Raw genomic sequence first — 72,089 nt, 5'->3', positions numbered from 1 at the left:
GCGAGAGGTAGAGAGGTGTAGAGAGAGGTGTAGAGAGGTAGGTAGAGGTAGAGGTAAATAGAGACATAGAGAGAGAGAGACGTAGTGAGAGAGGTAGAGAGAGGTAGAAAGGTAGAGAGAGAGGTAGAGAGAGAGAGGTAGAGAGAGAGGTAGAGGTAGAGAGGTAGTGGTAGAGAGGTAGAGAGAGAGAGAGGTGGAGAGAGAGAGGTAGATAGAGAGGGAGAGGTAGAGAGAGAGAGGTGGAGAGAGAGAGGTAGAGAGGTAGAGAGAGGTAGAGAGAGAGGTAGAGAGAGAGAGGTAGAGAGAGAGATAGCGAGAGGTAGAGAGGTGTAGAGAGAGGCGTAGAGAGGTAGGTAGAGGTAAAGAGAGACATAGAGAGAGAGAGGCGTAGAGAGAGGTAGAGAGAGAGGTAGAGAGGTAGGGAGAGGTAGTGAGAGAGAGGTAGAGAGAGAGGTAGAGAGAGAGGTAGAGGTAGAGAGGTAGAGAGAGAGAGAGAGAGAGAGAGAGAGAGAGAGAGAGAGGTGGAGAGAGAGAGGTGGAGATAGAGAGGTAGATTGGAGATCCTAGCATTTCCAGAGCATTAAAGGCACTACTCATTTGTAGCGTCATTCCTTCACTGCACTTCCTGCTTTATCTAAATAACTAGGGCCCTCAAATACAAAAGGATGTTGTGGTCATAAAGTTTAAAATTTGCAGCATCACAGTGGTTGCTGCTGCAAAACCGTTTTTTGGAGTTGTGTATAACCTTCATGATTGACAAAAGGGGTTCTGCATCTTACTCCATATTGGACTTTGGAGGGGCAGTGAAAAGGGCGCTATCTTCAAATTGCAATTTACAAGGACATGTATCAATGGTTTTCAAACGCAATGGCAGTCGCAAACCGTTTATCTGATACCAACACTGAGCTGCAGTTGGTACATGATTCAGAAAAGAAAAGTTGTCCCTGTGGGGCAGCTTTCCCTTCGGGAATCATGTCAGGCGACAGTGAGTCCAGACAGTGGTCCAGGGGCTGCACTCGATGAACATGAGGGACTGCCCCTTCGGAGCTCAAGGCGTAAACTCTTTAATCCATCTCATCTGCAGACCCTTCTGTAATACTAGTGCTTATGGTGCAAAAAACAGGCATATCATGTGTGGTGCAGACACTTCTGTTCAGTTTTAACTCTTTTTAACTCTTTTTCAGTTGTCAACAAAATATTTTAATTCATATTTTGGTTTCCATTGTGAACTGTTTTTTAATATATCCATTATTTTATTTTAGAAATAATGGATATATTAAAAAACGTATAACAACAGTTAACATTGAATTAAAATATTTTATTGACAACTGAAAAAGAGTTAAAACCGATTATTACCATGGAAAAGAAATTGATGAAACTTTATTTTATTTTAGAAATAATGGATATATTAAAAAACGTATAACAACAGTTAACATTGAATTAAAATATTTTATTGACAACTGAAAAAGAGTTAAAACCGATTATTACCATGGAAAAGAAATTGATGAAACTTTAATCTTCTCTGAAAAGTGCACACATCCATCGGAACAGAAGTGTCTGCACCGCACACGATATGGTATACGAAAGGGCACCTAAAGACTAGGTACCAGGATGTAGTAGCACCAACAAAAGAAAGGAATATAGCTTGAGTACGAATAAATCACGAGTGCACAGAAGGACTTTCCAATTGATCTCGCAAAAACAGGCAGACACACCCATTGCATCTCTAGGCGAATTGTGTAATTTGGTGCCAGCGTTAATGAGGCTTTGATGGTTTTCACCCCTTCCTAGGGCCCTGGCTGCAGCTCCACTCTTCCTTAGCTTGAAAAATGTGCCCCCCTCCCCGAAATTTGACCCTCGTTGCGCCTCTGCTTCAAGCTGTGGGAGCAGCCAGGCCCGGACCTTCTCTCTTGCCCATCAGCAGCAGTTTTCCCGCTCATCAAGCAGGACCGTCATTGCAAGCGCTTTCTCACGCTTTTAAAATTGACGGCCCTGCAGACAAACACCACTGTGGGGGCTGTCAATAGTGACGGACCGGTGTTCCAGGGGGGGGCAAGTGCCCCCCCTTGCCCTCCCCTGCGGACGCCCATGCCGCCACCCTCTATGCACTCAACACCGGCGATCCCCCACCTGCTACCGAGCCACCCGAAACGCACCCACGGACCCTTCGCCTGCCAAGCCTGCAAATACACCTGCCTCCGGACCTGCACCACACCCGACAAGCCGAGCACCAGCAGCAACCACCTCAAGTGCATCCTGCTCAACACCCGCTCAGTCCACAGACACGCCGTCGAACTCTGGAACCTCCTCGACACAACATCACCAGACGTCGCCTTCCTCACAGAAACCTGGATGAACGCCTCCTCAGCGCCTGACATCGCCAAAGCCATCCCAGGCGGATACAAGATCACCCGGAAGGACCGCGTCAACCAGACTGGAGGAGGCATCGCCATCGTCCACAGGAACACCATCCGCATCACGACCAACTCCGACGACACCCTCACCGCCGTCGAACACCTCCACTTCCAGATACACACCGACCCAGACGCATATGGTCAAGATTTCATTTAAACAACAATAGAGTTAAAGCACTACAAAATTTCGAAGAGGTGGGTGGACTACAGGGGGCTGTGGCTGGAGCCGCCGACGCGACAAGATGTCACTAGTGAACAACTGCTTGGTGAACCAGGGCGTGGGTAAGAGTGTATTGCCTTTTTCATACAGACTACTTTACCAGATGTGGATGGACATCGTGAACGGGGCTAGGGGGGGACCCGGGTGGGGGGTAGTTCTTACGGGGTGGGGGGACTAAGGGTTGTTCGGAAATATTGATTGATACTGATTTCTAAATTGATTGCTTGTCTCTGTATTTTGATCTTATGCTCACGGCTCCTCCGGTGTTCGGAGTACCGTGGATTTCTTGCAATCTTCCCTAACAAAACAATAAAATTTGTTCTGAAACAACAATAGAGTTTAAAAAAAGAGATGGATCAGGCTGGGCTTCAAAATTTCCAGTAACTCTTTACGAAGTATACAACAAAAGCAACTCCATTTACACACTTTTTCTCATTCTTTCCGATTCACTTAAGATCATCTCAAATACCAACTCCTGCCTTTACTCGCTGTTCATAAGTCACCATTGACACATTCAACAGCTCCCTTGGTTCAAGCATTTCTGGTTTCTTCTAACCTGGAAGATTGGAACATTATTGTGGTTTGAGGGGGGTTTCCTATCGCCATAACATCTGTCCATCTCCCTGAAACTAGTGCAGCTTACAGAGCCAGGTTCTAGCCCTGGAAGACAACTTTAAAAAGCAAGTCTTTAGTTCTTCCTAAAGTAGATAATGTTCTGTAAGATGCAGCTCCTTCTTGGGCTTTTGTGCCAAAAAGAACTAGGGGTTCAATGTAAGCCCCATCCTTTAAATTATAAGCGCAGATAAGGCAAACAAACATTGATTAATATAATTTAATATTCAACGATATCAGTAATTTAGTACTTATGGAGAATCCATCACATCCAATAATTTACCTGACATATCCCCGCATCAGATGTGTGCATATTACTCTTTTTTCCCCCCTTTTCCTCCATTACATGGCATCTGGTATGACGTTGTCAGTTTGGGGCCCAGGATGCCACTTTGTGACTGGATGGGCATTTGGCAGAGCGGGAGCAGGTGTCAGTTATCCACAGGTGATGCAGCATTTCTACCTTTCCATATTTCTCATCTTCTAGTTTATCTCATTTCCTGTCCTTCGGTCCCTCTACTGCCCTCTAGCTGCTCACTCACTCTGTGGGGTTCATCAGAAGTCAGATAATGACCTGACACTCACAAGGCCGTGGTTCTCACTTCTACAACACTTATTGCAGACAAAGGGCCTAGTTAGGAGTTTGTCCAACAGATTATTGCCTCAAAACTAGGGGTGGGCGAAGAATTCAGCTCTGCCGGCGGAGCTCGCGAATTTTTGCCCAGAGTGCAGAGTTCCAAAAAAATCTCTAGCAGTTCTCCAACGGTAAGGTGGTGAGTGCTTGTGAGAAAATATAATGCACTAGACCTCCTCCTGGCGAGATTTCTCATTGAGGTAGATCGCTGCAGGTCGCGACCACTCGAGTGTAGAAATCTGCCATTCTCGTTGATGAAGCTGCCACTCGATTAGATTGTCAATTTGAGCGGCAGAAAGCAGCAGCGCCCTCTGGTGCAATGCGTAGTGCCGTTCGTGCTGCTTTTACAGTGTGGGACAAACTCCTGGCACTAAAAATCAGTGAGAGCAGTGTAACTTAAAAAACTGCCACTAGCGGAAGTTTGCAGAGTTCGGCGGAGTTTCCCTGGCACTTCGTGGAATTCCGCGGAGTAAAACTCTGCAAACGACACCAAGGCATTATCAAAACGTGGCAGATATCCTGCCTGCCCTATTGTAATTGCCACAGGATGTAATGCATTCTTAATGGGGGGGGGGGGCGGGATACCTGTTACATTTGTGTTGGAATAAACCATCTGCTGAAATCTAAATCAGGCCTTTGGTGTACATTGTGTCCAGTGTGGCTAGCTGGGCTTGAAGGATCTTGTGGTTTGTGGGTCTCTCATTGCTTTGAGGTCACTATGAGGCAAACCTTCTGTCAGCTGCGCCCTGTGCAGATCTTCCTTCCAGGCAGACCTTCTGTCAGCTGCGCCCTGTGCGGATCTTCCTTCCAGGCAGGACTTCTGTCAGCTGTGGCCTGTGCAGATCTTCCTTCCAGGCAGACCTTCTGCCAGCTGCACCTTGTGCGAATCTTCATCCCAGGCAGGGTCTTCTGTCAGCTGCACCTTGGGTGGATCTGCTTTGCAGACAAGGGCTTATTTCCTCAATGATCAGTTCAAAGGTCGGGAGAGGTAGAACTGGTCTAGGTTATCTTCTTTACTGCAGTTCAACTGGTCAAGCCACAGAGCTCGTGCTCTGAGAGGACGGAGAGTCTGGGTTTTCTGAGCTCCATGGAACATTAAGGCAGTTCTACCGCAGCCAGCACACACTACAAAACTCCAAGAGTCAACGCTACAAGTGCTGCTCCAAGGTTTGATTCAACCACTGTATCTGAACATCCCCTGGCAAATGCCAACTAGAGACTAAACATCCAGCCTGCACCAGCAGAGGGCAGAAAGCTTTTCAAGAACCTTGAGGTAAATGGACTTTCACTATATGTCGTAACTGAAGATGTTAATCCTTAGTAACATCAATCACCTTTGGACAAGGTCCTCCATTTTGCTATCAGAATGTAACTCATCCTGCTCAGACACAAACCCTCTAGTCCGTATTGCATGAAGCTGGGAAGTTCTCACCCAAAAGAAGGCACTCCACAAATTGCTGACATTTTCTTACACCCCCTGGACAGCTGTGGCAACACACAGACCAACTACACCCCCTCAGGGATCACCCGTCCATCTGCCAGGATCAAGAATCAGATCTTTCACCCTTCTCTGTTACCGTCTTTGGAACGGCCTGTCTCTGGGATTCATGGAAGCTCCACACTCAGTGAGCTCAGAGTTGCCTTGTAAAACCATCTCATGAAAGTGGAAGAAAAGAACATTAAGGGCTTGATGTAGGTAGGCATTTACCGGTCGGTAACGGCCGGAATTCAATAATTCCGGCCATTACCGACCGGTAAATGAGAATCGAGATGTAAGTGATGAAAAACGTACCGAATCGGAAAATACCATTCGGTAAAACACCGAATCGGTATTTAACGAATCGGATTTTACTGAATTCATGTTTACCGAATCGGAAAATAAGATTCGGTAAATATCCGAATCGGAAAATACCGAATTCATATTTACCGACTCGGTAAATAAGAAGTGGTAAAAAAGGCCTGTTGAGATGTAGCAAATTCTAAAAATACCGAATTGCACAAAAATCGGTATTTACCATGGATTGGGAGCAGGTGGAAACCAGGAACAGGATATATAAGAATGCCCCAAAATGCAACAGTGCAACCACAATGGCGGCATTTTACGTCATTGCAAGATGGCTACGGATACAGGCAGCAGGAGAGAGGGTCTGGCTAAGGGAGGAGCAGGTGTATAGGCAGAGGATCACCCTCTTCCAACTGACTGAAGCGGAGATCCTGCAAAGGTACAGACTCTACCCCAGAACCATCCTGGACTTGATTGGCGACCTCCACCCATATCTGGAACACCCAACCCCAAGAGCACATGCAACCCCCCCATGTGCAGGTGCTGCGCTGCCTACACCTCCTTGCCTCTGGTAGCTACCAGCACGTGATAGCCGCAGTAGGTGGGGTGTCTCAGAGCTGCCTGTCACGGTTTTTCAGGAAATTCCTAGACGCCATGATGCAGAGGATGGAACACTACATTGAGTTCCCAGATACACCTGCAGAACTTGCAAGGGCAAAAATTGAATTCTATCAAATCGCCCAGTTTCCGCACATCATAGGCTGCATCGATGGGACGCACATCCCACTATGCCCACCTGCAGCTACTGAACACATATACAGAAATCGGAAGTCCACACATTCTATCAATGTGCAGGTGGTCTGCAACGCTGGCAACATAACGGACATTGTAGCCAAATATCCAGGGAGTACCCACGACTCCTACATATTCACCAACAGTGGGATCTACAGACGCCTTGTGGCTGGTGATTTTGGTGATGGATACCTGCTGGGTAAGTATGTGCAGAACACCCTGATAGTCCATGCTGAAGGAAGCATTGAGAGTATGTGACTAATGATATTTTCATTTTCCACCCAGGTGACAGTGCATATGCCCTGCGGTCATTCGTTCTCACACCCTACCTGAACCCATCCACCATGAGCGAAAGGCGTTATAACACGGCACACAGGACAACACGTTGTGTGGTGGAACGCACATTCGGACTGCTGAAAAGTAGATTTATGTGCCTCCATAAGAGTGGAGGGGCACGGCAATACACACCAATAATCTGTTGCAAGATAATAGCCACCTGCGCCATGCTGCACAATCTTGCTACCAAGGAGGGCACAGAGATTGAAGTAACATATCATGAGGACATAGATGATGGGACTGTACAAGCCGATCACACTGCAGCAGGAGCAGCACCTGCAACAGATGGTAGACTGCTACGCGCAGAAATCACCAACAGATACTTTTAACATAGTGATGACACACAGGCATGTACATGTCTTATAACACTAACTTTAATATGCAGAACTGCACTATTAAAGATCACCAGAAAAAAAAACAATTCTCCATGTAAATTCACTAAGACATGTCCTGTGTCCATAATGTTCCCTCAATGCTTGCGCTTGCGCGTGATGGTGAGTGAGCCACGGGGCTGGGGGTCAACCGGCGCAGTGGGAGCGGTGTCATCTGCATGGAGTCTGCTGCTCCGACGAATATCCAGAACAGGCGTGCTGGCTCCACTCCTACTTGTGGACTCCTCTGTGTCCACTACACACGTTTCACCAGCAGTGGCTGTCTGCTGTGTCTGCAACACCTCCATGGCAGAAGTCACCCTCCCCATCCCCCTGGACAAGTCACCGCAGCAGTGAACAATTTCAGCCTGCATGGACACAGACCGGCGGCATAGCAGTGTGGTAGAAGTTGCCAGACGGTTTATAGACTGGTTCAGCTGCTGCACCTCGCACCTGTACCTGTACCTGCGCCTTTCTTGGTGGTCACTCTCCAGCCTGTCACAGAGGGAGCCCATGCGCACACCCATGTCCCTCGCCACCTGTGCCATGGACTCCATTCCTTTGCCCATGACCTCCATTTCCTTCGCCATGGCACCTATACCCCGATCGATGTCGGACATCCTGCTGTTCAGGATGCGCACCTGTTGGTGCACTGCCAGGCACCCCTTGGCCTGCATGCGCTGCACCCTCACCATTGTGGCTTCCAGCCCAGCGAATACACCATGCACATTCAGCCCCTCATCCTGCTCACGTGCCCTACGGCCACGGTCCCTTGCACGGCCACTTTCCGTTGACCCCTGTTGGCCTGCGTTGCTAGCCAGTGTTGGTGTGGTAGGTCTGGGTGCCTCCTGTACTTCCTCATCAGTGCTTTCCATTAAGCGTAACGGAAGTACGTCCTGCCTCCTTGGCCTCACATGCACAGGGGACCCCGGGCTCGGTGTTGTGGCACCTGCAGGTGGTGCCGGAGTCTGTGTCTCGAATAGCAGGGGCGATAATGGCTGGGCAGTGGTGTCTTGCTCCGTTGGTGTGGGTGCGTGCGTAGTGGTCATGTCCTCTGGGACAGTGCTGGGTCCTGCTGTGTCAGTTGGTTTTTCGATCTGTGCCGTTGTTGGTGCACTTGACTCTCCTCCCTGCGCTGCTCTGCGCGAGAACTCTCCTGTGAAGAGACATGAACAATGATCAGATGTGTGTTCTCAATACACATATTCCTACTACACATCTTCTTATGCCTCAACGGGTTGTGAATGGGGTGTGTGGCATGCCATGCTGTGTTGAGTGTTGGCAGCTTTGATGTATGTACCTATGACTACAACTACCATGATGCATTGCTGGTGACTGCTCTCATGTGTGCAGGATGGTGAGTGTGTCACACACATTGGGGAAGGGGCCAGGGAATGGGTGGGGTACATGTACATGCATCTTACCTTTCTTCCTTGCAGCTCTGTCTGAGCTGTCAGCATCCCCAATGCCATGTTTGCTCTCTGGCTCCATGGTGGATTGCACAAGTTGCTCCAGTTCTGTGAGGCTTGGTGCACGGTTCGTACCCCCACCTGTGACTCCTGATTCCTTCCTCTGGGTGGCAAGCTTCTTTTTGGTGGTGATCCTCAGATCATACCACCTCTTCTTCATGTCATCGATTTCGCGATGAGTCACTCCCAGGGCATTGACTGTGCTCTGTATTGCCAGCCAGGTGTTCCTCTTTACAGACTCTGCTACTTGCAGGGACTGTCTCCCAAACAGCTGACTGTAGTGCTGCACGACCTCCTCCACCAGCACCTGGAGCTCTGTTGGGCTGTATTTGGCCTTCCTCTTTCTGTCACCTCCATCCTTTTGTGCCTCCTGGGACTCCATGGGTTACCTATGCTGGGCTCAGTGCAGCCTGCTCCTCTGTCTCACCTCCAGCTCTCTCTGCAGTTCTGTAGCTCTGCACCTGCATGGGTGTGACCACCTCCAGGTATTGGTGTGTGGTACTTGCTTCTGATTGGTTGGATTCTCTGAGACTTTCTTGTGGGGTGTGGTGGGTCTCCCTGATTGGTTCACTGGCTCACATGTCATGTTTTCGAATGTTCGAGAGCGGATTCTACCGAATCGGTTAATACCGATTCGGTAAAGACCGATTCGGTAATGACCGAATCGGTGTCTCCCATTCATTCCTATGGGACTGGAGGCCCAAAGGGGTGAATGGGTGTTACCGATTCGGAGTTTACCGATTCGGTGATTACCGATTCGGTATTTACCGAGTGTGGTTACCGAATTGTACCGAATCAGTATTTTTTTATTGATTTTTTACCTACATTAGGTTTTCCGGTTCTTAAATACCGATTCGGTATCATTCGGTATTTACGAACTGGTAAAATTATTTTACCTACATCGGGTCCTAAGTGACACGCACCGCACAGAAGTGTAAATAAATCTACTATTATCGTTCCATGTACCATTGTCCTACTTCTGATGTTTCAACATGGATGTTTTGCCATCTATCACAGCAGCTTCTTCGATTAAAATCGTACTCAACACTTTTGCGTCATACCCATTTACCTATGTACTGTTTCTGACCCTACGACATCTCTGGCAGACATGCTGGGCTGACTGTTGCTACATAAATAGGAAGTAGATTGCTACTGCAGGGAGAGTGCAGTGTCCTTGCAGTCAGATGCACTTAATTGGGATAAAAGGTACCTTGTTTGTTAGAAAAGCTCCAACTATTAGAATAATAACATACCAAAAGCAGCGCACATAATGCAATAACAGACCAGGTACTAGAAAAATGTGACGCAAAAAATGCAATAACACAGGCCAGGAAATAGGAAAATCTGATGTAAACAATGCAATAACATAGGCCAGGAAATTGGGAAAATCTGATGTAAACAATGCAATAACACAGGCCAGGCGCAAGGAGAATCTGATGTGAACAATGCAATAACAGGCCAGGAACAAGGAAAATCTAATGTAAACAATGCAATAACGCAGGCCAGGCGTTGGGAGAATCTGAAGCAAACAATGTAATAACACAGGTCAGGCACTAGGTGAATCTGATGCAAACAATGCAATAACACTGGCCAGGCACTGGGAGAATCTGATGCAAACAATGCAATAACACAGTACAGGCACAAGGAAAATCTGATGTAAACAATGAAGTAATACAGGCCAGGCACGAGGAGAATCTGACGCAAACAATGCAATAACACAGGCTGGGCACGAGGAGAATTTGATTTAAACAATGCAATAACACAGGCCAGGCGTTGGGAGAATCTGACGCAAACAATGCTAATAACACAGGTCAGGCACGAGGAGACTCTGACGCAAACAATGCAATAATACAGGCCAGGCACTAGGAGAATCTCACACAAACAATGCATTAACACGGGTCAGGCACTAGGTGAATGTGATGCAAACAATGCAATAACACAGGCCAGGCGTTGGGAGAATCTGACACAAACAATGCTAATAACACAGGTCAGGCACGAGGAGAATCTGACGCAAACAATGCAATAACACAGGCCAGGCACTAGGAGACTCTCACACAAACAATGCAATAACACAGGCCAGACACGAGAAGAATCTGATGCAAACAATGCATTAACACGGGTCAGGCACTAGGTGAATGTGATGCAAACAATGCAATAACACAAGCCAGGCTCGAGGAGAATCTGATGCAAACAATGCAATAACACAGGCCAGGCGTTGAGGGAATCTGACACAAACAGTGCTAATAACACAGGTCAGGCATGAGGAGAATCTGACGCAAACAATGCAATTATCAAAACAACAAGCGGTCCTGAGCATACAAGAGTAAGGGAAAACACAAATGTTGTATATAGACCACAATGGACTTCTATATAATTCAGAGTTCCTTGACCAGCCGGGCAAGGAATATTTAATGATCTGATAGATTATTTAATCTCAAAATACATCATATAACCCGAAACATTGGGGTTATAGTAGGGCACAGTCCTGTGCCGTACAGAGGGGGGAAGTGAGAAAGTAAAAGTAAGTGAAAGGAAATATCAGGCAAACAGAGTGAGCTTGCAGGTCACTGATATTAATTTACATTGACAGTGTATCCTGGAGTTACTCATACAAACAATAATGTAGTGGAGTTACATGTATGAATTACTCTAAAAGGAGTCGACGTTTCGATCCCAAGCTCGGTTATAACGGGATCATCTTCAGGACAAGAGAATAATTTTGCCTGAACAAAGTTTTTAGCAAACACCTGTTTTGGAAGTAAGCAAGAGGGAGGAAAACAGAGATATATATACAATCATTATTTGTATAGTCAGCACTCACATTGTAACTACGGTATTCGGAATCGCAGTGTCAGGTGTTGCCATGAGGCGTGGGTATTCTGTGCAAGGCCTCTCATATTCATGCATGCTTTTTGTGAAATCCTATTATAAACGGTCGATTTTAGCAATTGGTGATAGTGAACTCTCGGATAACTAGGGTACGTGAAAGTGATTTGAGATCTTAAGTCAGCCGTGGAGATGGTGAGGCTTGTTGCCGTGATAAGGATATGAAGGTTGTGGGGACATGATGGGATCTATGCCGTTCTATTGGTGCGTCTTCCGCATGGTGATTGATAGTCAATGGGACCTACCAAGTTGGTATCATGAAGTAGGGGTTCCTTCAAGTAGAGTGGTCCGATCAGGTAGAGTGGTCCGATTATTGTCACCACCGCGTATCGCCCTGTTGGCAATAAGATGTATTTTAAGAAATCATGCTGTCCAGAAGGAGGGTAAAAGTAAGTGCTGGGGTATTGTCCTATTTAGCTTCATTGAGAAAACGTTTTTTTGGGGGGAGGATGCTTGACAATTCTGTGCAGGCGCCGGGTTTGATATTCAATCGTGGCGTCACTGTTGGTCTAAAATAAATATTGACATGACTTTGGGCAATCACACGTGTCAGAAGGCTTTTGCTGTAAGGATTTTAAGGGGAATTACACATTACCATCTGAGTAGCGTGGAGTTTGTATCTAATACATCGGAATCAAGGCATTGCTTTCACTCAGCCAGGGTTTCTAAACGTGTGTATTACGTAGCTGCCAAGGAAAAAGAAACAGTTTTAAGGAAATGGATCTTGGATGGTGAAAGATAATTTTATGAGCTCGTGGGACGATATTACCATGCCTGGTAGGTATGCGTCCTCGAGGGGAGGGATGGGTGGTGTTGTAAAAAGGCTCCAAGGGTCCAGGAAGTCTACTGGGGCCGCTATTGGGGTAAATTAGACACCAGGGTTACATGCTGAAAGTATTTATAAAAGGTAATTTACGGTAGTTAAACAGCGCTTTACCAGGAGGTTGTAGTTTCTGTGTGCACCGGAGAATTTTGAACTGCCTGAATGATGAACAGATAATTGGGCAGACTCTGTGGGAAGGAGGGGGGGAAGAAGTTAGTCTCTGATCAGGTAGTGAAGGAAACGCTGCAATAGAGCACTACTTTACCGGTTGCGTCTCAGGCAGGGAGACCGTCGTCCGGCGAATTAAATGGCGCCGACTTGGCGGGGCGGCCAGATAGATGACTGGTCCGCTGCGGGCAAAATGGCAAGGATTATGAAGGTTTCGTACTAGAGTTAACATAATGTTATATCTAGGGGCAGTGGTACGGCGAGCTTACCGGGCGGGGATAGTCGATGCTCTGCAGGTGCCGGTCACACGAGCTGTCTCTCAATGGATCGCTTCCGTGTTGTGAGCCAAGGGTGGAGGAATTGTCCTCCAGGATGTTGACTCTTATAAACTAGAGATCTTACGCCAACTAGGGAACACAAATCATTACCAGAGACTACCAGGGAATCCCACCAAAAATATACAAGAGACTATACTAAAGATCACAACAGATGCAGTCTCTCAGGGCTTCTTGAGCAAGAAAGAACACCTATTTCGTCCACGCCAGCCAATTATCTATACCCTTCCAAAAGTTCACAAGAACATCAACACTCCCCCAGGCAGACCCATAGTTTTGCATGTGGCTCCATTCTAGAGCCCTTGGGATCTTATGTTGACTTCTTCATTAAAGAATTTGTACCATCCACAATCTGTTATGTGAGGGATAGTATGGAGATGGTAAATTTAGTGGAACATTACCCTTTTGACCCAACAATCCACACTCTATGCACAATGGACGTAGAGTCGCTTTACACAAACATCCCTCAGACAGTGGCTCTACTGGTCATCCAGCAAATTCTAGACTCACGACCCCGTCCCCATAGGGTCCCTACCATCTTCATTCTACAGCTCCTTGAACTATGTCTCACCAGGAATTATTTTGTATTTGATAACATCTATTACCAACAAGTAAAGGGCACTTCCATGGGGGCTATTTTTGCCCCCAATCTGGCCATTCTATTCAAAATCGACCGTTTATAATAGGATTTCACAAAAAGCATGCATGAATATGAGAGGCCTTGCACAGAATACCCACGCCTCATGGCAACACCTGACACTGCGATTCCGAATACCGTAGTTACAATGTGAGTGCTGACTATACAAATAATGATTGTATATATATCTCTGTTTTCCTCCCTCTTGCTTACTTCCAAAACAGGTGTTTGCTAAAAACTTTGTTCAGGCAAACTTATTCTCTTGTCCTGAAGATGATCCCGTTATAACCGAAACAATGCAATAACACTGGCCAGGCACTAGGTGAATCTGACGCAAACACTGCAATAACACAGGCCAGGCACAAGTAAAATCTGATGTAAACAATGCAATAACACAGGTCATGCACGAGGAAAATCTGATGTAAACAATGCAATAACACAGGCCAGGCACCAAGAGTATCTGATGCAAACAATGCAATTACACGGGCCAAGCACTGGAAGAATCTGATGCAAACAATGTAATAACACAGGCCAGGCACGAGGAGAATCTGAAGCAAACAACGCAATAACACAGGCCAGGCACTAGGAGAATTTGATGCAAACAATGTAATAACACAGGTCAGGCACAAGGAAAATCTGATGTAAACAATGCAATAACACAGGCCATGCACGAGGAAAATCTGATGTAAAGAATGCAATAACACAGGCCAGGCATGAGGAAAATTTGAAGCAAACAACGCAATAACACAGGCCAGGCACGAGGAGAATCTAAAGCAAACAATGCAATAACACAGGCCAGGCACTAGAAGAATCTGATGCAGGTGAGCATGTAATAGCTGGTAGGATCCAGGGTACTGTGTGAACAAGAGAGTGGGAAAGCAAAGACTAGTTTCATATGGACTGAAGCATGGGCAAAATGAGCAATACTTTAAGTAAGTATTACCATGTAGTAAATCATGCAGAGTCAGTTTGGTTTTTTTTTTGGGCCAGGTATGGGATATTACGTACCAAGGGGTGTCAGAGATATTATAATTTTTCCTACAAGGGTCATCTGCTTTACAAAGAATTTCAATAAAAGGAGTGACTCTAAAAAGCAGCAACGGGGCATGCAGTGAGAGGATAGAATGCAGTAACCTCTTAACCACCCCCAGGTTCAAACGTAAGAAACATGGTGGCTCTTGTTTCTCTTTTCTTGCTCCTTTTACCTGGAATTCTCTCCCTCTTTCAATTCGGCTTTCTTCTGACTACACCATCTTCCGCAAAACTCTTAAAACTTATCTTTTTCAGCTAGCTTATGATTAATCTCTCTACTCACACCCGACCGCTCTGTCTTTCCACTTTGTCTCTGAGCGCCATGAAACCAATTGGTGTCCGTGCGCGGTAACACATTTCTTTAACATAACATAACATAACAGTATCACTAACGTTATGGAACAGCACACAACTTTAGAGGCTACTTAGATACAAGGGAGACACCTGAAATGGGCTCTGCACCTCACACGTACGCAGTACATAAAAGCGCCTTTACACACAGACCAATCATCCTAGGAGGGGCCGAGGGGAGACATAACATCTAATCCCGGCTTTACCACTTTACCTAAAGATGCTGGAAATAAACGCCAAATGTTACTTCTCGACAGGGCCACTATACAGGTCCTTATCCTGGGATTGTAGTCCCTCGGCCTCTCCCTCACGATCTCCACCACCCCACGTGTGGTTTACTGCACTAGGAAACTGTGCAACTAGGAGACTCTGTGTTTAACCCTGACCTACCAATTTGTAAAATAGTGAGCTTCAGGAATCACTAAGTAAATTTATGCCTCTCCCCCCATTTTTGTCCAAGATCGGGGTATTTACTACCATCCTAAAGTTGTAAGTAAAACTGTGCTTTTACTCGGACAAGACGGAGGTCCTCATCCTCGGTTCCACCCCCTCGGCCTGGAACGACTCTTGGTGGTCGACGGCACTAGGAGCACCCCCTACACCCACTCACCACGCACGAAACCTAGGGGTCATCCTCGACTCCACACTCTCCATGACAAAGCAGGTCAACGCCGTCTCCTCCTCCTGCTTCAACGCTCTCCGCATGCTTCGCAGGATCTTCAAGTGGATCCCCACCGAAACTAGAAGGACGGTCACCCAGGCCCTTGACAGCAGCAGACTGGACTACGGCAACGCACGCTACCCAGTAGCCCCAGCCAAACTCCTGAAATGACTTCAATGCATCTAGAACGCCTCAGCACGCCTGATCCTCGACATCTCCCGTCGCCACATCACACCCCACCTGAAAGACTTGCCCTGGCTCCTCATCAACAAGAGGATAACCTTCAAGCTCCTCACCCACGCACACAAGGCACTCCACGACACCGGACCAGCGTACCTCAACAGACGACTCAGCCTTTAAAATCCCGCCCGCCAGCTCCGCGGATTACGCCCTCACCACCGTCCCCTGCATTCGAAGAATGACCGCCGGTGGCAGATCATTCTCCCAACTCGCCTCCAAGATGTGGAACACCCTTCCCGTCCGCCTACGGCAGACCGAAGACGTTCTAAACTTCAGGAGACTCCTCAAGACCTGGCTCTTTGAACAGTAGCAGCACCCCCCTCCCCCAGCGCCTTGAGACCCTCACGGGTATGTACTGCGCTTTACAAATGCTATGATTGATTGATTGATTGATTGAAGCCCGGCCTGGTGATAGGCGGAGGTCAAGTCCAAGGAAGAAAAATGCCTTGGCCCCTCAAGAGAATCCAGCATTTTAGTTATGTTGGGTAAAGGGTAATGATCAACAATAACTGCTTTGTTGAGCTCCCTCGAGCCGACACAGAGCCTGGCTTCCCCATTGGCTTGCGGGCCATAATAACAGGAGGGACCCACTCCGTTGCTTCATCTTCTTGAATGATGCACTTGGCTAAGAGATTGTCTAATTCAATTTTCATGCACTTCCTTACTAACAGAGGTGCATTCCTAACCTTAGCTGTTTTTGGAACAGCATTAGATTTGACCTTTATCCGATGTACATAGCTTTTGAGGCAAACCCAGTTCACCAGCAAAGACCTCAGGGAATTCTTTGATCCAGTCTCGATTAGCATTACTAACAACCCTAACTGGTGGTAATTATTTTACGCAGACAGATCTCATTGTGATCAAGGCAGATATGTAGATCATGCTGATGGAACCAACTTATGAGCGAATACCCTTTCATCAAGATTTAGATTTTAACAGGCATGGCTCTCCCTTTGAAGTCAATTGTGCCCCGAAAATACCCCAGCAACTCAATAGTCACCCCACCTTAACCTATTGGTCTAATGTCTGGCTTCAACAGGGTGACTTTGCCCAGCAAATTACGCTCACAAAATGTTTTTGGGACTAGAGTTATCTTGGCCCAAGAGTAGAAGAGCATGCTCATTGGAGCATCATTAATCAAAACTCGCTCCTGAGGGCCATCACCAGCATTCCCTGTGACTGGGAGAATATTGATTCCTTCCAATTCTTCATAAAGTTCAACTTCCATGACTTTTTTATGCTTGTTGCCCGTTCTGCAGCTTTTTGAGACGTGACCTTTTCTATCACAAGTTTTTCACATGGCCTTCCAGCCTGGGCGGTCTTTAAAGTTGGCCATATGGCCAGAGTTGCCACACCTGAAGCACTTCACCTGAAAATTCTTTGTGTTAAAGGGCTTTGAAGTGGTGGTCAATTTGGGTTCAACGAATATATCCACCAGCACATTGACATCAATGTACTCCTTTTTTCACCTGAACTGTCTTTGCGTATATTATCAACACACGCTCTTGAATGCTAGTGACTTTTAGCTATGGTCAGCACTTCTTGAAACGATGGCTTTTCTTTTTGCCACTGGGCGTCTCTCGTTTTGTCGAGGGCGCATCCCAACATGAGCTGATATCTTAACCGCTCCTCTAAGCTGCACCAAAATTGCATGTGGAAGCCAATTTGCGCAAGGTAGTCATGTACTGTTTGACCGACTCATCCTGCCTTTGCATTCTTCTCCCAAAGTGATATAGTTCAAGGACAGTACTCACTTTGGAGAGGTGGTGCAAGTCCAACTTTTTGAAGCAGATCTCGTATTCATTAAGAATGGCAGAGTCAAATCAAATCAAATCAAAGGTAGCTTTATTCGACTTTACAAAGCAAGTCATATAAGCACATTTAAACATTTCAGTTACACACAAATATAAAATTAATTCATTTCATATAGGCAGATAAAACCAATCTAAAATAGCATAAAAGGCCGTACTGTAATAAATACTAGAGGCTGTAAACTATACGAATTAAACAAGTATTTTAAAAGGCCATCCCAGGCCTAAAGTGCAAACTAGCGCAGTAAATAAGATAGAAAATACATCAGGTACAGTTGGTTACAGATTACAGCTGCCTCAACTTATTGCATCGACGATCTGCATCTAATTACATATTTTAAAAACTTTGCTGCTGTTAAAATAGTCAGGTCATCTTGTAACATATACAGCTTAATCAAAGCAGGTCTACACTGCCTCAGGCCCCATGATTTTAAAAGGGGTAGTAGATATCTTTTTCTCCCCCAGGCAAAATATTTACAAAAGAAAATGAAATGTATATTAGATTGCACTGAGACATCATCACATGGGCAATTAATTAAATTGCGAGACCAATCGTTTGTATTCGGGAAAGTCAACAGTCTGAAAAAGCTGTCTGTTCTCATCCTAGATAGCAACAATCTAGTGTAGCTTGAGTGATCTGGGGATAAATATTGATGTAGACCCCGTCCCTGTAACACGAGATGGTGTTGTATAATACTAGGTTTGCCTCTCTCAGAAAGATCGCGTCTGTCTTCCAGTAAGGCCAGGCAGCCTTCCTTAAGAGACTTTTTCGAAATTGATTCACATGTGATAGGGGAATCATACAGTTCTGGATGACCTAAAGTGGATAAAAAATTTCTAATATAGGACAACCATGTGATAATTTTGGCCCCCTCTAGTTTCATGCAGTCACTAACAATAAGCCTATTAAAAACTGTATCTTCTGTGGTCCATATCTTGTGCCACAACATGATTGGGCTAATTTTAATTAAATCAGATATATGGACCTAATCAGATATATGGACCAATCAGATATATGGACCTGAATGGCAGAGTAAGAGTTCAGGAAGGTGTTCAAAGAATTCTTGTCCCTCAGAGCCCAAACAATGCATTAACAATGAGGCTTTCCTCTCTGCGCTTAAGGAAATGCCACAGATAAGAGCATAATGTGTGAAAACCTTCTTTCACTTCAGCCACGAGAGAGAAGGAACTCCTGGAGATGTCAACAAGAAGGGAGGGGAAGTGACAATAAGTATGATGTACATACTATGTTTTGACTTAGTTACTACTTAAGGGTAAACTTCAGTGATCTGCTTACAGTGCGCAATATCCACAAGCCTTATACACTGTGCGCATCAGCAAAACTGCGTAAAACTTCAGCAATTAAAATTTAGGCCAATGCACACAATCCCAAAAACTGTATTTGCTGTGCGCATCAGCGGAACCATCAGCCCGATTACTGATGGCACATATTTATACAGGGAGGAGTCACTTTAGTCTGGTGCTCAATTACATGTGTAGATGTGAGTCTGGTGGGGCCCGATAACTGAAAGGCACTCATTTGTTTACATACAATTTCATATATGTCTGATTTATTATTCCTATTACAGCGCCTTCTACCTTGAGAAGGCCCATCCTAGACCTGTGTGAGGACAAAACCCATGCCGACAAATGAGCGACCTGAAGTGTAATATTGAGAAAAAGTAACCTGGAGGATTGCTGCAAATTAAAGTAAATGAAAAAAAGGGGGTGACAGCCTGTTCACAACGCACAGCACAACTTGTTTACGTAAAGTGCTAGTACACAGAACAGGTTAAAGTCTTGTGTCTCTTTTTTCATTTTCTTTAATATATCCTGCACCTTGCTCTGTTCTTCTCTTTCTCTCATTTCAATTCATCATAAATTACTCAAATTCACTATTGCTTTACAGGCCTCTGAGTGTTTGTTTGTGTGAGTGGCGCGAGAGGAACAGAGAACTTGACAAAATTAGTCCTTTTATTGCTTAACCACTTAGCTGCTAAGGGAATTCAGCTCATTTAATGAGATTTCCATTGAAATGAATGGGAGGGGCATGACGAGTTACCCTTGTCATTAGCAGCCAAGTGGTTAATACATTGTAAATGTGAAACACTTTGGGGTTTAGAGGCTGGATAAAGAATAACGTCAGGAAACAAACGCAAATTAAAAGCACATTTTATTTATTCGCTGAAAACTGTTTAAAAATGTAATTTTCAAGTTCCACATATCTGTTTAAAAATATTTACACTTTCAGTCATTTCCGAGTTTAGTTACAAACTAATAGTGGGCAAAACACATGATGTATAAAAACTGAAATCAAAAACCTATTTTTACATTATTTTATGTTTCTTGTTTTTAAAACAGGCCGTCAACCTTTCACGTGAAAATTATTATAAGGGCCTGACATCACTTCTTGTGATACCACTACATGTGAAGTCACTGTGATTTGCATATGATAATGGGCTCCTTCACTATTTTCCTTACTTGTGCCCTGTTTATTGGCAGGACATGGGTCTATAAAAATAACCATATAAATTCACAGGTGCTCGACCGTTTCTCTGGTGATGTCACACATTGACATGTATTCCGCTGTTTCTTCTATTTTTAGGTGAGTACAAATAACGTGCCGTTCCCCATCCTTCCATTTCTCTCTTTTTCTCCCCCTTTCTTTGTCACTCTCGCTCTCTTTATCTCTCCCCCTCTCTATCTCCCACACACTCTTGCTAGCTTTAGCTTCATGAATGTCACTGCCACTTCTGGCATTCATACGACAAATCCTTCAGAACACTTCAGGACAAAGGACAATCAAGTGTGGAAGATGAGTTGCTGGGATTGCAACTGATTGTCACGGCACATACATGCTTTTGATGTGAGATTTCGCTATTTCACCACATTCTTCAAACAGAGTCTACTGCTTACAATGGCTAAATTCTGGTAAAATATAGATTTTGGCAAGTCACAAAATGAATAGGGAGAGCCAAGTCGGAGAGGAGCCACGGGTCTCACTTAGTAATAATGCGCGAGGCAAGAGCTGAACCATCAACCGATAACAGTGTGTAAAAGATGCACCAAACGTTACTTAAAAACAAGGTATATGCTCTTTTATATCTGAAAATAGGTTATTTCTTGAACACCTGTGCTTCGCTTTAGTACATTACATATACTGCAGTGGCATTTGTTAATAGTAATACATGCATTTTACCCATGAAGCTTCCATCTCCAGAGCCCTAACAACATGTCCACTCTGGGTGTGTTGGGTTTATAGGTTTTATCACTAATCCGACAAGTTAACTGAAATACCGCTGTTAGTCCCAGAATTGTTCAGTGTTGCTTTTACAGGTAGTGTGGTCAGGTACGATCGAATGTTTTTCTTTGTATCTCTTCTTCACCAAAAAAAAAAATCAACAATGTTTCTTTTCTTTTAATCCACATTGTGCTTGTCTCCCACTGTGTATCCTGGTACATCATGTCACTTTGCTATGTGTACGGAAGTGAACAATCACTGGAAACAAACACTTTTATAATTCTGCAAATACTGTTATCTGTTTTTCTTCTTTACTGCTATTCAGGTCTTCTATCATTGGTATTTTAAAGTCATACATAATTTGAATTTTATCTTTTTCCGTAATTCATTTCTCTCACAATAACTGCACTGTTCTGCTCTTGTCTATGTCCTTAGACGGGTCAATATTATTTTTGATGTTCTTAAATTATTTCCGGAATCTCTGCATCTCTAGGATTATTTCCATGTGAGTTAAATGAAGGAGTGTAGTCACTGAGGGCTGTGTGGGATCGAAAATTGACAAAAGCCCTTCTCACTTTCAGTGCCCTTTTATGTTTTCCCCCTGTGTGTTCGCTGATGACTTTGTAGCTCAGATCGTCGACTAAAGCTCTTCCCACAGTCATTGCACTTGAATGGTTTTCCCCCGTGTGTGTTCGCTGATGACTTTGAATGTGTGATAACCGACTAAAGCTCTTTGCACATTCACTGCACTTGAATTCTCCCCTGTGTGAGTTCGCTGATGTCTTTGGAGGTGTGATAACTGACTAAAGCTCTTCCCACAGTCATTGCACTTGAATGGTTTTTCCCCCGTGTGTGTTCGCTGATGGCTTTGAAGGCTCGATAACCGACTAAAGCTCTTTGCACATTCACTGCACTTGAATGGTTTCTCCCCTGTGTGAATTCGCTGATGGCTTTGGAGGTGTGATAACTGACTAAAGCTCTTTGCACATTCACTGCACTTGAATGGTTTTTCCCCTGTGTGTGTTCGCTGATGGCTTTGAAGGTGTGATAACAGACTAAAGCACTTTGCACATTCACTGCACTTGAATGGTTTTTCCCCTGTGTGTGTTCGCTGATGATACCTTAATGCTGAAGAGTAACTAAAACTACTGTCACATTCACCACAATGATAGAGTTTTTCCCCTGTGTGTGTTCGCTGATGAATTTGTCGGGTTGATAATTGACTAAAGCTCTTCCCACATTCATTGCAGTTGAATGGTTTTTCCCCTGTGTGTGTTCGTTGATGTGTTTGAAGGCTTGATAAATGACTAAAGCACTTTGCACATTCACTGCACTTGAATGGATTTTCTCCTGTGTGAGTTGTTAGCTGATGATTCCTTAATGCCGAAGAGTCTCGAAAACTACTGTTACATTCACTACAATGATAGGGTTTTTCCCCTGTGTGTGTTCGCTGATGACATTTTAGGTATGATAACGTACTAAAGCTCTTCACACATTCACTGCACTTGAATGGCTTTTCCCCTGTGTGTGTTTGATTATGTATTTGAAGGTTTGATAACCTACTAAAGCTCTTCACACATTCACTGCACTTGAATGGCTTTTCCCCTGTGTGTGTTTGATTATGTATTTGAAGGCTTGATAACCTACTAAAGCTCTGCACACATTCACTGCACTTGAATGGTTTTTCCCGTGTGTGTGTTCGCTGGTGTCTTTGTAGTTCTGATAACCTACTAAAGCTCTTGACACATTCACTGCACTTGAATGGCTTTTCCCGTGTGTGTGTTCGCTGGTGTCTTTGTAGTTCTGATAACCTACTAAAGCTCTTGACACATTCACTGCACTTGAATGGCTTTTCCCGTGTGTGTGTTCGCTGGTGTCTTTGTAGTTCTGATAACCTACTAAAGCTCTTGACACATTCACTGCACTTGAATGGCTTTTCCCGTGTGTGTGTTCGCTGGTGTCTTTGTAGTTCTGATAACCTACTAAAGCTCTTGACACATTCACTGCACTTGAATGGCTTTCCCCCTGGGTGTATTCGCTGATGTCTTTGAAGGTTTGATAACTGACTAAAGCACTTCCCACATTCACTGCACTTGAATGGTTTTTCCCCTGTGTGTGTTCGCTGATGTGTTTGAAGGCTCGATAACTGACTAAAGCTCTTGACACATTCACTGCACTTGAATGGTTTTTGTCCTGGGTACGTGTGCTGATGAAGCTTGAGAAGTGATGACAAACTAAAGCTCTTGCTGCATGTGTATGATTCATCTTTCTTGGTTAGTGTCTGTGGGTCGGGTATATATTTGTCTACATCCCATGACTGCATTTCCTGATTGGCCAACATGGCTGATAAAGCACTTGTGTTTTTCTCACACATTTAATATGTGTGCGGTATTTTACACGTTTGATTTCTGTTTTAACAATAAAATACAATAGCCACCAAATATTTACCACACTCCTAATACGTAGAAGGTGTCTTTGTAGGTGATTGTGCCTTTAGATTGGATTATGGCTATGCACGCTTGCGGGTAAAGATGTATCTTCCTTCTGGCCGGTGACAATTAGGACAGTCTATTGTATTGTAGATAGAAGAACTCCTCTTTCCTTTATCCGTCAGTTGTATGGCTCCGTTCTCTGTGCTCTTCTGTGGTTACTGTGGTTTGTCCAGAAAGAGTTTACAATTCTCCTAGAGCACGGAATGATGGCTTGTCATCATTTTATAAAACAGAGCACTGTGGTAATCACATCATACCGATCCGATCAAAGCTGGTGTTGGACACTTGTTTATACAGGAGGCGGTTTGTTATTGTTGTTGCCTTAATTTTCCTAAGGTCATTTCTTCGTCTTGTGGCGTGGAGGTGCACAGCTCAGACTCTTACCATCACTGAACTGCCCTTGATCCTTCATCCGAGATCTGTCAGTTTGTGTGCAGGTTCATCTGTCGCCGACTGCGCTGATGTTTTCCTGAATACTGTAGCTCAATATTTCTGCTATTATTGAAGATTTACAGCATTCGCTTCTTTATTGATGGTCATTTCATACATTCAAGGCTTGTTTTCTGTTGGATGTAAAGATATTTAAAATTACTAAATTGAAACATAATGGAATGAGAATTCACAATGTTTAACTAGGTGTAAAAGACGTTTTGGGGGAAGATTTACCAAATCTCCACACAATGCAGCACAGCCCTCCCCTGCGAGGCTGCGCTGCGTGGCGCGACAGGAAGGGAACAGGAGAGCAACATATTTTCAAAGATATGGCTCTCTCCTTCCCTTTCGTCGGCACAGATTACAGCGGCACTGCATCAAGCACACACCTTAGCACCAGAGCGCTAGGGTGTGCGTGTGAGTCCAGCATCGATTTTGCACAGGAAGGACACCCTTCCTGTACAAAATACTATGTCAGACACGAGGGAAGGCTTTTCCCACTTTGTATGCATGTTGCGCAGTGCAGCCCGCATGCAAAGTCAGAAAAGGAAGGAGAAATTAAATCATTTCTCCTTCCTTGTGTCTAGTTTAAAAGGGTGCAGTTTTCTCACGCTAAACCCAATCTACTGATTTTAGTAAAATGGGTTTAGCATGAGAAATCTTGGGTGGTTGCACGGGAACGCACAAGCACCCCCCTTGGCAGGTCCCAATGTGTGAAGTAATGCGAAGCAGTGCTATGCGCTGCTTCACATTACTTTTACATTATTTCCAGCGCTAAAAAAGTTTAGCGCTGGAAAGTAAATTAGGAAAAAAAAGATTTTGCGCTGTTTTGTGCCACTTTTGTAATGCAAATACGGCGCAAAATATTAGTAAATCTCCCTCTTCTTCTTTACCACCTTTCAAAATTAGCAAGAAATATTTCATCACACAGATATTTAACTAAAGGTTCTGTTGATCAGGTGATATCTTATTAATGTCTGAAAAGGAGGTGATTTACCAGTGGTCACAGAGTAACTGAGCAAAGTAAAGGCGCTCACAGGGCACCCAAGTGCTTGAGGTTTTGTTTAAGATAGACGCATATGGTCAAGATTTCATTTAAACAACAACAGATTTTAGAAAAAGAGTTGGATCAGGCTGGGCTGCAGAATTTCCAGTAACTCTTCATGAAGTATACAACAAAAGCAACTCCATTTACACACTTCTTCTCATTCTTTCCGATTCACTTAAGATCATCTCAAATGCCAACTCCTGTCTTTACTCGCTCTTCATAAGGCACCTTTGACACTTTCAACAGCTCCCTTGGTTTAAGCATTTCTGGTTTCTTCTAACCTGGAAGATTGGAACATTATTGTGAGATGAGGGGGGTTTCCTATCGCCATAACATCTGGCCATCTCCCTGAAACTAGTGCAGCTTACAGAGCCTGGTTCTGGCCCTGGAAGACAACTTTAAAAAGCAAGTCTTTAGTTCTTCCTAAAGTAGATAAAGTTCTGTAAGATGCAGCTCCTTCCAGGGCTTTTGTGTAAAACAGAACGAGGGGTTCACTGTAAGGCCCGTCCTTTACATTATAAGCGCAGATAAGGCAAACAGACGTTGATTCACATAATTTAATATTCAATAATATCAGTCATTTAGTACTTATGGAGAATCCATCACAACCAATAATTTACCTGACATAGCCCCGCAGCAAATGTGTACACATTACTCTTTTTTTACCCTTTTCCACCATTACATGGCATCTGGCATGACGTTGTCCGTTTGGGGCCCAGGATGCCACTTTGTGACTGGATGGGCATTTGGCAGAGACGGGAGGAGGTGTCAGTTATCCACAGGTGATGCGGCATTTCTACCTTTCCATATTTTTCATCTTCTAGTTTATCTAATTTCATGCCTTCGGTCCCTCTACTGCCCTCTGGCTGCTCACTCACTCTTTGGGGTATATCAGAAGTCAAATAACGGCCTGACACTCACAAGGCTGTGGTTCTCACTTCTTCTACAACACTTATTGTGGCCTAGTTTAGAGTTTGTCCAACAGATTATTGCCTCAAAACTAGGGGTGGACGAAGAATTCAGCTCTGCCTGCGGAGCTCGCAAATTTTTGCCCAGAGTGCAGAGTTCAAAAAAACTCCATGAAGTAAAGCAGAACTGAGTTTTTTTTCTCTCGCAGTTCTCCAACGGTAAGGTGGTGAGTGCTTGTGAGAAAATATAATGTTCTAGACCTCCTCCTGGCGACATTTCTCATTGCAGGAGGTCACGGCAGGTCGCGACCACTCGAGTGTAGAAATCTGCCATTCGCGTTGATGAAGCTGCCACTCGATTAGAATGTCAATTTGAGCGGCAGAAAGCAGCAGCGCCCTCTGGCGCAACGCGTAGTGCCGTTCGTGCTGCTTTTACAGTGTGGGACAAACTCCTAGCACTAAAAATCAGTGAGAGCAGTGCAACTTAAACTCTGCCACTAGCGGAAGTCTGCAGAGTGCGTCAGAGTTTCCATGGCACTTCGTGGATTAAAACTCTGCAAACAACGGAAAGGCATTATCAAAACGTGACAGATATCCTGCCTGCCTTATTTTAATTGCCACAGGATGTAATGCATTCTTAATGGGGCAGGCAGGATACCTGTCACATTTGTGATGGAATAAACCATCTGCTGAAATCTAAATCAGGCCTTTGGTTTACATTGTGTCCAGTGTGGCTAGCTGGGCTTGAAGGATCTTGTGGTCTGTGGGTCTCTCTCACTGCTTTGAGGTCATCGCCAGGTAGACCTTCTGTCAGCTGCGCCTCGTTCATATCTTCCTTCCAGGGTGGAATTCTGGCAGCTGTGCCTTGTGCAGATCTTCCTTCGAGTCAGGACTTCTGCCAGCTGCGCCTTGTGCATATCTTCCTTTCTAGGCAGGACTTCTGTCAGCTGTGCCTTGTACATATCTTCCTTTTTAGGCTGGAATTCTGTCAGCTGTGCCTTGTGCATATCTTCCTTACAGGCAGGACTTCTGTCAGCTGCGCCTCGTGCAGATCTTCCTGCCCAGCTGGACTTCTGTCAGCTGTGCCTTGTGCATATCTTCCTTCCAGGGTGGACTTCTGTCTGCTGCGCCTTGTGCAGCTCTTCCTTCCAGGGTGGACCTCTGTCAGCTGCGCCTTGTGCATATCTTCCTTTCTAGCCAGGACTTCTGTCAGCTGCGCCTTGTGCAGCTCTTCCTTCCAGGCTGGACTTCAGTCAGCTGTGCCTCGTGCAGATCTTCCTTCCAGGGTGAACTTCTGTCAGCTGCCCTTCGTGCAGATATTCCTTTCTAGGCTGGACTTCTGCCAGCCACGCCTTGTGCATATCTTCCTTACTAGGCAGGATCTCTGCCAGCTGCGCCTTGTGCATATCTTCCTTTCTAGGCTGGACCTCTGCCAGCTGTGCGTTGTGCAGATCTTCCTCCCAGGCAGGGTCTTCGGTCAGCTGCGCCCTGTGCAGATCTTCCTTACTAGGCAGGACTTCTGTCAGCCACGCCTTGTGCATATCTTCCTTACTAGGCAGGATCTCTGCCAGCTGCGCCTTGTGCATATCTTCCTTTCTAGGCTGGACCTCTGCCAGCTGTGCGTTGTGCAGATCTTCCTCCCAGGCAGGGACTTCGGTCAGCTGCGCCCTGTGCAGATCTTCCTTACTAGGCAGGACCTCTGCCAGCTGCGCCTTGTGCAGATCTTCCTTCCAGGCAGGACTTCTGTCAGCTGAGCCTTGTGCAGATCTTCCTTCCAGGGTGGACTTCTGTCAGCTGCGCCTTGTGCAGGTGTGTGCCTGGTGAAAGCGTGCACTGACGGCTGGTGGTGTGTGCCTGGTGTAAGCGTGCCCTGACTGATGGTGTCTGTGCCTGGTGAAAGTGTGCACTGACGGCCGGTGGTGTGTATGCCTGGTGAAAATGTGCACTGATGGCTGGTGGTGTGTGTGCGCCATTAGAAAGCATGCACTGATGGCTGGTGCGGTGTGTGTGCCTGGCCGGCTGGTGCTGTGTGCCTGGTGGAAGCATGCACTGGTGGCTGGTGGTGTGTGCCTAGTGAAAGCGCGCACTGACGGCTGGTGGTGTGTGTGCCTGCTTAAAGCGTGCACTGACATCTGGTGGTGGGTGCCTGGAGGAATCGTGCACTGAAGGCTGGTGGTGTTTGTGCCCGGTGAAAGCGTGCACTGACGGCTGGTGGTGTTTGTGCCCGGTGAAAGTGTGCACTGACGGCTGGTGGTGTTTGTGCCCGGTGAAAGCGTGCACTGACGGCTGGTGGTGTTTGTGTGTGTGTGTGTGCGCGTGTGCCTGGTGAAAGCGTGCACTGACAGCCGGTGGTGTGTATGCCTGGTGAAAGCGTGCACTGATGGCTGGTGGTGTGTGTGTGCCAGGTGAAAGCGCGCACTAGCGGCTGGTGGTGTGTGTGCCTGCTTAAAGCGTGCACTGACATCTGGTGGTGGGTGCCTGGAGGAATCGTGCACTGAAGGCTGGTGGTGTTTGTGCCCGGTGAAAGCGTGCACTGACGGCCGGTGGTGTGTATGCCTGGTGAAAGCGTGCACTGATGGCTGGTGGTGTGTGTGTGTGTGTGCCTGGTGAAAGTGTGCACTGACGGCCGGTGGTTTGTATGCCTGGTGAAAGCGTGCACCGATGGCTGGCGGTGTGTGTGTGCCCCTAGTGAAAGCGTGCACTGACGACTGATGGTGTCTGTGCCCGGTGAAAGTGTGCATTGATGGCGGGTGGTGTGTATGCCTGGTGAAAGCGTGCACTGGTGGTGTGTGTGTGTGCCTGTTGAAAGCATGCAATGATGGCTGGTGGTGTGTGTGTGCCTGGCCGGCTGGTGGTGTGTGTGCCTGGTGGAAGCGTGCACTGATGGCTGGTAGTGTGTGTTTCTGGTGAAAGCGTGCACTGCCTTTTGGTGGTGTGTGCCTGGTGGAAGCGTGCACTGACGGCCGGGGGTGTGTATGCCTGGTGAATGCGTGCACTGATGGCTGATGGTGTCTGTGCCTGGTGAGAGTGTGCACTGACGGCCAGTGGTGTGTATGCCTGGTATAAGCGTGCACTGATGGCGGGTGGTGTGTGTGTGTGCCTGGTGAAAGCGTGCACTGACGGCCGGTGGTGTGTATGCCTGGTATTAGCGTGCACTGATGGCTGGTGGTGTGTGTGTGCCTGGTGAAAGTGTGCACTGGCGGCTGGTGGTGTGTATGCAAGGTGAAAGCGTGCACTGATGGCTGGTGGTGTGTGTGTGCCTGGTGAAAGTGTACACTGACAGCTGGTGGTGTGTGCCTGGTGGAAGCGTGCACTGACGACTGATGGTGTCTGTGCCCGGTGAAAGTGTGCACTGACGGCCAGTGGTGTGTACGCCTGGTGAAAGCGTGCACTGATGGCTGGTGGTGTGTGTGTGCCTGTTGAAAGCATGCAATGATGGCTTGTGGTGTGTGTGTGGCCGGCTGGTGGTGTGTGTGCCAGGTGGAAGCGTGCACTGATGGCTGGTAGTGTGTGTCTCTGGTGAAAGCGTGCACTGACAGCTGGTGGTGTGTGCCTGGTGAAAGCGTGCACTGACGGCTGGTGGTGCGTGTGCCTGGTGAAAGCGTGCACTGCCTTTTGGTGGTGTGTGCCTGGTGGAGGCGTGTACTGACGGATGGTGGTGTTTGTGCCCAGTGAAAGCGTGCACTGATGGTGTCTGTGCCTGGTGAGTGTGCACTGCCGGCCGGTGGTGTGTATGCCTGGTGAAAGCGTGCATTGATGGCTGGTGGTGTGTGTGTGTGCCTGGTGAAAGCGTGCACTGACGGCCGGTGGTGTGTATGCCTGGTGAAAGCATGCACTGGTGGTGTGTATGCCTGGTGAATGTGTGCACTGATGGCTGATGGTGTCTGTGCCTGGTGAGAGTGTGCACTGACGGCCGGTGGTGTGTATGCCTGGTGAAATCGTGCACTGATGGCTGGTGGTGTGCGTGTGTGCCAGGTGAAAGCGTGCACCGATGGGTGGTGGTGTGTATGCCTGGTGAAAGCGTGCACTGATGGCTGGTGGTGTGTGTGTGTGCCTGGTGAAAGCGTGCACTGACGGCCGGTGGTGTGTATGCCTGGTGAATGCGTGCACTGATGACTGATGGTGTCTGTGCCTGGTGAGAGTGTGCACCAACGCCCGGTGGTGTGTATGCCTGGTGAAATCGTGCACTGATGGCTGTTGGTGTGTGTGTGAGCCAGGTGAAAGCGTGCACTGACGGGCAGTGGTGTGTATGCCTGGTGAAAGCGTGCACTGGTGGCTGGTGGTGTGTGTGCCTGGTGAAAGCGTGCACTGACGGCCGGTGGTGTGTATGCCTGGTGAAAGCGTGCACTGATGGCTGGTGGTGTTTGTATGCCTGGTGAAAGCGTGCACTGCCGTTTGCTGGTGTGTGCCTGGTGGAAGCGTGCACTGACAGCTGGTGGTGTTTGTGCCCGGTGAAAGCGTGCACTCATGGCTGGTGGTGTGTGTGTGCCTGGTGAAAGAGTGCACTGATGGCTGGTGGTGTGTGTGTGTGTGCCTGGTGAAAGGTAGAAGGAAGCGCTATGGACTGTGTGTGAAATCTAAGAAAGAGTTCAGAATGCAAAGGCAGAGGGCAGCTCGGGTTACAAGCTGCCTTTGAAGAAGATCAGGCAGCACTGGGCAACCATGCCAGCATTCCAAGGAGCAGACGGTCGTTCACGTTAGAAGTGTGATGCCCTGAGGACATATGGCACTGTGAGGAGCCTGGGAGACACACGTAGACGCTAAGTGCCTGAGGAGATAAGGAGCGGAAGGAATTCCTTCGAAGTGTGATGCCGAGGCTCGGGAGAAAAGCGTGTGCATGGGCACATGCACTGTGCGTAATCTGTCTCCCAAAGCCTTTGGTTTTAAGAGTTGGTTTCAACACAATAGTTTTGAGTAATATATTACTCGACTTAAAACGGGCAGAGAGACACGGGGGCCACGAGGGGAGCAGAATGAAAAACCAGGCAGAGAGACACGGGGGCAGCAAGGGGAACAGAAGGGAAAACGGGCAGAAAGACACAGGGGCAGCGAGGGAGAGAACAGGCACAGGCGGTGCTGTGCGGAGGGGGAGCGACTTACCTGGAATGGTCAAGGGTCACTCTCCTCACCACGCAGCGGCCAGCCTATATGGGGAGGTGGGAGGGAGGAGCAGCTGAGAGGCGTTAGGTGGGGGCAGCAAATGGGCAGTCAGGGGGGGGCGGGGCCGCAGGGGACGCAGTGGCGAGGGGCGACGAAGGAAACAGAAGGCAAAAGGGCACAACAATTGAGGGGGAAACGAGTGGCAGAGGCAGAAGGGTCCCAAGAAAGGGCAGAAAAGGTCACAAAAGATGTGGGGAAACGAGTGGAACAGAGGCAGAAAGGTCCCAGGAAAGTGGAGAAAAGGCCACAAAAAACGGGGGAAACGAGCGGAAAAGAGGCACCAGACCCGGCGGCATGGGTAGGTCGAGCAGTTGGACGCACAGGAGACTTTAACCATATTTTGGATGTCTGAACCCGATATACAGTCCACCAGGGTACTGTTGTAGCGTGTATACTTGACAAATTATATTAAACAACAAAAGAGCGACAAAAAATCCCCCCCAAAAAAAACCTTATAACCCACAACCAAGGTTGGGAAAACAAGGAATAGGAGGGGAAATAATAAAACAGCAGTGTGAGGAACTGTGGGTTGGAAAATGAACCCTCATACACCTGACAAGTAGGTGTTTAATATCATTGGGTTCCTTTTCCTAAAAGGCCTAAAGTGTAGTGCCCAATAATCGTGAAGTGATTAAAAGAAGACACATTTTAATAGAGGGATAGCCATCCTTCATTAAAAAATTATTTTTATTTTTTATGAAAAAAGGCGGACACCTTCTGGATAAACCAAGTGTCCTTAAACGTTCAAAAAATGGTCAACATGTTTCAGCTATCATGAGTACCATTCACTCAGCATTCATCAGGACCTAACCTCACCCCACACCAGAGAATGCACCCTAAGGCATACCCATACGGGGGTGGTGGACAAAACTAGGAGAGATATTCTCTCTCTCTTAAACTCACGGATCTCCCGTGTAGACTCTCCTTAGATCAGCTAAGGATCTTGTATGTGCAACACAAAATGTTATTAAAGTACAGACACCATATGTACAAACCATTTATACATTAAATGCACATACTTATTGAAATATCATCGATAGGGAACACCTAAATAAGGTTAAAATAAGTGTATCATACCATTGTGCAATTAAACTCCAAGTTCTCCACACTGTATTTCCCACTAAAAAAAATTATACAACTTCAAACCACCATTTAAGAGAGTTGCTAAAAAACCCTGCATTATCGGGTTGTGCAAGTACGAACAGCTCAGCCTGCAAATCCCACGTGGTTGAGATATAAACTGTTAGGATACATTAACCTAGAGAAATGACCAAAAGATGCAGGCATTTCAAATCTCAACCCGTGCTAAAATCAGGGGAGACCAAAATGATAACATTTGTTCTCTTAATTGTACACCCAGCCTTCGATTGCATGCATGGTGGCAAAAACAAGGGAGTGCACAACAGTAAAGAGTCACCCAGGAAGAGCAGAACACGGTAAAAAGCCATTCAATTGCCCCTGAAAGTGTCAACAGACACTCACGTTCATTCAAGGGCTGGTGGCAGGGGTCCTCTTCACGCCCAGCGTTACTGGAAAAAACGGAGCGAGTTGCCAATGTAACTCATGTGGTAACAAGTGAATAACTGTGCGCAAACACGATGAATCAGTAACTAAAGCAGCGGGACACGGAAAAGACCGAACACACCGGGAAACGTTATAAAAGAAGAAGAAGCTGAGCCTTCAACTCACTTCCGCCGAAGCGGCTCCCCGCGTATGACCTCAACGTTCACTTCCGCCGCCCGAATGACACTGGCGGAGTGACGTCCGCCGCGCGAATGACACGGGGCGGAGTGACGTCAGGTTACGTCAAGCGTTATAACGTGTACCACGTGACTCCGGCGAGGCCCCATCTGTTAAAGGGCCCACCGACCACTTTTAATCAACCACGCCTAGGATGATAGAAAAGGTTAAATCATTGCGTATATAAAACGTGCACATATGAATAAAATAACAAACAATAAATAAAACTGCCAAAACAATTATTTATATCCATCAGCATGTTTTGATTAGCAGATCTACTATGAAGCGTGTAAATCCACATATGGCAGGAAAGGCCCCCGTCAAGATAACTTTCAATTACACGCAATACATACTTCTGGGGGTAACTTAGTGTCATTTGCTTTTATTGTTGATTAAAACAACAAACTCTCATAGAGTGAACCAGCATTACTAGCAAAGTGAACCAGCATCATTGACAAAGTTTCTTCAGTAGAGGAATGAAGGGAATCACAAATTAAAATCAGCACTAAGGCATGTCATTGTTCAAACACCATTACTCTCACCCTGTCGAAGTGCGACAGTTTTATCCAGATGTAAGCGGCAATACAAACGGAAAGAATCCCTAACCCTCAAGGTAAAAAGGACACCTTGGCAATACCCGCATATTTTGGTGTTAATTAATCAAATGGGATAGTGAGAGGTCGCATGCAATCAGTGAAAAGGCACCTACACATATGGATCTGGAATGTTAGCGCCTCAGTATTGATCCCCAGGGTATGGTATCATTAAGACCAGACACGTGGGTAGAAAGGCGATAAATCCACCGCTGTTCTTTCTCAAATAAATTTGCCTCTGTGCCATGTCTCAACTGTTCTATAATCGTCCATTTGATATCATTCGGGGTATGATTAACTTCTAGGAAGTGACCAGTAAGTTTTGTCGTATTTTTCCGACATCTGATATTACTGCGATGCTCGCAGATGCGCTGTTTCACCTTCCTAGTCGTCATGCCCTCATACTTCAGACCGCATGGGCACACAATCAAATAAACGACGTTGCTAGAGTTACAGTTGGTATGGTGTCTTTGTTCCCAAAGTTTGCCAGGCTCCAGGTCCAGTGTCTTGGTACTTGTTGTAAGGTGGCACAAGCTGCATCCTCCACAAGGGAAATGACCAATAACTGGAGGTAAACCCCATGCTCTCAAAACATTATGGTCTATGTCCCGATTTGTTTCCATGGGACGCATATGCACGGGGCGTGGCTGAACACGCAATGGTGCCAGACGTGCCTGGGTAGAGCTCTGTGAGAAGCTCCCCTACCACAGGCCATTTATCCGCTGAAAATGCTTGCTTTGGCCTGAAAGCGTCAGCGGGTGCTCCCGCAACAACCCGCCACTGGCCGGCGAAGTTTGAACCGAATTGCTGGCACCGAGCTGCCCCCTCCGAGGACGACAGTGGATCATCCCGGCTGCAGGCACTTCCGGCCTCCCTCGCCTCCTGCCTGAGGCCGGGGCTGCGGCCTAGTTGGTGTGCCCGGGGACGGAGGATTGCGGTGGAGAGACCTCAGCGCTCAGACCTCCCGCCGAGCCTGCCACCTACTGTGCCCGCATCGGAGCAGTTACAGCACTCCCTGCTCTGGCTGACCTGGGGGAAGTCCTGTTCGGTGCACTATGGGAGACGCTGAGATTGTGCCGGTACTGATCTGCCCGCCGGCTGCACATGGTGCCGCTAAAGGCCCCCCTGCTGTGGATCCCCTCCCGCTGTTACCAATCGGCGCTGCCTACGATTACCGTGGAGGAGACTCGTCGCGCTTCACTCCCTCTTTCTTGGTGAGGCCGGCTGCTTGTCCTGGACTACCCAGCCCGCGGCACTTCCGGCCGGCGGCGGCCATTGCCGGAGGCCGGGGAGGCACGTCGCCGACTGGGCCCCCACGGGCAGCGGACTGCGGTGGGGAGCTGTTGTGCTGTTGATGCTTGCAGCGGTGCGGCCCTGGCTGCTGCGCAGGTGGCGGAGCGGATGGTGGGCCCCGGCCGTGGTTGAGCTGTGGTGGGGACGGTGGTCTATGCCGTGGGAGGTGCCGTGGACTGCCTGCTGTGTCTGCCCATCTCCTGCCTGCCGGGAATACTGTATGTGGGGAGGCGCCTGCATCGCGCCAGGGGAGCTACAGTGGGATAGCCGGCGACTTTGATCCTGGAGCTCATCCTACCTCTCCCGGGCTCTTGCCCCCACCTGGCGCCATCATACCCTGCGGCTGCTTGTTGGACACCAGCACCCCGCTCCATCCACGTAGGGTGGGCGCTCCCTCGTTGCGCGCCCTTATCTGGTGCTGACCTGTGCCCGGGTTGAACTGTCGAACACTGCCCAGCCTTTTGATCACCGGAGGCCTGCTCCAATAGATGGAGAGGTAGCACCGCTGCGCCGCAGTGGGGGCACAGACTGCCTGCGGATACTGCTCCTTTCTCTACCCCCTGGGAGGACCCCTGACTCGCGCTGGTGGCAGTAGTGGCGAGAGCCCGACATCTGACTTGTGGATGACCTGCTGCTGGGGGATGTTGCTGGTGAGTAGGACCCCCCCGCCTGCTGCGTTGTCGCTGTGCAGCCGCCTGCCGCTGCGGGTGCCTTGCCGGGGCGGTCTCCACGACCCACTCGGGAGAGTCGACACGTGGATATCGGTTCAGGGTCCGGGCCCTGCTACTCGCCGCCCGCTGTGGTCAACATGGAGCCGGAACTGCTTGGGTACACGCCACCACACGCGCCTAAAGGTGAGGGTTGCTGATTCCCTCCCCGCCCCACCTGAGGTGACACGCCGTGATAGACGCCTATTCCCCGACGGTGTATGCCACTTGCCACTGGCCGTGACTGGTGTGGGTGCGGCCTGCCCTGCTCCTCTGCCCCTTCGTTGCGTACCTGGGCCTGCCGGGAAGGCCCCCACTGAGAACCCTGAGAGAGTGACCGACCCATAGCCCTTCCAGATTGCGACCCATGGTCTTGGGCCTGGCCCACTCCTGGCTGGCCTACTAGAGCGACCAACCGGACAGTCCAGTCGCCTGGACCCTTCTACACCCTCCGTGTCAGGTAGTGCCAAGACGAGGGCAGGTGCCAATGGCGCGCAAATGAAGGGGAAGATGGCGAAACAGGCTCAATAGGACCTCACCGCCTCTAAGCTGGACACGATGCTGGCGGCAATGGAAAGGCTGGAGGAGTCGATCCAGCTGACCCGTACGTAATTGGAGACAAAGATCGACAGTGTGGCCATAGATCTGACACACCTGCGTGCTGACCACAGAAAACTTTCCGAGCGGACGTCCACAATAGAAACCTCGATCACGGATTTGATGCCCAAGGTCACGCAGATGGACAAGCATGTACAGGATCTCCTCAACAGGGTTTAATTCCTAGAGGATCGTGCGGAGGACGCGGAGGGACGGGCAAAGCGAAACAACATTCGCGTAGTGGGTCTGCCGGAGAGATGGGAGCCCAGAGAAGTGGCGGAGCATATGGAACGCTGGCTAACGGGTCTGCTGCCGGAAGGTACCCTCTCACAACATTTTGTGGTGGAACGTGCCCACCATGTGCCATCCCGGCCCCCACCTGCTGGCTCCAATCCAAGACCCATGCTTCTTCGGGTCTTGAACTATCGAGACCGAGATGCCATACTCTGCGAGGCTAGGAAACTACCTGAAATCAAAGTGGATAATGCGAAGGTCATGTTTTTCCCAGACTATACTGTGCAGGTACAACGCCAACGCCACTCTTATCTGCCAGTGAAGCAACGGCTCCACCGCCTGGCCCTTAAATACTCCCTACTTTTTCCGGCCCGGCTACGGGTGGTGGCCCAGGATAAAACACACTTCTTTGACACCCCCGAGGCCGTGGAGACCTAAGGATCCTGGGGAGCTGCCGCCGAGGAGACGTGGTGCCAGGGGAGCGCGACGACGTTGTCGCAGGGGACCTTCACCGACGAATTCGATGCGTGGGGAGTCGGAGGTGGGACCCTCGCCTGAACTTATACAGAGTGAGCAATGGGAGGCACTCCGCATGGTGGCGGAGATCAGCGGGTCATTGACGGAGGATCCTGCCCCGGGGGCCAGCCCTAACGCCCTTGCGAGCGACGACGAATACCTGTACGGACTGCCGGACTCTCAGATCTCAGTGGACCTCCCGGATGTCCTGCCGCAGACAGCTGACGGCATCCAGTGAACACGACATGGACCCATCTACTTCCCTGTTCCCCGCCGGGGATGCTGGAGACTGCTGATCTCCTGCGCCCCTGGCCCATGGCGCGTACCTGTCACTGTGCCATTGGCCCGAAGACGACCTCTGGATCCGCAGACTGTAGGCGCATGTCCCAAATTCTCCGTCCGCGCCATGGCGTGGGCACACCTTCTACTGGTGAGCTGCAGGGCTGTGTTGTTGGAGGGGTGGACGAGCCCCCTGGAGGTGAGTGACTGTCTGAGACTTACTCTGGGTTGTTCCTGGTCAATTTGCCCACTTGCCTTGAGAGGATAGGCGTATCATGAACTGGAAACACTCGCTGTCCTTTGGCTACACGATGGTACCTGCCTGTGGTGGGGGATGGCGCCCTCACCTCGAATGCATAATTCAGTTGATACGATTGCATTACAGACTCAGTGACCCCCCTTGAACTTACGTTTTCCACTGTCGCCCTTTTGGCATTCTGGCTAATTTTTCTTTGTATTTCAGACTGATGACCTTTGTTTCCTTTTCCTGTTTCCCTGCAGAGAGTGCGAGATGCGATGTGCAAATGCGTGTGGTTGGCAACATTTACAGTGGGTGTCGATGCTGTCGGAGGGATGTGCTGGGTGTCGGGGGCGGATGGCTGGAGGGGGATGCTGTGAAGCAAAAGTGCACTGATCATGGTTAAATTCTGTACCTAGAACGTGCGTGGCATGCATACGCCCTCACGCCGTTATCAGGAGTATTCATATCTTAAACGACACCAGGTGCAAGTGGCATTGTTACAAGAGACCAGACAGTGCTCCCACCGATGTGTGAAAGCATCCCTGCCGTGGGCACACCATAGGTTCTTTGTAAAAAGACTCCATCAAAGCTTCTTTAAAGTTTCAAAAGTTTCAAAGAATTCTTTAGTTTTCCAAAACTGATATTTCAATTCATATCAAGCTTAATGTGTATTTCATCATGATACATCATTCCACGTCATTATTAAACACTCCAATGCATTTCGGGCATCTTGGCCCTTTATCGAGGAGACAGTTCGCATGCAGCTCCTTGATACCAATAAATAGATCACTGTGATACATCAGAAGACTTGTGATCATCACTTCTGGCCAGCAATGGGAATAGGAGCACCCTAACTTATTGAAATTTGATATCCGGTATAAACCTGTAGAATAATAGCAGTGCACCCCCTCGCTGTTCGCCTTATTCATTGTTACAAGAGACCCATTTGACTGCTCCTGAGGCACTCACACTCCGTCGCAGGTGGAGGGGGCAACTGTATGCCACAGGTTTTTCAGCATTTGCACGCGGGGCTTTAATTTGGATACGCCCCGGGTCCCCTTTGCCCTCACACACAGTAGTATAGACACCGAAGGTAGATATTTAATTCTCCAGGGTAAGTTGGATGGACAACAGGTGGTAATTGCTTCCGTGTATGCCCCTAACACTGAGCAAGGGAGGTTTCTTACGCGTGTATCGTTGGAGTTGGCGCCATGGCCGGGTATGCCGCTCCTGCTGGGAGGTGATTACAACTGTGTCCTGGATGTAGGATTAGATCGTTCACTTCCCCCCTGGACAGTGCCCTGGCGTGCGGAGCTTCGAGGGCGCACAGAGACTGGGCGACGCAATGGGACCTACATGACGCCTTGCGCATCCGCAACCCTACATCGAGGGTCTATTCCTTCTATTTTGGTGCCCATGCATTACATGTCAGGCTAGACAGGTTCATGCTGACAAGCGACTTGTTGCCCATGTCACGGACACCTGTTACCTGGGTCGTACCCACTCTGATCACAACCCTCATACCCTAGATTTTGCGTGGGAGTGCCCACACCCACCGGTGCCCACGTGGAGACTCCAGCCGGACGTATTGCTGGACGCTACCTATAGGGAGGCGCTCTTGGTCTGCATTTTGCAATATTTTGAGAATAATACTGACACTGCCTCCACCCCGCAGGTTGAGTGGGACGCCTTTAAGGTGGTCACACGTGGTCACTGCCTGGGCACACAAGCAGGACTGCGACGCCAGGTGGAAAGGGAATGAGGCAAGTGGAATCCACTTTACTAGCTAGTGAGCGGGAGGCGGCTGAGGGGGATGACACGCGGCTAGTGGCGTCCCGGGAACGACACGCTCAACTTATGGATAGGTTGAAAAACCTGAACTATGCTGCACACTCAGCCCGCACACACCACCGTGGTGACAAGCCAGGGAAGCTCCTATCCTGGCTGATACGACGTGACACCCAAACGACGCCAGTGATATCCGTTCGCGACACTCACAGCACCACTGTTTACACGCAGAGTGCTATTCACACAGCCTTCACGACCCATTATGAGGACCTCTACCGCTCCCGCCTCCAGGTCACTGAGGACGACATCTCAACTTACTTATCGGAGTTGCCCTTGCCAGCAGCTACTAATGCACAGCGGGCAGAATTGGGTGCACCTTTGGCGGAAGACGAGCTCCGTACAGTCATATTCTCCCCCTCCAATGGTAAAACACCAGGCCCAGATGGGTTGCCGGCGGAATTTTATAAAGCTTACTCCACCATCCTCATACCTGAGCTCTTGCAAATGTACGGAGCGGCATTTGAAGCTGCTGCACTCCCGCCCACTCTGAATGAAGCAACAGTGATATCCCTTTTGAAGCCGGGCAGGGATGCGCTCAATCTGGGGTCATACAGACCGCTTGCGCTTCTCAATACGGACTATAAGATTCTAGCGTCCGCTATGGCTCAGGGACTGGCGCCCCTGGTGCATGCTGACCAGAACGGTTTCGTGCCGACCCGCTGTAGGTCCTACAACAACAGACGCCTCTTCCGTGTACAAAGCTTGGCTACGACCCAGTGGCCTCGCTCAGGGTGCGTGATTCTCGACCTCGAAAAGGTGTTCGATTCTGTGGAATGGCCTTAACTGAAGCGAGTGCTGGAGAGATTTGACCTGGGCTACGCTTACCTTCAGATGGTGGAGCTTCTCTATCACGTCTCAATAGAGCGCACACGTACGGGTGGGCTCTTTTCGGAGCCGATAGGTGTCCGCAGAGGCACCAGACAGGGATGCCCCCTCTCCCCTCTAATCTTTGCGCTCGTGATGGAGCCCTTGGCGGCGCAACTGCGTATCTCCGGCGCGGACTGGGGTATCCCATTGGCGGACGGGACACACTCTGTGTCGCTATATGCCGATGATCTATTGATCTATGTCCGTGACCTGACCTCTTTCCCCTGTGTGCTCACTGACAAATTCCGTGCCTTCGGTGCCGTGTCGGGACTCCGGGTTAATTGGGCCAAATCTGGTGTGTTCTTTCGCTGCGGACACCCCGGAGTGCGACATAGTGGTGATGGGAGAGCGGCTCCTTTTGTACCCATCAGCTTTTCGATACCTAGGTATACAAGTCTATCGCGAACCAGCTGACCTACTGGAGGGCAACCTCACGAGAGCGATTTCGTCCCGTACGGCCCAGGTGACCTTCTGCAACTCTCTTCCGTTGAACGTCCCGAGCCGCATCACGCTCACGAAGATGATTGTACTCCCCAGATTGCTATATTTTTTACGCAAATCTCCCGGTGTATGTCCCGGCACAAACTTTTCTGGAATTGGAAACTCTGACCAGACCCCTGATCTGGAATACTGGGAGGCCAAGGGTTGCGTTGAAGACTCTATATGCTGCAACGGACTCTGGAGGGTTGGCTGCTCCTAATCAGGAGCTCTATTACCTGGCGGCGCAGCTGCAATGGGTTGCTTACTGGCTGAGCGGGAAGAACTTGACCGATACCACCTCGGCAGACTCGGTCATGACAGTCACCCAGATGCACGCACTGTTTCATCCCTTGGCTAAGTCCCGCTGCCCTGCTAAACTGCACCTTGCGGTGGCAAGGAAATGCTATGCGCGAAGCCTAAAACTCACGTGTACTATCAAGCCCTACGCCCGAATCTCCCCCTATTGGGAACACCCTGGGAGGGCGGGGCGCTCACAGAGTCTGTGCTGCGCAGTTGGTCGGCAACTGATCTGGACAGCTTGGGGGACTTGTTTGCGGAGGGTGCACTACGTGCCGTAATCCGAGAAGGAAGCCGTTGTCACGCGGCGTGGTATGAAGATTGGTGGTGTAAGAAGCATAGGACTTTATTAAGAGCCACTTCTTGCTGAACTATCAATTATTCAATCACCTCTCTCTGAGCTTAACATTATATAGCAGTCACAGAGGACTGACCTTAGACGTTGTGTCAAATATTTGAAGACGATTTTCTCTCTCTTACTAACCTTGCTCACAACACGACAATTGTGTGGCACTTCAGCACTATGAATTAAGAAACCTCTTGAGACGTCTATATTATAAAGAAAACATTTATCCAGTACGACGACTGCTTATAATCAAAAGAATTCGCCCTGAAGAAGTCCCTTGTGGACGAAACGCGTCGGCTGCAAAAACCTGTGTTTTTGATTGTACACCATTTTGGAATAAAGAAAATCACAACCAAGAAAATCTACGTCTGTGATTATTAGAACTGTAGTTTAAGAATTGTGTTGTGCACCTTTGCTATTATGTATGGATTACTTTAGTTCTTTGATGAACTAGCACTGTGACAGTGGGTGTCAGCCAGTGTGCACACACTTTGCCCATACAAACTATTGGGGGCAACTTATAATTGGGAGTGATTTGGGTTAGGTGCTATGTGTCAGGAAGGTTCCACTGTCTCCCTCTCCTTTTGAAAGGGTGCACTACTTGACTTTGCGACTCTAGCGGCACAGACGGGACTACCTGCGGGGCAATTCCTGACACACGCGACCCTTGTACGTGTCTTGACGCGTTCCTGGGGCGGCCTGGCGGAGGAATTGCCAACACACCTGCTGATTCAGTATTTGCATGTGATGGGCAATGGCTCTCACATTGTGCACTGGCTTGCCCAAGCATTACACACACACGCAGTTTTCGTCACAGCGCCTACGAGACAAATGTTCGGTAGATAGGGGCAGGGACTGGACTGACAAGGAGTGGGCGCAGGTGCTAGCGGGTGCGAACAACATACCACGTAACTCCCGGTTTAGGATAATACAGTATTACATTGTGCACCGTGCATATTTATCTCCGGACAAACTTAATCGCTACTTCGGCCTTGACACATCAGCGCGCCCAAGATGCGGACTAGTGGACGCACACCTACTGCGCGTACTATGGGAGTGCCCTCCCCTGCAGGTTTATTGGACCTCAGTGACTGATACACTGTCAGCAGCGACGGGCAGTAGCCTACCACACACATGGGAAGCCTGCTTGTTGGGCCTATTTAAAAGAACGAAACAGACGAAGGTTCAGGCGCGCTTCTGGGACCTGGGATTGATAACTGCAAAACGCCTCATTACCAAGCGGTGGAAGAATAGCGCTTCCCTCCAGGCGATACACTGGCGCACCCCCTTTGACAATTGGGCAAGGGCGGAGAGTGCGGCGCTACATAGAGAGGAGACGGCAGGCCTCCGCATGTACCCCATCGTGCAAGACTGGGATAATGCCTTGGCTACTTACCATAGGATGTGCCTCCAACGTGGCATTGTTTAGGCCCACATCCTGCATGGAGTACAGTTTCGTCTATTTCCCCCCCCCCTTCTCTCCCCCCCTCCCTCCCTCCCTGTCCCCATCCTTGTCTCAGCCTCCGCCCCCCCCCCCCATGCCCTGTGACATGTTCGACTGGTGGCACTGAGCGACCTCCGCTATTGCCACGACACCATCCGTGACCATCCCCACCTTCCCTCGCGGATTCAGCATGCACACACACGCATGCAGTATGCCAACATCCAGTCTTTTTTTTCTTTCTGCTCTTTTTTTTATTTGCGTATTATTTTTGCATTCTTCAAGTTGTCAATCGCAGTATCTCGCCCTTAATGCAAAGGGCTGACTGTACATTACACTGTTGATACACTTGCATTGACTTGCTTAGGGGGCGCAAACCAGCGAGTGACCCACACTTGACACTTTGCTTCTGTGATACGAGATTATGTATGGCTGATCCTGGGACCCACCACTACTGATTTGTGACAGTGGCCGCTGATTGTGCCCAGACACTCTGAATACCTTGCCTTTCTCCTCGCCCATCCTTGTCCAGTTAATTTACGCAAGTGTCCAACTACTGAGCGGTGTAACAAGTATCCTACATTGCGGACCACCGTGATGTTTGAAATCTGGAGACTTCCTTGCGAGTTGTTTGTTAAAGTTAAAAAAAAAAATCTGAAAAGCCTAGACCTGTGCTTTACTGGTAATGTGAACTACTTGGCATTGTGCACGCTACATAATATTACGCCACCGGACCCCAGGGTTGCCGGTTACATGGCTGTGTCTACTTTTCAACACTGTTAGAAGGGGCGATCCCAGGGGAGGCCAGAATATACACCTGACCACCCGGCAACCCACCTCTCCTAGGAACACTGCCGAGCACTGGCGGGAGAACCCTCAGGGAGAGGATCTCGAATCTAGGATCGCACGCGCTGAGCCAGCACCACTCAACAAAGGGACACCACACTGTAGGATTCAAGAGAACGTATTCTTTATCTCTTTAAGCAAAAATGGATCTTTATGATCCGCAGGTTCGTATGTACAACAGAGCAAGGGCTCAGAGGGTCTTGGTAGGGATCAGGATAGCGGGACAGTCTTACGGTTCAAAGTCAATTCGGGTGGGTATCCGGCGCACAGCTCTCAATCCTCGAGCTGGGGGATACGGGTAGATCTTGGGTCCAGCCGGACCAGGATAGTCTCTGAGCCGCGATCGAATCAGCAGGGCTCGAGTGAAGATGAGGCAGTTCTTACGGTCTTAGGGAGCCGGGATCGAATCAGCAGGGCTCAGGAGTCTCAAGGTTGCAAGGGAGCCGCGACGGCGTCAGCAGGGCTTAGGTGGTTTCGGGCAGAAGTCCTTCTCTGCCGGGTAGGAGCCGCGACGAGGTCAGCAGGGCTCAGGGGCTTCTCAAGGTTGCAAGGGAGCCGCGACAGCGTCAGCAGGGCTCAGGTGGTTTCGGGCAGAAGCCCTTCTCTGCAGGGTAGGAGCCGCGACCACGTCAGTAGGGCTCTCGTAGTTCCAGGATACAACTAACTTGATCGTCCCAGAGCAACCCTTGATATAGGACTGCGCCTCTTTGATGTCCGGAGTCCTCGCAGGCGGAGGTCTTAGCACCTGGGGGCCGGTTGTTGTGGGTTCCGCCTCGGCGGCTCCTTTCATCCTTTCAAGTTGGGTCTGGAGGGATCCCAGACACTCAGCAGGCCTGGAGCCAGCCCGCCGGGAGGCCGGAGGGGCGATCGAAACTCATCTCTCGAGGGGAGGTGGGAGGTGTGATCGAACTACTCCTCCCTCTCTCGCTCATGGGGAGCGCTCTACCCCCCAGCCGGGTATGGCGCGCCGAAGGCCGAGGTCGGGCTGGGGCCGGGGCGGCCATCTTAGGAGCAGGGACATGGGCATCGGCCTCGGGTACCAGGAAGATGGAGGGCGAGGACGGGGAGGCCCAGTGTCGGGGATGTGGGTCATGGGGGAATGGTCGGGTGAATCAGGGCCATGGGGAGATGTACGGGTCAGGAGGGGTCACTACGGGTCAGGGAGGACCACGCCACGAGGCCGGGTCCAACAAACACCACTGCTGAACACTCATGAATGCTGCGGCCGCCCCCCGTGGTTGTCGGCCTTGTGCTGTGTCTTCCTATGTGTGCTAAATAAAGGTCTTTAAAAACAAAATGGGACGTGTATGCACTAGGGCATCTTTGAGGCTTCTTTCTCATTTGTAAGAGAATAATGGTTTTTGCTAATCATGCTTGTTACTAGTCAGTATACCCCAATGTTTATTTATGCAGTGACTCACAGCATTGGAAATGTTGCTGTAAGTCGTCACACAAGTCAGAGGGGCACTGGCTTCAAGATTCCTCGGATACTCTTCCAAAAGGGCCTCTCTATGCTGGTTCTTGGCCCTTTTATAACTCTTATCCAGAATGTTATTAGGATAGTCTCTTTGCTGCAATTTCATAGTCAAGCCTTCTGACTGAGTCTTAAATTCAGACAACTCACTACAATTCCTGCGTATACGCAGATATTGGCCGAAGGGAAGATTTTCCCTCATGGCACGTGGGTGAAAGCTTGAAAAATGGAGCAAGTTATTTTTGCTGGTTGGTTTGTGATACGTTTTAGTTTGCAAATGATTACCTTCTCTTGTTATGGTTACATCCAAGAAGACGATAGAGTCTGTAGAGTAATCATGGGTGAATCTCAAATGGGGATCACAAGAATTTACCCAATCAATGAAGGCCAAGAGGCTCTCTCCAGAGCCTTTCCAAATGAGCAGCACATCATCAATGTACCTTTGCCAAAGGATAACATTGGATGTATAAGGATTAGATGGCCCCAAGACATGCTTGCTCTCAAAGTTGTAAACATATAGCCCCGCTACGCTTGGGGCAAAAGTGCTGCCCATAGATGTATCCATCTTTTGAAGAAAGATCTGGCCTTGGTACTCAAAAAAATTCTGTTTTAGTGCCAAAGTGGCACAGTCAATGACAAACGTCCATGTAGTGGTGTAGTCCCACGGTGATCTGTCTAGGACATCTGCTAGTACTTTAATTGTGGCATCCTGCAGAATGCAGGTATACAATCTCTCTATGTCTAATGCGACAAGGAAGCTTGGTTCATCTGGCATTCTTACTGTAAGCAGTAGACTCAAAAGACTATTGGTGTCCTTAATATAAGTACTAGTAGCTTGCACCAAAGGTTTTAGGAAAAAGTCGCAATACTTGGACAATGGTTCCAAAAGTGAACCGATCCCCGAAACAATGGGACGCCCAGGTGGAGGATGGTGATTTTTATGCGTTTTAGGTAAAGTATAAAAGTATGGTATTTTACCCTCCGACATTGTCAGGAAATCAGCTTCTTGCTTACTTATAAGTCCATCATGTTCTCAAGCTCCGTCTTAAGAGTTTTTTTGAGCACCAGTCTGAGGACAGTACACAGGCCTTGGGACGTGACACAGGCTTTAGACTCAAGTCAACCTTTACACCCCCCCCACACATGGTACCACCTGAGATAACTGCATTTGAACAGGCAGTATATAACGAAGTGGAAGCGCTGGAGGAACCAAGTCCATCATGTTCTGCCGTTGCGACTAGTTCCACAATCTCATCCTTTGGAGCTTGAGAAGGATCTTCTCTGAGCCTCAGGTAATTGGTACTGTTATCCAAGAGTCTCCTGCATTCCAGATCATATGCGCGGGCATCTTGTATTACTATACCTCCCCCCTTGTCCACACTTTCGATAACTATTGCACTATTGTTTCGAAGCAACTGAATGGCTTTATTCTCTTCTGCTGTCAGATTTTTGTATGGTATTGGTTCCTCCAGCGCTTCCACTTCGTTATATAGCCTGTGTCACTTCCCAAGGCCTGTGTACTGTCCTCAGACTGGTGCTCAAAAAAACTCTTAAGACGGAGCTTGAGAACATGATGGACTTATAAGTAAGCAAGAAGTTGATTTCCTGACAATGTCGGAGGGTAAAATACCATACTTTTATACTTTACCTAAAACGCATAAAAATCACCATCCTCCACCTGGGCGTCCCATTGTTTCGGGGATCGGTTCACTTTTGGAACCATTGTCCAAGTATTGCGACTTTTTCCTAAAACCTTTGGTGCAAGCTACTAGTACTTATATTAAGGACACCAATAGTCTTTTGAGTCTACTGCTTACAGTAAGAATGCCAGATGAACCAAGCTTCCTTGTCGCATTAGACATAGAGAGATTGTATACCTGCATTCTGCAGGATGCCATAATTAAAGTACTAGCAGATGTCCTAGACAGATCACCGTGGGACTACACCACTACATGGACGTTTGTCATTGACTGTGCCACTTTGGCACTAAAACGGAATTTTTTTGAGTACCAAGGCCAGATCTTTCTTCAAAAGATGGATACATCTATGGGCAGCACTTTTGCCCCAAGCGTAGCGGGGCTATATGTTTACAACTTTGAGAGCAAGCATGTCTTGGGGCCATCTAATCCTTATACATCCAATGTTATCCTTTGGCAAAGGTACATTGATGATGTGCTGCTCATTTGGAAAGGCTCTGGAGAGAGCCTCTTGGCCTTCATTGATTGGGTAAATTCTTGTGATCCCCATTTGAGATTCACCCATGATTACTCTACAGACTCTATCGTCTTCTTGGATGTAACCATAACAAGAGAAGGTAATCATTTGCAAACTAAAACGTATCACAAACCAACCAGCAAAAATAACTTGCTCCATTTTTCAAGCTTTCACCCACGTGCCATGAGGGAAAATCTTCCCTTCGGCCAATATCTGCGTATACGCAGGAATTGTAGTGAGTTGTCTGAATTTAAGACTCAGTCAGAAGGCTTGACTATGAAATTGCAGCAAAGAGACTATCCTAATAACATTCTGGATAAGAGTTATAAAAGGGCCAAGAACCAGCATAGAGAGGCCCTTTTGGAAGAGTATCCGAGGAATCTTGAAGCCAGTGCCCCTCTGACTTGTGTGACGACTTACAGCAACATTTCCAATGCTGTGAGTCGCTGCATAAATAAACATTGGGTATACTGACTAGTAACAAGCATGATTGGCAGAAGCCATTATTCTCTTACAAACGAGAAAGAAGCCTCAAAGATGCCCTAGTGCATACGCGTCCCATGGAAACAAATCGGGACATAGACCATAATGTTTTGAGAGCATGGGGTTTACCTCCAGTTATTGGTCATTTCCCTTGTGGAGGATGCAGCGTGTGCCACCTTACAACAAGTACCAAGACACTGGACCTGGAGCCTGGCAAACTCTGGAAACAAAGACACCATACCAACTGTAACTCTAGCAACGTCGTTTATTTGATTGTGTGCCCATGCGGTCTGAAGTATGTGGGCATGACGACTAGGAAGGTGAAACAGCGCATCTGCGATCATCGCAGTAACATCAGATGTCGGAAAAATACGACAAAACTTACTGGTCACTTCCTAGAAGTTAATCATACCCCGAATGATATCAAATGGACGATTATAGAACAGTTGAGACATGGCACAGAGGCAAATTTATTTGAGAAAGAACATTGGTGGATTTATCGCCTTTCTACCCACGTTTCTGGTCTTAATGATACCATACCCTGGGGATCAATACTAAGGCGCTAACATTCCAGATCCATATGTGTAGGTGCCTTTCCACTGATTGTATGCGACCTCTCACTATCCCATTTGATTCATTAACATCAAAATATGCGGGTATAGCCAAAGTGACCTTTTTACCTTGAGGGTTAGGGATTCTTTCCGTTTGTATTGCTGCTTACATCTGGATAAAACTGTTGCACTTCTGGCAGTGTATCCCTCAGAGTGCGAGGTATTAACGGCTGTTGTACACAGAGATTCATATACAGTTTATATCTTGGCCCCTTGTGTATCTGCAATAAAAATAATTAAAAAAAAAAAAAAACTCGCATTTCGACAGGGTGAGAGTAATGGTGTTTGAACAATGACATGCCTTAGTGCTGATTTTAATTTGTGATTCCCTTCATTCCTCTACTGAAGAAACTTTGTCAATGATGCTGGTTCACTTTGCTAGTAATGCTGGTTCACTCTATGAGAGTTTGTTGTTTTAATCAACAATAAAAGCAAATGACACTAAGTTACCCCCAGAAGTATGTATTGCGTGTAATTGAAAGTTATTTTGACGGGGGTCTTTTTTGCCGTATGTGGATTTACACGCTTCATAGTAGATCTGCTAATCAAAACATGCTGATGGATATAAATCATTGTTTTGGCAGTTTTATTTATTGTTTGTTATTTTATTCATATGTGCACGTTTTATATACGCAATGATTTCACCTTGTCTATCATCTTAGGCGTGGTTGATTAAAAGTGGTCGGTGGGCCCTTTAACAGATGGGGCCTCGCCGAAGTCACGTGGTACACGTTATAAGGCTTGACGTAACCTGACGTCACTCCGCCCCGTGTCATTCGGGCGGCGGAAGTGAACGTTTGGGTTCTACGCGGGGAGCCGCTTCGGCGGAAGTGAGTTGAAGGCTGTAAAGTTGAAATAACGAAGAAAATGAAGGTTGTAAACTATTAAATAGTTTATTTAAAGTTTAGGCAGCATAACACAGGAGCACATCCGAGCATGAAGGGATCCAACAGCTGAATGGCAGGTTAGCAGTTTAACAACATGAAAGAGGTTGTTTCACGAGCGATGCACTTTTGAAGAGAAACATTCTCTTCAAATGTGCGCGCCATGGAACAGCAGAACGTGGTCAGAGTAAAACATAGAGCGCGCCTGAACGCACCATGAACATATTATTATAAACACACTTACATGTACATTACATCTTTTCCCTTTTTACAAAGATTAAAATGAAAAATAAAAATAAAAATAAAAGATTAAATTAAGAGAGAAAATAGTCTTTAAAACGAGTTGGAAGGGAGCAATTCCTGTGACCCCTATCAGAGGAGACATTAGTAGTACTAGAACCAACATGAGAATCAACAATAGCATCACAGTGAGGAACAACAACATTTGACTCTTCAGCAAAATTGGAATTTTGATCTACAAAGGGGTTACAGGGAGTATTAACAATAGAGTGTTCATCTGAAGCTGCACCTAAAGGGAAAAAAGAGCAAGAAGAAGAATCGTTGACATATTTAGCAGTGGAAATCTTTTTCGCCTGTTCTGGAGTAAGTTTTACAATGACACGCTTACTCCACCATCCTTTTTGGTCAAGAAACAAAGCACCCCTGGAAACCTTTAAAACTTGAGTAGGCAAGGAAAAGGATGATAAACCTTTTTTAACTTTACTATTAAACTTTACCATAACCCAGTCTCCAATGTTGAAAAGTTGATCTGAAGAAGATACTTTAGAATTGAAATTCCTCTCTTGAGCTAATTGTTTGGAGACAACATTTTCTTTAACAATTTCCTTGTCACGACAAGCCAAACAAGTTTTGTCTTTAGACTGCAAGTCTTTTATCCAAGATGGGCAAATATTGCCATTTGGATTCCTTTTCCTCAGAAGCCTGAAAGGGGAAATACCAGTGGTACTATGAGGGGTAACCAAATAAGACCACAATTTGCCCCTTAACATTTTTTCCACATCCAAATTAGAGGAAACGGCAGTTGGGATACCTTCCTTAAAAAACTTATTCATCCTCTCTATCAGACCATTCGAAGAAGGTGAGTATAGAGCTACTCTAAGGTGTTTAATGTCATATGACTTTAAAAATGATTCAACAGCAGAGGAACAGAAATGAGAGCCGTTATCGCTAACTAATTCCCTAGGAGGACCCTCAGAAAGAAAAATCTTACTCAAAAATTTAATTACAACTGCAGAAGTGGGATTCTCAGAAAATTCAAAAACACACCACTTTGAATGGTAATCAATCAAAGAAATTATGTAGCGTTTATCAGTTGGCAAAATTTCCCACGGACCAGAAAAGTCAATGGCCAACTTTTGCCAAGCCTCCTCAGGGAATGGAACCGTATGTAAAGGTAACAGGGGTGTCTTCCAATGCTTGTCCGAAATCAAGCATGTGGAACAAGAATCTATCCAATTGGAGACATCCCTACCTAAACCCGGCCACCAAAAATGCTCCTTCAACTTTCTGGAGGTACCACCAATACCTAGGTGTCCTTGATGAGCAGAATCAAAAAGTCCTTTACGAATGCTCTCAGGTGGAACACATAAATCACCCCTAAAAATCACTTCATTCACAATTGTGAGTTCTTCAGAAACTTGTGCGAAGACCTTCAATGAAGCAGGGAGTGAACGAATTCTTGGCCACCCAGAAACAATTAAGTTTTTGACACTAACCAGCACTGAATCCTCAGAGCAACTCTTTAACCAATCAGCCTCTGAAATGCAAAAAGGTGAAAGAACTAATTCCTCAATGGATGCTACAACACATTCAACATCATCAATAGCATCATTCTCCTCATCATCTTTCTCAAAACTCAATCTTGAAAGAGCATCAGCCCTTAAATTACTTCCACCAGATATATGTTTGATGGTGAAATTGTATCCATATAATTTTGATAATATACGAACAAGTCTGGAAGAAGCCTTGCCTGTTCCATTACCATTGAGAAGATGAAGTAAAGGTTTATGATCACTGAGAAGCGTAAAATGTGATCCCCAAATAAATGTTTTAAACTTCTCAACAGCCCAGTAACAGGCAAGGGCCTCTCTTTCGATGGTACTATAATGTGACTCAGCTAAATTCAGAGCCCTCGAGGCAAAACCCACAGTGTTCTCTTTGTAGGTGCTTCTTTGAGTAAGTACAGCAACTAAACCTTTTTGACTAGTCAACTGCTATGGTGCACTGTAAACTAGGATTAAAAGATGATAAAGCAGGTGCCTCTACAATAACCTTTTTTATCATGTCAAAAGCGTTGTTAGCCTCCTCAGACCAAGTAAATTTCACATCTTTTGTGAGCAAGGTGCGAAGAGGCTGAACAAACTGAGAATAATTCTGAATAAAACATGAATAGTACTCAGCAAGACCAAGGAATGACCTAAGGGCGTCTTTGTCTTTTGGAATGACAACATTAGAAATAGCCCTAGTCAAACAAACTTTTGGTTTGATACCATGAGCAGAAATACTGTGGCCAAGATAGTCTAACTCTTTGACCATAAAGATACATTTTTTAAAACCTAAAGTTATCCCAACTTCCTCAAAGCGAGATAATACTTTTCTTAAAACTTTGAGATGTTCTGATTTGTCTTTCGAATGTATAAGAACATCACCCTATATGCTTGTACATTGGGAATATCATGTAAAATCGTGTCCATAAACGGAGTTATAAACGTGGTTAATTCAGAGGAGGACCTCGAGAGAGGGATCTGATGATACGCACTCTTGAGGTCCAAAAGTGTAAAAATTTTAGATTCTGAAATACCCGCTAGCAATTCCTGAATTTTGGGCAATGGATGGCAATCCACAATGATGTTCTGATTAAGGGAACGCAGGTCTGCACATAAACGAATAGATGAATCTTTTTTCTTAACGACGACGATAGGACTAACCCATAAAGAAGAGTTAGTCGGGACAATGATGCCTTCTGAAACCAATTTGTCCAAAACTTTTTTGAGTTCATCCCTCACATTCAAAGGAATATTCCTTAGTTTATGACAAACAGGAATAGCATTGGGTTTAAGTCTGATTAAATGCTCAAAATCTTTAATGTAGCCAACAGAATCTTTGAATACCTGTGGAAATTCAGATATTAAATTATGAACCTCCAGGTTTTCCTCATTAGCTACATTAAAAATCGATGTCTCGTTGAGCTGAACAGGTGACTCAGAACCAGGAACTAATTTCAATCCCATTTTAGCTAGGTCCTGCCACCCAACAATAAGTTTGCCATTAATAGCAACATAAACTTTTGTTGTAGTGGACCTACCCAAACATTCAATCCTGGTTACAAAATACCCCAACATATCAATATTATTTCCATTGTAAGCTTTCGGAATGATATCTAGAGGCAACAAAGTTATATTTTTACTCCAACGTTCATTAAATAAAATATCAGAAATGATGGTGACTGGTGCACCAGAATCTGCCATCATGTCCAATTTCACATTGTCAACAATCACTATGCAAGTAGGGTCTTGAACACGTTCAGAGTGATGAGCCACTTCAACTAAATCAATAGATAACATTTTCCTTTCAGAAGGATGTTGACAACAACCCAAATCTTCAACAGAATTAATATGAACATCATCAAAGGAAGATTGTAAAGAAGACATATCAACATTTGAAACATTTGAATGAGGATTTTCAAAGGAGGAAAAAGAAGAAAGATTATTAATTCTAACTGTTTTCCTGTTCCTACAAACTATATTGAAGTGACCAGTCTTACTACAAAAAGTACACTTTTTTCCTAATGCAGGACAGGTAGGGCTGTTACTAAGATGATTCTTAGAACCACACCTAAAACAGTAGGAGTTAACCTTCCTTTGAAAAGGTTTAAATGAAGAATTCTTTTGAAGAACGGCATTAATTTGAACATCTTTTTCAGGTTGAAGTATATTCCCATCAGTGATGCATCTTGATGAGACAATTGACCTTTCAACACTCTTAGCCATTTCCAAAACTTCATTTAAAGTTGGATCACGACAACTCAGAATTCTTTCCTGTATTTCTTTGTGATAGCAATTGTACACAAATTGATCTCTAAGGACTGTATCCAGATATGCCCCAAAATTACACTCTGCAGCCAAATTTCTCAAAACAGAAATGAAGTCCTCAACAGACTCATCTTGTTGTTGTTTCCTCCTCATAAAGTTAAAACGTTCCATCATCACGCTGGGCTGCTCCAAATTTTTTTTATTAAGTCTTAAAATGGCATCTGTAAAAACGTTCCATCCATCACCATTACCAGGAGGTGGTTCAGAAACAGGAAGATTATTAAAAATTTCTTTTTCCAGCAGTCCCCAAATGACTGTATAAGATGGCCAACTTTCTTTTTGCAGAATACTCATCTGCTCCAATTGCCACTAAATAATTCTCAAAACTTATATACCATAGTTTCCATGCCTCTCTTGGTTTACCTCGAGTAGGTAGGACATGATTTAAATAAACAATCTGTTGATTAGTGGCCATTATAAAAGGTTAGTTCCAATCCTTTGTTAAAAGTCTTTCTTTCTTTTTTTTTTAAATAAATGTCATAAGGTTTTGTAAAATAGTACTTGTTTGTATAAAATAACAATAGAAATGTGATGAATACCTTTCAAAATGAGAAAACGCTGATCGTAGGAAGTGAAGAAATCGATGAAAAGCACTCGTGGTGAAGCATCACCATGGAAACAGCTCCTCAAGTAAATTAAAGATGGCTGGCGGAGCGTGAATCGACGTGGTGATGTCAGTATGAGTCATGAAGCTGACGATGCAACACACGTCATCACAGACTCAACGAATCACAAGCTCCATACCAGGGAAAACCAACAAAAAGATTTTCAGGAATGAGCAGCTGAAATGAGGAGATCGGGTGACAGAGGTTCCGATGAGAGCGTTTCTCAAAAAGGTAGTTTTTCAAAGATTTGTGCAAAAATGGTGAAATGCCGCCGAAGAATCCTAGTCGCCAAATGTAAAGTTGAAATAACGAAGAAAATGAAGGTTGTAAACTATTAAATAGTTTATTTAAAGTTTAGGCAGCATAACACAGGAGCACATCCGAGCATGAAGGGATCCAACAGCTGAATGGCAGGTTAGCAGTTTAACAACATGAAAGAGGTTGTTTCACGAGCGATGCACTTTTGAAGAGAAACATTCTCTTCAAAAGTGCGCGCCATGGAACAGCAGAACGTGGTCAGAGTAAAACATAGAGCGCGCCTGAACGCGCCATGAACATATTATTATAAACACACTTACATGTACATTACAAAGGCTCAGCTTCTTCTTCTTCTTTTATAACGTTTCCCGGTGTGTTCGGTCTCTTCCGTGTCCCACTGCTTTAGTTACTGATTAATCGTGTTTGCGCACACTTATTCACTTGTTACCACATGAGTTAAATTGGCAAATCGCTCCGTTTTTTCCAGTAACGCTGGGCGTGAAGAGGACCCCTGCCACCGGCCCATGTTGTTTGTTACATCCTTGAATGAACGTGAGTGTCTATTTACACTTTCTGGGGCAATTGAATGGCTTTTTAACGTGTTCTGCTCTTCCTGGGAACAGGGATTTGGGGTGACTCTTTACTGTTGGACACTCCCTTGTTTTTGCCACCATTCATGCAATCGAAGGCTGGGTGTACAATTAAGATAACAAATGTTATCATTTTGATCTCCCCTGATTTTAGGACGGGTTGAGGTTTGAAATGCCTGCATCTTTTGGTCATTTCTCTAGGTTAATGTATCCTAACAGTTTATATCTCAACCACGTGGGATATGCAGGCTGAGCTGTTCGTACTTGAACAACCCGATAATGCAGGGTTTTTTAGCAACTCTCTTAAAGGGTGGTTTGAAGTTGTATAATTTTTTTAGTGGGAAATACAGTGTGGAGAACTTGAGTTTAATTGCACAATGGTATGATACACTTATTTTAACCTTATTTAGGTGTTCACTATCGATGATAATATTTCAATAAGTATGTGCATTTAATGTATAAATGGTTTGTACATATGGTGTCTGTACTTTAATAACATTTTGTGTTGCAGATACAAGATCCTTAGCTGATCTAAGGAGAGTCTACACGGGAGATCCGTGAGTTTAAGAGAGAGAGAATATCTCTCCTAGTTTTGTCCACCACCCCCGTATGGGAATGCCTTAGGGTGCATTCTCTGGTGTGGGGTGAGGTTAGGTCCTGATGAATGCTGAGTGAATAGTACTCATGATAGCTGAAACATGTTGACCATTTTTTGAATGTTTAAGGACACTTTGGTTCAAATTGACTTATCCAGAAGGTGTCCGCCTTTTTTCATAAAAAAGAAAAATAATTTTTAATGAAGGATGGCTATCCCTCTATTAAAATGTGTGTAGGGAACTGCTGTGTCATCTTTTAATCACTTCACTATTATTGGGCACTACACTTTAGGCCTTTTAGGAAAAGGAACCCAATGATGATATTAAACACCTACTTTTCAGGTGTATGAGGGTTCATTTTCCAACCCACAGTTCCTCACACTGCTGTTTTATTCTTTCCCCTCCTATTCCTTGTTTTCCCAACCTTGGTTGTGGGTTATAAGGTTTTTTTTGGGGGGGGATTTTTTGTCGCTCTTTTGTTGTTTAATACAGTTTATATTGGGGGTTCTAGAGCGTCTTTCCTTGCCCTTTCTCTCTTATTGGTTTGAATATTATTCTATGTCAGGACAGAGGCGAGGATTATGCAGTCCTTTCTTCTCTTTATTAAAATAGCAAATTTAAAGTGGACCAATAAGAAAACTTTATAGAAACTTCAACTCCCATGAGCACATGGGCCACAGTGTCCATAACAACTGCCATCCAATCACGGGGCTGTCCACTGTATAATCGGTCCTGACGTCCCTTCCTCTTCCTCTTTCTTCTCTGCTCGTCAGATAAGTCATTTCACATTTTTCTTCTGACGTTTTGTGCTGTGTTATAATCAAGTTTATCCTGTGCAGTATTCTGCTTCTGTGGTTTTGCCATTTTGTGCTACTTGTGTATCGCTGCGTGTCAGCGCTTTAGCGGCAGCGTGACGAGCGACAGGCGCTGCTTGCGCCGTCTCTGCCGCTGAATCGCGGAGCGTGTGGAGCGCGCTTCAGCGCTTCCCTGTCTCTGTGGGGCGCCCGCCTCTGGTGAACGGCTGCGCTCACGGTCTTTCGCTTGATAACAGGCGCGCTGAGGCTAGAGTGCGCTCCGCCTCACCAACCCTCGCCAGACACCGGCTTCGGCTTCGGTGATTTTGACGCGCGCTTCGGCGCAACGCCACCTAGTGGCCATTCAGTGGTACCGCACCTGCTTTGACAGGTTTTCCAAGCACACCACATCCTGAGCACCGGCGAGGGGGCTACCTCACTAAAATTAAGAGGTGTTAAGTGCTCACACCCTCCAATATGCAATCTAGTGACCAGCTAAATACCTCAACTCTGGAGGCGGAGGAGCTTTGTGTCTCCCAGCCCTTACCACCTGCGGTTGGTCGCGCGCTTTCACAGGCGCTGGACTCTGTCTTGGCGCCGCTGAGGGAAAGAGTGGACGCACTCGCCCAGAGCATCCCTGGGGTGTTTGGGGGCTCAGCGCCTGTCGACCGTGGCCCTAAAGGAGGGCAGGGTGGGGGCAAAGTCTCGAGTAAACGTCACGCGGGGCACCTGGAAGAGTTTGATCGTCTCAGAGACTCTTTCCGTAAGAGTGCGCGGACGTTAAAGAATATACCCTGCCGGGAGGGATTTTACCCCGGAGAGGATGGCGAGGAGGTCGCCCCAGACACAGACCAGGAGGATGGTTTCCCCGTGGAGGGAGAGGGTGTTTCTGACGACGACGCTTCCTCGGGGGATGAGGATGATTACTCGGGTCGACCCTGGCGCCCGGCGTCTCATTCCTCAGAATCCCAGGAGGGTGACGATAAATACTCGGACATGTTTGATCCAACCAGAATTTACCATCCTAGATCATTGGAGTGGATCCCTGATTCTAAGGTGGCGAAATATGTTGTGAGCAAAGTTCGCCAACCCCTTGAGAGGGAAGTTAGAACCCGCATGCGGGGCGAGTGCCCTCGGCCGAAATTAGAAGGCAGGGTGGCGGTCACCCCGGATATTGACGAAAAGCTCTGCGCGTTTTTTGCCAAATTCATGCGAGACCCCAAGAAGGGTATAGACCGCTCCTGGCGCAACTGCCAGGATAAGCTACTGGACGCAGTGAGACCTGTAACTCAAATTATCCAGCTAGCCGAGAGGGCCAAGGAGTCGGGGACTGCGATGTCCACGGAGATCGTGGCAGGTTGGGCCCAGCGAGCCCTATGCTTTTTGGGCAACGCGAATTGTGCACTGGCGGCGGAGCGGAGGAGGTCTCTCCTCATTAAAATTGACCCTAAGCTAGGTGACCTGGCCACCTCAGAAGCGGGACCCATTGCACAGGGCAAACTATTTGGCGAACCATTTATCAAAGAATTGAACAAGTTCGTCACTACTTTTTCTGCCTTAGATAGGGCACAAACGTCAATTAAAAAGATTTTTCCCGGACGGGTTTTTGGAGGGGCCGGAAGAGGTAGAGGGCGCTCCTCCGGCCGCCAATCTCAACAAGGCCCCAACAATAAAAACCAGCAGCGTCGTAACAATGGATGGAACGACGGCCGACAGGGAAATTTCTACCCCAGTAGAGGCGCCGGCAGAGGGCGCGGCAAAGGCTACCGTGGCGGAGCCAATGCACCTGGAGGTCCATCCGGTGAGTGTTACCCTTTTTTCCCCGTCCGTTTTGGGGGGGAGGTTACAGGAGCACTTTCACAACTGGTGCAAGATCACTTCGGACCCTTGGGTTCTCCAAACGGTGCGAGGTTTCCAGATAGAATTCTACGGAACTCCCCGTCAGAGGGTTCACCCTCGCCCCCTCGTCTTCTCTTCGGAAGACAGGGTCCTGATCGACAACGAAGTAGCAGATCTCCTCAGGAAAGGGGCGATCCGCATGTCACAGTTACACCCTGCGGGCTTCCTAAGCAACATCTTCCTAGTCCAAAAGAGGGACTTAGGTTTTCGCCCGGTAATAAACCTACGGGAATTCAACGAGTGGCTAGTGTACCGCCACTTCAAGATGGAGGGGATTCACCTGCTTCGCGACCTTGTCCTCCAAGGGGACTGGATGGTGCGTCTGGACTTGAAGGACGCCTACCTGACGGTCCCGATTTTCCCACCACACAGGAGATTCCTCCAGTTTCTTTGGAACGACACGATCTTCGAGTTTCAGGCTCTGCCCTTCGGCCTATCGTCGGCCCCATGGTGCTTTACGAAACTCCTTCGACCGGTGGTGGAGACCCTTCGCGAGAGGGGCGTTCGATTGATCATTTATCACGACGATATATTGATTTTGAATCAATCGCCAGAGCGTCTCCAGCTAGACTTGAGCATGACTATTGCATTACTCCAGGACTTGGGCTTTGTGATAAACGTCCAGAAGTCCGAACTCCGACCGTTGACTCAGATTACGTTTCTGGGATTCCAGATAGACTCGGTATCGGCCTCCCTCAGCCTTCCCTCTCAGAAGGTAACGAAAATACGCAAAGAGCTCTCCCACGTCCTCCGGAGGGACAGAATTTCTCTACGCCAGTTGGCTCGAATCGTGGGTCTCCTCTCCTCCTCGATCCAAGCGATCTTCCCGTGCCCTCTTCACTACAGGGCCCTGCAGCGATTGAAGGCGCTGCACCTCAGGAAGGGGCTCACATACTCCGAACTCATCTCCCTCACGGAGGAAACGAGAACGGAATTGCGGTGGTGGATAGAGCACATGAGTGCGTGGAACAGGAGAGCGATTTTCGGTTCCAGCCCGGATCTAGTCATCGAGTCGGATGCCAGCAGATCGGGCTGGGGTGCTCGCTGTGGCGACATCACGATGGGAGGTCAGTGGTTGGAGGAGGAACTTCACCTCCACATCAATTGTCTGGAACTCCTGGCGGGTTCCTTCGCAGTGAAATCCCTTACACGGAACCAGGTATCGTGCTGCATTCTGCTACGCATGGACAATGTGTCAGCAGTACAGTATATCAATCGCCTGGGCGGCCCACGATCTCGAGCCTTGGCGAACCTGGCGAAAGATTTTTGGCATTATTGTCTGGAGAAACAAATCTCTGTGACGGCGGAGTATTTGCCGGGCAGGCAGAACTCCATTGCGGACTGGCAATCCAGGTACTTCCAGGATTTCAGCGACTGGCGCCTGGAGCGATCGGTCTTCCTGGCTTTGATGGTCAGGTGGGGTCCATGTTCGATGGACCTGTTTGCATCCCGGCTTAATCGACAACTCCCGAGATTCGTGAGTTGGAGACCGGATCCGGAAGCGTCGGCAGTCGACGCGTTCTTGCAGGATTGGGCTCAGGAACAAACGTATGCGTTTCCCCCCTTTCTCATGATCCCACGAGTGGCAGCTCAGGTTCGCCGTCAACAAGCTTCCATGATCCTGGTGACGCCCTTTTGGAGGGCTCAGGCATGGTTCCCCTCTCTGTTGGAACTGTCATGGGATTGTCCCATTCTACTGCCCTTGTTCCCTTCGTTGCTCTCGGGCCCTCAAGGGGAGCCTCATCCTCTGGTGACCCAGGGGGCCTTGCGCCTCATGGCATGGAGGATTTCAGGGGACACTGGCAGGACGGACGCCTTTCGGCAGACGCTGAGGACCTCATCCGTAGAGCCTGGGCTCCTGGGACGGTCAAGAGGTACCGCTCGGCTTGGCAGCGGTGGCGTCGTTGGTGTTTGGGAAGACATACCGATCCCGTGGGGGCGGATGTTAGCCACATCTTGAATTTTCTAGCTGAATTAGCCCAATCGGGACTGGCCCATCGGTCTATCAATTCTTTCAGATCAGCCATTTCGGCTGGGCATGCCCATATCGATGGGAGACCGGCAGGAGAGCACCCTTGGGTTTGTAAGTTGATGAAGGGTGCTAGACTGTCTAAACCCCCGGAGCCCAGACATGACTCCCTCTGGGACGTCAATATCGTTCTCCGTTTCCTCTGTTCTTGGAGGGACAATCAATATCTCTTCAGAAAGGAGTTATCTGCCAAGTTGGCAATCTTGCTCTGTTTGGTCTCGTGCAAGCGTGTCTCTGATGTCAGAGCCTTGGACATTACTGCACGGGCGTTCACCCCGGAAGGAGTCACCTTTACGGTGGCTAGAAGAACCAAGACTAATATCAGGTCGGTATCTTACCCTATTTTTCCAGATCAACCCAAACTCTGTGTGGTACGGTGCCTCAAGGCGTATGAGGACTTGACGTCAGAATACCGCCTCCCGGGAGAGCGTCAACTCCTCATTGCTTTGCAAAAGCCGTTCAAGGCGGTTTCCTCTCCAACCATCGCCAGGTGGGTCTGTTGGATCATGACCGAGGCAGGGGTGGACGTGACCAGATTCGGAGCTCACTCCACGAGAGGAGCAATGGCTTCTAAAGCTATTCAGGTGGGCGGCCGCTTAGAGGATATTATGGCCGCAGCGGACTGGTCTTCCGAATCCATATTCAAGAAATTTTACTTCAAACCCATCTATGGTGCAGCAGAATTGGTGGTGGACAGGCTTTAAACCTGCATAATCCTCGCCTCCGTCCTGACATAGAATGAAAAATTTCCTAGCTATCGTAACGGAAAGTTTCAATTCTATTAAGGACAAGGAGGCAAGGATTATCCCTCCCGAGACTTGATGGTCTCACCCCACCCGGAGTCTCCGTAATCTCAGTAAGTAGCCTTTCGAATGTGTTTGACGCGGTTAATGCAACTGTATTTGTTTTCAAGTTGATTGTGAGACTATTAGAGTTTTTCATTATCAAGATTGTTGGCATGTGTGACTTTTCTAAGCTGGTTTATTACACATTTTCAAATGTTACCTGGTTATGTAGCTCTGCATATCGTAGTCTCTGCTTCCGTATACGGAAAGGAATCAAGATAACGGTTTGTCATATATTGGTTTAGGACAAGACCAGAAGGAATGATGTACGCCCTGGAAATCTTTCCTCGCAGAGAAGAAGAGGAAGAGGAAGGGACGTCAGGACCGATTATACAGTGGACAGCCCCGTGATTGGATGGCAGTTGTTATGGACACTGTGGCCCATGTGCTCATGGGAGTTGAAGTTTCTATAAAGTTTTCTTATTGGTCCACTTTAAATTTGCTATTTTAATAAAGAGAAGAAAGGACTGCATAATCCTCGCCTCCTTGTCCTTAACAGAATTGAAACTTTCCGTTACGATAGCTAGGACATTTTTCATTACTTGACACATTAGGCAGATGCACCACAACACAGGTATATTACCACATGGAACACATTTCCTTTTGTGAGATTTTTAGAATAGCACACTAGATACTCAGATAGATCCTGCGAACGTAGACAGTCTTCTACTATAGATACTTTCATTACTAAGGTCCTGAAGAATCGCGTGTCATTGTACACACACACACGCGAGAAACATGTTGACCGTTTAGATCACACACTAACCGAGACTCCTACAGGAAACATTGAATTCCAACGAGTACCGGCTAGTCTTTCATTTTAATTAAAGCAGGGGACCCCCAGAATAAACTTGATACTGGTACTCCTAGCTTTATTTTAACTCACATATACGTCTACGCTGTTCTGGCCCCACACCCTCACTTCCCCTGACGGCAGTTGGATAAAAGATCTCCGCTAAAGTGCCACTCTTTAAGGTGTCGCCCGTTGGGTATTGCACCGCCGACCCAACGAGGAGCATCTCAAATGATGAAGCATGACACCTGAAAGGGTGTGTGAGGGCATTACATCCAAAAAAATGGATGCCCAACTGTAGAACTCATTGAGACCAACAGTATCCAAACACTAGCGTGACACGTACATTCACCCATTTGAGGAACAGCCAGCCTTTTTTGTAAAACGTACGACTTTAGGGCACACGCTGAGGTTGGACCTACCACTCTTAACGAGTGGAAATTGCCCATCGAAACCCCCTCCCCCTTGTCGTAAACAGAGGCACAAAGGTCACGAGAAAGGGCAGAAAAAGGTCACAAAAAACGGGGGAAACAGGGGGAAACGAGTGGCACAGAGGGCAAAGGTCACAAACAAGGGTAGAAACGTCACAGAAATGCCGGGGCAGCTAAGCAACAGAAGGCACCACGGGCAGAGAGCCACGGGGGTCGCATGTGTAGCAGAAGGAAAAAACGGGCTGAGAGACACGGGGCAGCGAGGGGAGCAGAAGGAAAAACCGGGCAGAGAGACACGGGGGCAGGGAGGGAGAGAACAAACACAGGCGGTGCTGTGCGGAGGGGGAGCGACCTACCTGGAAGGGTCAAGGGTCGCTCCCTTGACCCTCCTGCCTGCACCAGCAGAGTGCAGAAAGCTTTTCAAGCACCTGGAGGTAAATGGACTTTCTCTATCTGTCGTAACTGAAGATGTTAAACCTTGGTAACATCAATCCCCTATGGACAAGGTCCTCCATTTTGCTATCAGAATGTAACTCATCCTGCGCAGACCCAAACCCTCTAGTCCGTAGTGCATGAAGCTAGGTGGTTCTCACCCAAAAGAGGGCCCTCCACAAAATGCTGACATTTTCTTACACCCACTGGACAGCCGTGGCAACACACAGACCAACTACACCCCCTCAGGGATCACCCGTCCATCTGCCTGGATCAAGACTCAGATCTTTCAACCTTCTCTGTTACCGTCTTTGGAACGGCCTGTCTCTGGGATTCGTGGAAGCTCCACACTCAGTGAGCTCAGAGTTGCCTTGTAAAACCATCTCATGAGAGTGGAAGAAAAGAACAATAAGTGACACGCACTGCACAGACGTGTAAATAAATCTACCACTATCATTCCATGAACCATTGTCCTACTGCTGATGTTTTGACATGGGTGTTTTGCCATCTATCACAGCAGCTTCTTCATTTAAAATCTTACTCAACAGTTTGTTTTCCATCATACCTACTTACCTATGTACTGTTTCTGACCCTCCGACATCTCTGGCAGGCATGCTTTACTTCCCATTCATGAAGCAACAGACAGCAGATTGCTACTGCTGTAGTGTAGTTCCTATATTCCCAATAGGCTCTGCGCCTTGGAATAATATATCCTATAGATTAGAGGTAGGACTGAGGTCGACTAGATCTCTATTGAATATACTAACCTTAAGAGTAAGTGCCAGCTAGATCAGAGGTCACTAGAAACTTTCTCGAATTCACAAGAAGGAATTAGTTTCTGACAACCGCATAAACATGAGAACTTTGTTTCCCAAGAATGAGAAACATCTCTCTAGAGTGGAGGAAACAATAGATACGTATTTTACTCAGTCAATCGTGCATGCTTAGTTTCTACAGAGTTGCAGAGAAATAGTAAGACAGGCATTTTCAATAAAAAGTTTTATTGAACAGTCTTCTTTCTCATACAAGAGAAGTGAACTGCTACAAGCGTTAAGCAGACTGCAAAGAATAATGCGTACTGCGAGAATAGTATTATGAAATAATACTGTAAGAGCATTGTATGGGTTCTAAGCCATTTAACAGTACAGGTCTCACCTCCTCTGCACCCCCATGGGCAGGATTCACCTCCTCTGCACCCCCTTGGGCAGGCCTCACCTCTGCACCCCCTTGACAGGCCTCACCTCCTCTGCACCCCTCCTGGATAGGCTGCACCACCGCTGCACCCCCAGCCCAGGACAGGCCTCAACTCCTCTGTCAGGGTGCAGGAAAAAGGAATCAAAGCTCTTCTTTGTCTCGCAGTATCTGCCATTGAACTGGCATTGCAAGGAAAACCCGCTCCCTAACGGTCGCGGATGATTATAGCAAGGAAACGGGCATTCTCCCCTGTACTACCAACAGGGAGGACCGTGGTGCAAGTTGCCGGTCTATTTCTGAGCTCGTGGACACTGGCGCGAGGTCTAGACTAGCTGTGAAGTGCGCCGGTTGATTTTAGAACCGAGGCACTTCACCAACTGATTTTCAGAGATTAGTCATGTTCTTTCTGTAGTCTAGTTAGATAGAAATAGTGCAGTTTTGTGCCAGGCTTAAGCGCAGGTTAGAGCGCTTCAGTGCGTCGGTTAGTTAGTTAGGTAATTTAGAACTAGAGAGAAATACAAATTTAAAGTAAATAAGAAAAAAGAAATATAAAGAGAAGAATTAATACTTACCCATTGAATACTTCAGTTCCTGATTTCTTCGTCGCTTGGTTGACAGTGGAGGCTCCAGAAGGTTCCTAAGTGAGAAGTAAGAAAAATTCAGAAGATAAGAAAGTAAGGCAGAGAGTGAATGAACGAATGAGTGAAAAAGAATAAATTAACTCACAGAGTTAAAGGGTGCTAAAATGTTGTTTATAATGCAGGTTACCAAAGAATAAAATACTTACATTAAAGAATAGAAGAGGAGCAAATGCCATAGGCACTCTGGGTAAGGAAATATATATATATATATTATAGAGAGACAGAGAGCAAGAAAGTGGAGAAGGAACTGAAGGAAATTAGTAATGGTGTGCTTTTCTGTTACAGTGATTTCCACTCATTTTTGAAGATAGCGAGGGAGTAAGAAAGGCATAAAATGGAGTACAGCAGAAAGGAAGAATTAGAGTGCAAGAGCCAGAAGGTCAGGCAGTCTCTTCTCTGTCCCATTCCCCTTTCTCCCGGCTGGGTTTGCACAGCCACGAGTTAACTCTTCAGTTGGTGGCTGTGGGAAAATCAGTGGTGGAATTTGAAAAATCTCATCGTTCTGCTCCTTGGAGTGTCGGCACTATGAGTAAACACAACCCTTGACAACAGGCCTCCCCTGCACCCCCTGGACAGGCCTCACCTCCTCTGCACCCCATTGGACAGGCTCACCTCCTCTTCTCCCCCTGGACATGCTCACCTCCTCTTCTCCCCAGGACAGGCCTCAGCTCCTCTGCACCCCTGGACAGGCCTCAACAACTCTGGACCCCCTGGACAGGCCTGACCTCCTCTGCACCCCATGGATATGCCTCACCTCTTCTGCACCCCAGGACATGCCACACCTCCTCTGCTCCCGCTGGAGAGGCATCTCCTCTGCACCCCTCAGGACAGACCTCACATCCTCTGCACCCCTGGACAGGCCTCTCCTCCTCTGCACCCCAGGACAGGCCTCACCTCCTCTGCATCCCTGGACAGGCCTCACCTGCTCTGCTCCCCCTGAACAGGCTTCACCTCCTCTGCACCCCGGGACAGGCCTCACCTCCTCCGCACATCCTGGACAGGCCTCAGCTCCTCTGCACCCCTGGACAGGCCTCAACTCCTCTGCACCCCTGGACAGGCCTCTCCTCCTCTGGCCCTCCTCTAGACAGGCCTCACCTCCTCTGCCCGTCCTCTGGACAGCCCTCTCCTCCTCTGCACCCCTGGACAGGCCTCACCTCCTCTGCATCCCCTAGACAGGGTCACCTCCTCTGCCCTCAGGACAGGCCTCACGTCCTCTTCTACCCATGGACAGGCCTCACCTCCTCTGCACCCCTGGACAGGCCTCACCTCCTCTGCATCCCCTAGACAGGGTCACCTCCTCTGCCCTCAGGACAGGCCTCATGTCCTCTTCTACCCATGGACAGGCCTGTCCTCCTCTACCCCTTCCTCAGACAGGCCTCTCCTCTTTGCCCCTCCTCTGGACAGGCCTCTCCTCCTCTGCATCCCCTAGACAGGGTCACCTCCTCTGCCCTCAGGACAGGCCTCACGTCCTCTTCTACCCATGGACAGGCCTCTCCTCCTCTGCACCCCTGGACAGGCCTCTCCTCTTCTGCACCATAAGTGAGCAGTAATTGGGCCAAACCATACTCTAAACCGTAATAGGTAAACATTTGATGTTCTGATGGCAAGGAATCTTTGGTTTTTGTCTGACATGTATGGTTCAGGACACACTCTGGGCAGTGATCTGTATTTTCTTACAAAGCAGACGGCCCTCACTGAAGGACGACTATTATGACAAATACTGGCCTCTCAAGATGGAATCATTGGGCCAGATGCATCGAAGGGTTTTGCCCATTCTGTGTCTATGGGAAAATGTGTTCATGCATATGGCCCATTGTAGTAAAGCTGCGGCCGAAGTCTAATTCTATCACAGCTCTGTGGTAAGTATTAGCGGTGAAACCTCGCGGCTCCAACCACAACCGTTTTGATGGCACTGCCTTCTTTTCTGATACCTTGTTCATATTGATAACGCAGGATTCATTCAGCGGTGTATCATAAGCATATAAACTCATTTCCATACACAGAATTCCTTACAGTTTGTACCAAGGAACATCAAAAGCCTGCTGGGAACAGACAAGATTGATAAGAGTTTCCCTTCCTTAGCCCTGATACCAGCTAATCACGAGTGTAGCCCTTCCATATTTGAGCATTGCTACACAGCTTGTTCTCATATCAGTTGTGCCTCGCTAGCACAGGCAATGGAAATGGCTCTGGGATCTAATCAAGCCCTCCAAGACTCTTACGTAGCACTCTCCTTTGGGTAGTTTTATCGCCCTTTTTGTGCCTCTGTAAAAAAATGAGGTCTTGTTCGTTGACGATCCTATAAACTCATCACCAAGTATCACTGTAAGTTCTGTTTGGGACTGCTGGTAAGACTGCAATACCTCAGTCATAAACCTGTCTACCCCGTCGCTCGCCTCACAGTGAGGTCAGTCTTGTGAACAGCAATGAGTTTTCAATATGGCCATTATGTGTTGCAATGTCACAGTATTTTAAATGAGAATCCTTTACACCTTGTTGTAGTGTTGCGCTCTAGTCTCCGACGCACCAGCGCGATGACGTGGTGCGCCGGAGCAAGAGCGGAACACTAGCGCATGCGCGTAGAGCGCGAGGAAAGCGCGTGAAGCGAGGAGAGACGGAGAAGCGACCGGAGCAGGTCACAGTAGACGCTCGGCGCTCTTGTGATATAGCGATCCTGTTGGAAGTAATAAAGGAACGGTTGAATCTACACAGGCTGCTTGTCCTCTGTGGGGGGAGCAAATAACAACATTACAGTGGCGACGAGGACTGGGATCACCCCACCAACCCCACCACAGCAACACAGAGAACGGAGCTGCAGCAATGGACACAAGGAGACAAGCAGGTCAGAAATTGTAAAAGGGGGCACTACACAGTGAGCACGCCCAGAGAAACATCGCTATTCACAAGAGAGCGTGGCAGCAGCGCACGACCTCAGCAACCCACAGGCACGTGGCCCCAAGCCTAATTAGCACAGACTAAGGCCAGCACAAGCGCGAAGGGGAAGACATAGCTGAGACCCTGGCAGAAAAAAGGGACAGTGACACGGAGGACGGAAAAGAACGCCTCCCCAGCAAATCACGAGGTGGAAACACCGGTGCACCCGGCAGCCCCAAAAGTCAAAGAGACGACACAGACCGAGAAGGGGACCCCAGAACCCCAGGCAGCCCAAGGAACCGAGACGGAGAACCTGGAACAGTGCCCAGAATGAGCAACCAAATGACATCTCTCACAGCGCCCATCCCCTTCCTACCCAGACCAGGTGAGCCCCTGATGAAGTGGGAGGACTGGAGGGAATATTTCAAGAACTATGTAGAGGCCTTGGAGGATGAAAATGGTGAACCATTTCCCAGTGCTAGGAAGAAACGGTTATTACTGCATAACCTGGGCCCGGAAGGTGTACATGTATTTGCGAACATTGTACCAGCAGCGAGACAAGCTGCAGACGACGACGTCTTCAAACACGCCCTAGAAGATCTAGATAATCACTATCGCCCGGCGGTTTCCGTATCTATTGACCGGTACAACTTCCAACAAAGGAAGCAGGAAGAAGGAGAATCGATAGATGATTATGTGGCAGCATTGAGACGTCTAGCCATCACTTGTAAATATGGACAACTGCAGGACGAGTACATCAAGGATCAAATAGTCATGCACACCACGAACAAGTCAGTCCAGGACAAGTTGTGGGCGCAGGGTGAATCGTCGCTCAAAGACGTGATCGCAATGGTAATGAAAGCTGAACTTTCAAAACGCTGCGCAGAAGCAGCCAAAAAGGAGAATCCCCAAAGACAAATGGTCAACAAGATAGACGAGGCTCAATCGTCTAACAGGCAAAGGAGATCCACTGGAGAAAGGAGACGAGAACCCAGGTGGACAGGGAAACAGGCCACACCAGAGAGGCAGTCCACGGACAGCAGGTTCTCATGCTACAGATGCGGGAGTACAGCTCACTCAGCACAGGACAAACGGTGCCCAGCTTTTCACGCCAGATGCTCATTCTGTGGCCTGGTAGGCCATTATGAGAAAGTGTGCCGCAAGAAAGGGAAGAAGTCCATGGTGAAATGCATCGGGCAGCTCCAGTCAGAGGACCAGACTGAGGAAGACCAGGATGAAGACAACATGGTCTTATGTGTCGAAGAACAGGTGCTGGAGGTAACGGGCAAACGCTCGGACAAACCGCGCACAGACATGCTGATAGGAGGAGTGAAAGTTCACATAGCAATTGACTCGGGGTCACCATACTCCATTGTACAAAGATCAGTATGGGAGGAAGACTTCGTGCCCACCCTGGGTCCGTAGTTAAACCCACCAGACATACGACCGATTTCGTACACCAGCAACGCAATTCCTATGGTAGGATTCCGTGCCCTGAAATTAGAATTCAGAGGAAGATCAGCGATATGCAAGCTAGATGTGGCGGAGCGAGGGCCCTCAGTGCTGGGCTGGAGAGACCATGGTGACCTAGGGATAAAATTGGACCCAGGAGGCAAGGAACAAATTCTTCTAACGGAAGATAGCCACTGGCCAGAGCTAGAGAAGTTTTTCCCAAGGTGTTTGGAGGCACGGTCGGAAAATTGGACAAATTTGTGCACAAAATACTCCTCAGATAGGATGCTCGTCCGGTATCCCACAAGGTCAGGAACATTCCCATTGCCATTAAGGATGCCGTCCAGCAGGAACTCCAAAGATTAGAGGAGCAGGGAATAATAGAACCAATTGACAGTTCGGAATGGCTGGCCCCCTTGGTCGTAGCCAGGAAGCCCAATGGCAAGGTACGCTTATGTGTGGACCTACGCGAGCTCAACAAATGCCTGATAGTGGAAAAGTTTCCCTTACCGAGAATTGAGGAAATGTTGGCAAGAACGAGGGGAGTGACCTGGTTTTCCACCATTGATCTCACCTCAGCGTATCATCAGATTGACTTGCACCCAGCGAGCAGAAAGCTAACCTCTTTCATCACACCCTTTGGGTGTTATCAGTTCCGCCGCATGCCGTTTGGGCTGGCTTCTGCAGCCGCAGTGTTCCAGAAGCTAATGCACCGCCTATTCAAGGACCAACAAGGCGTTCAGTACTTTCAGGACGACATCCTGATAATGGGAACAAACCAAGAAGACCATGATAAGAAACTGACCAAGGTGCTGACGGTGCTACAGGAGAAAGGCTTCACCGCCGAGTGGAGTAAGTGTAAGCTGGGCATGTCGGCAGTCACCTATCTGGGACACGAGATTGGGAGTCAAGGGATCACTCCCAAAAGACAAAACGTAAAAGCCATTTGTGATGCCAGAGCCCCAGTCAACAAAGATGAAGTGAGGTCCTTCCTCGGAATGGCGGAGTATTACAGCAAATTTGTAAGACACTTCGCCACTAAGACGCATAAACTCAGACAACTGATCAGAGACAAGTCAACGTTTCAGTGGGACGAGGAAGCACAGAGTGAATTTGAGGGTCTGAAGAACGACATAAGCGGGGCAATACCCCTGCATGGATATGATCCGGCGGGCAACACCATTTTAACAACCGACGCCAGTGAAAAGGGCTTGGGAGCAGTGCTGGCACAGGAAAGAAATGATGGCACAGTGGAGACACTCAGTTTCGCATCCCGAGCGTTGTCCCCCACCGAACAGAAATTTAGTGTCATTGAGAAGGAGATGCTGGCAGTCACATGGGCCATGGGAAAATTCAGACAGTTCCTATGGGGCACCCGTTTCAAACTGCAGACGGACCATAAACCACTAGTCAAGGTGCTAACCTCCAGAGGTCACGATACAGCCACGCATCGCAAAAATGACACTCAAGTTACTAGAATACACTTACGATAAGGAGTACTTGCCAGGGACACGGAATAAAGCAGCTGACTATTTGAGCAGGGCCTCAGCCATGGAAGAAGCACCTGCAGTCCCACCTGGCATAGATGAAATGGTGGCGGAAATGGCTGACTCGGAGAGGACAATCAGCAGACAAGAATGGGCCCAGGCCTATGAAAGTGACGGTGCCATGAAAGAAGTCAAACAATATCTGACCTCCGGGTGGCCAGAAAAAAAGCCTCTCACAGATGGGTTGAGGAAATTCTACGAAGTGCGGGAGGAGCTATCGATGAGTGATTCAGGCATCTTCATGTACCGGGTAGATAAGGTAGTCCCTCCAGCGACTTTAATCCCTCTGCTGTTAAAACAACTTCATGAAGGGCACCTCGGCATCGTGAAAACGAAGATGAGGGTTAAACAAACGTACTGGTGGCCGGGGATGGACAATCAGATAGAAAAACAAGTGAGAGAATGTGTTCAGTGCCAAGGAGCGGATAAAATCCTGAGACCATTGAGGCCTGCATTAGGTGCATTTGAGCAACCCCACAATCCATGGGAAGACATAGCAGTGGACATATTAGGTCCCCTGCTCGACTACAGAGGTACAGCCAAATACCTATGCGTGGTAGTGGACAAATACTCCAAATGGCCGGAGGTAGATGTGCAAGAAGTCATGGACACGGACACAGTGTTGAGATTTCTCACTTCAGTGTTCTTACGTGAAGGAATACAGAGGACGATATTAAGTGACAATGGGCCACAATTTACCTCGGAGAAATGGACCAAGTACATGGAAAGGAACGGGATAAAGTCGAAACACACAGCAGTGTACCATCCTGCATGCAATGGACAAGTGGAACGGTTCAACCGTGTGCTGACCGCCATAATGCAAGGAAAGGATTGGGAAACTGAAGTTCAGAGCATGTTGTGGGCCTACAGAATCACTCCTACAGCGCTAGGATAGAGCCCCATCCAAATTCTGAGAGGCAGACTCCCCTTTACGAGAGACAATGTTGTTTGGAGAGAGAAGACTGTGATGAGCAAGTGGTCGCCTGCGGTGGTACAGCACAACCTGGAAAGGGCCAAAAAGGTGTACACCGCACATTACAACAGGAGGCACAATACTAAAGACACTGATCTGGAAAGAGGGGAATGGGTTAGAGTTAAACTTGCTACACTCCAAAGAAAAGGCGAAAGCAAGTACAGCAAACCCCTGCAGGTCAAAGAAGTGTATGGAAGAGCGGCCTTACTCAGCGATGGTAGAGTGTGGTCCCAAGACCGCATGGCAAAAGTCAACAGGATCATGCAGTAGCCTGCAGGCAAGGAGGAAGAGACAGAGGATCAGAGGCAAGCCAGCGGAGCAGAAGAGATGACTGTAGGAAACGAGAGACAGAATGAAAGATCAGTTCAAGTGGATAATGAGGAGAGCGAGGAAGTACGGGCAGATGAAGGAGCAGCGGAAAACACGACCCTGGCTGCGGAGAAGGAAGCTGGAATACAGAGGGGAGCGAGGAGTCTTGCTAGTGAAGGTACCAGAGAAGAGCTCACCCCGGTAAGACGAACCCGTGCCGGGAGGGCAGTCACCCGGCCCTCTCGATTCAAAGACTATGAGATGAGTGACTGTTGAAAGTGGGACTATAGTTGTTATTTACATTGTTGGAAAAGGAGGAGATATGTAGTGTTGCGCTCTAGTCTCCGACGCACCAGCGCGATGACGTGGTGCGCCGGAGCAAGAGCAGAACACTAGCGCATGCGCGTAGAGCGCGAGGAAAGCTCGTGAAGCGAGGAGAGACGGAGAAGCGACCGGAGCAGGTCACAGTAGACGCTCGGCGCTCTTGTGATATAGCGATCCTGTTGGAAGTAATAAAGGAACGGTTGAATCTACACAGGCTGCTTGTCCTCTGTGGGGGGAGCAAATAACAACATTACACTTGTGAGATGATACTTTGCTGTAAGTTGAAATGAAATCTTCAGAACTGTCTCCTAAGAAAGGATTCCTCACACCCCTGCTCTTGCCTGATCTATTAGAAAAGTTAACCTTCACATTGCCGGAGAAAACAGAGCTGTACTTGAGATACACTCAAACATTATGTCCATTTCTGACTTATGGCTGCATCACAGATGTTTTGTAAATACCAGCTTGGGTTTGAAATGTTTGTTACTGTATTTTATTGCTTTGCAATACCTTATGTAAAATGTATACTGTGTAAATATATGAT

The 72,089-nt window shown here is 47.7% G+C and overlaps 2 protein-coding genes across 2 annotated transcripts; one reads left to right on the top strand and one right to left on the bottom strand.

Annotated features, from left to right (window-relative positions):
- Nucleotides 1–20,224: 20,224 nt before the first annotated feature.
- Nucleotides 20,225–32,636, bottom strand: LOC147736624 (uncharacterized). Its single transcript, XM_086953380.1, has 3 exons — nt 32,546–32,636; nt 22,796–23,871; nt 20,225–22,711 (listed from the first exon to the last, which is right to left on the bottom strand). The coding sequence occupies exons 2-3, from the start codon at nt 23,188–23,190 to the stop codon at nt 21,475–21,477; spliced, it is 1,632 nt and encodes a 543-aa protein (XP_086809506.1). The 5' UTR covers nt 23,191–23,871; nt 32,546–32,636; the 3' UTR covers nt 20,225–21,474.
- A 23,643-nt stretch (nt 32,637–56,279) lies between these two features.
- Nucleotides 56,280–61,035, top strand: LOC147736623 (uncharacterized). Its single transcript, XM_086953789.1, has 2 exons — nt 56,280–57,603; nt 60,821–61,035. Exons 1-2 carry the CDS (start codon nt 56,280–56,282, stop codon nt 60,838–60,840), a joined length of 1,344 nt encoding a protein of 447 aa, XP_086809915.1. The 3' UTR covers nt 60,841–61,035.
- Nucleotides 61,036–72,089: the final 11,054 nt, after the last annotated feature.

The sequence above is a fragment of the Lissotriton vulgaris genome, chromosome 1_2 (genome assembly GCF_964263255.1).
Source record: "Lissotriton vulgaris chromosome 1_2, aLisVul1.2, whole genome shotgun sequence".
NCBI lineage: Eukaryota > Metazoa > Chordata > Amphibia > Caudata > Salamandridae > Lissotriton > Lissotriton vulgaris.
This window is presented reverse-complemented; position numbering and strand designations above follow the sequence as displayed.

Coding starts and splice junctions, on each gene's coding strand:
- LOC147736624 (XM_086953380.1), bottom strand. CDS start 23,190: ATGTGTGAGAAAAACACAAGTGCTTTATCAGCCATGTTGGCCAATCAG. Junction 22,712..22,795: donor TGTGTCAAGAGCTTTAGTAG/GTTATCAGAACT, acceptor GAGCTTTAGTAG/GTTATCAGAACTACAAAGAC.
- LOC147736623 (XM_086953789.1), top strand. CDS start 56,280: ATGCAATCTAGTGACCAGCTAAATACCTCAACTCTGGAGGCGGAGGAG. Junction 57,604..60,820: donor TGCACCTGGAGGTCCATCCG/GTGAGTGTTACC, acceptor ATATTGGTTTAG/GACAAGACCAGAAGGAATGA.